The sequence below is a fragment of the Malania oleifera genome, chromosome 8 (genome assembly GCF_029873635.1).
Source record: "Malania oleifera isolate guangnan ecotype guangnan chromosome 8, ASM2987363v1, whole genome shotgun sequence".
Classification (NCBI taxonomy): Eukaryota; Viridiplantae; Streptophyta; class Magnoliopsida; order Santalales; family Ximeniaceae; genus Malania; species Malania oleifera.
Genome location: NC_080424.1, coordinates 95,494,618 through 95,566,706, shown reverse-complemented (window position 1 = coordinate 95,566,706; position 72,089 = coordinate 95,494,618). Strand labels below are relative to the sequence as shown.

General features: G+C 36.7%; 2 non-coding genes across 2 annotated transcripts; both read left to right on the top strand.

The window, feature by feature from the left end:
- The first annotated feature begins 43,254 nt into the window (after positions 1-43,254).
- Positions 43,255-43,343, top strand: LOC131163231 (small nucleolar RNA R16). Its single transcript, XR_009139007.1, has one exon. It is a non-coding gene; the product is annotated as a small nucleolar RNA R16 (small nucleolar RNA).
- Positions 43,344-43,859: 516 nt separating this feature from the next.
- LOC131163232 (small nucleolar RNA R16) lies at positions 43,860-43,941 on the top strand. The gene has a single exon (XR_009139008.1). It is a non-coding gene; the product is annotated as a small nucleolar RNA R16 (small nucleolar RNA).
- Positions 43,942-72,089: the final 28,148 nt, after the last annotated feature.

The window sequence follows — 72,089 nt, the reverse complement described above, 5'->3', positions numbered from 1 at the left end:
ATTTGCCAGCGTACGGGCTGTGCTATGTGATTGTTGGCGTACAGGCCGAGCTATGTGATTTGCCAACGTACGGGCTGTGCTATGTGATTTTTCGGTATACAGGCCGTACTATGTTAAAATGTGTAATACCATCGTACGGGCCGATGATTTTCATGATACATGTATATATATATATATATATATGCAAATGATATGATTGATGTGAAAATGAATGATATGAGATATCTTATAACGATTTTAGTATATGTATATGATATCAGAACCTGGTTGGCTTGGTTTAGGCTAGCACTTGCACGGTACCGTTGCTATGTATCCATGGTTTTCGTGATCATGATATATGTGTTAATACCGCTGTACGGAGTGGTGTGAGATTGGATGGTCAATGTGGTTATTTTCAAGAAGTGTGCTGTTATCGCCCCTGGTGTACGAACCAGGTCTGGCAGACCCATTGGACTTACAAACTAGACTATTGACTTGGCAGTGGTCGGCCAACCATTGTCAGGTCCCGCCTTCGGGTCACACAACCCAGTCATGTGGGGGTAATACATGACAACAGACAGCTAACCTACCAGGATTGTTTTATGTTATTATTATTATATGAGATTGAAATATGATTATGAAAATGAGGTATGTTTTGCCATGTTTTGATGATATATGTATGATTTCCCAGATTTGATAAACTGTATTGAATATGTTATGTATGGTATATATAGAACACAGAATACTCATGTTGCCACACACTGGTATTAGTTTATTTTCCTTACTGAGAGGTGCCTCACCCCTAAATCTTATAAATTTTTCAGGAGCCCCGGATAGGAGAGTGGGTAAGGCCCCGCAGAATTAGTGTTGTTTATCTGCCCTCTGCGAAGGGTAAGTTTTTGTAGGGACAGTTAGATTGTGTGGGAAATGTCCTTAGATTTATTTTGGGATGTATATATGGAAATACTGTGGTCTATAGTAACTCTGGTATATTGTAATATATGGTATTAAGATGTACATTATTGTATGTTTTCTGCTGCTAGGGCTTCTGCTGAATGTTCTGATGTATCCCTGGTACCCACGGGTCGAGGTGGATTGTGACCTGTTGAGCTGGAATGTGAGATGTGTGGTATTGATTTTATGAAGATATTATTTTCTAAAAAATGTGTGTGAAAATGAGCAGGTCGTGACAGCCTCTATCATTCCCTTGTTTGAATCTCATGAAATCAGTGATCCAGTTCTTCCGCAAGAGCTGTTTCGTGGAGCCATCCTCTACGTGCTGTCTTCCGGCAAAAGCTTTGATTCTCAAAATTAGAGGAGATGAAGAGTGCGGGCATCTAGGGCTTCGCGTGGAGCACTTGCAGGATCTAGGTATGGAAGGAATCGATGCCCCGGACAAAGTCACGAGTGGAACTGGAAGGAAATGAAGATTGGGAAAGAAGGGAGAGGTGTGCACGGAAACGAATTTAGATTAGGTTAAAGTATTAGTGTCGGTTTCAAAACCGTCACTAATACCCTATTATTAGTGAAGATTGTCCCAAACCGTCACTAATACCCTTAACTAATTTTTTTTTTTATATTTTTTAAATAAAAACACTAGTAGTGATGGTTTCAAAACCGTCACTAATACCCTATTATTAGTGACGGTTCTCCCAAACCGTCACTAATACCCCATTATTAGTGACAATTGTCCCAAACCGTCACTAATACCCTTAACTAATTTTTTTTTTTTTTATATTTAAAAAAAAAAAACACTAGTAGTGACGATTTCAAAATCGTCACTAATACCCTTAACTAATTTTTTTATTTATTTATTTTTAAATAAAAATTCTAGTAGTGACAGCTTCAAAACCGTCACTAATATCCTATTATTAGTGACAGTTGTTCCAAACCGTCACTAATACCCTTAACTAATTTTTTTTTATTTTTTTATAAATAAAAACACTAGTAGTGACGGTTTCAAAACCGTCACTAATACCCTTAACTAATTTTTTTATTTTTTTTTAAATAAAAAACACTAGAAGTGACGGTTTCAAAACCGTCACTAATACCCTATTATTAGTGATGGTTCTCCCAAACCGTCACTAATACTCTTAACTAATTTTTTTTATATTTTTTAAATAAAAGAATTAGTAGTGATGGTTTCAAAACCGTCACTAATGTCTTATTATTAGTGACGGTTCTCCAAAACGTCACTAATACCCTTAACTAAATTTTTATTTTATTTTTTTAAAATAAAAGCACTAGTAGTGACGGTTTCAAAACCGTCACTAATACCCTTAACTAATTTTTTTAATTTATTCATAAATATTAGAAGTGATGATTAGTTAATCGTCATTAATAAGTGACTTTTAGTGACGAATTTAATCCGTCACTAATACCCTAGAATCGTCGCTAATATTTTCCTGGAAAAATTTTTGCGCGAAAATGGTTTACTGCGCTGTTTTTAGTGACGAAAGTATTAGTGATGGTTTTAAAACCGTCACTAATAGTGTCGTATTAGTGACGGCTGCTAAAACCGTCACTAATGCTTAAACTATTAGTGACGGTTACCAACTTTAAGTGACGAAATTGAATTCGTCACTAATACTTTGGTCATTAAAAGCTAGTTTTTTTTGTAGTGATAGTAATTTAAGGTTCTATACCTATTCTCCCGATGCCAATGATCTTACCTTTGGCATTATCGCCGAAGGTGACGTATCCTCCATCTTTTTGTTTTAGAGAGGAAAACTTGGTCTTATCGCCGGTCATGTGTCTTGAACACCTGCTGTCCAAGTACCACTTGTCCGTTGATGATGCTGTCCTAAAACATACCTACAATGGAGGATTCATTGTGTTAGTCTTTGGAACCCAAATCCTTTTAACTTTTTTTGTTTTGTTTTTAGTTCCATTATTAACTTTCCATTCTCCTTGTACTTTAACATACTTCCTTTTTAGTGGGCAATTAAACATTACATGACCTTTAGTCTAGCACATATAGCAAGTAGTGTGTTCATGTTTGTTGTTTGAGGAAGTGCTAGTATAGTGCTTGGCTTCCTTGACGAAGTATCCTATGTGTAATTTCTTATTCTTTTTGTTTGTTTTACCATTGTAACCTATTCCTTCTTTATTCCCATGTAGCTGTCCAATCATTTTTTCAAAATTATCTTTACCTTTTGTAAAATTATATATAATTTTTTCTTTATCTTCTACTAATTTCTTTAGTTCATTTATTTCTAGATCCTTTCTATTCAAGTTTTCTTTATGAGTTTTTCCTAATTCTTGAGTTACTTTACTTAGTTCTCCTTTAACTTCTCAATACAAGAATCTTTTTCTTTTTCAATTGTTTTGAATGATTCAAGTTGCTTAAATGGTTCTTTATTTTGATCATTCAAGGTTATATTTCTTTTGGAAATTTTTATGAATCTTTTATGTAAGGAAAATAATTCAGCTTGTAATTCTTTGTATGAGGGCATACTATCACTTGACTCGTCACAAGATTCATTGCAAGATTCTGTTGAAGAGTAGTAGGAATTTACCTCTTCATCATTCGCCATGAAGCATAAGTTTGTCATCTCTTATCCACTTGATTCGTTTTCTGTTTCGCTAGAGCTTGAGTCATCCCAAGTAGCCTTCATAGCTTCCTTTTTTTTCTTCTTGTCTTTCTTGAGCAATGGGCAGTCTGGTTTGATATGTCCTGGTTTCTTACAATGATAGCATATAGGAGGTTCACTTTTACTTTTATTTTCTTTTCTACTTGATTCTCCTTTTTCAGTTTTCCTTTTGTTGAACTTCTTAGGAAATCTTTTATTCCTTCTATAAAACTTTCCTAGTCTCTTAGTGATGAATGCTAATTCATCTTTATCTAAGTGACTTGTTTCACTTTCTTCTTCACTTAAGCTGTGGCTTGATGCTTTTAGTGCAATAGATTTCTTATGCTTTGGTTTAGGATTTCTTTCTTTTAGAGTCATTTCATAGGTAAGGAATGAACCTATGAGTTCATCTAAGGAGGTGGTCTTAAGGTTTCTTCCTTCTGTAATTGTTGTAGCCTTAGGTTCCCATATGGAGGGAAGGCCTCTCAAAATTTTCCTAATCATTTCGTAGGTGGTATAAGTTTTTCCTAAGCCACTTAATGAATTAATTATATGGGTGAATCTTGTGTACATACTTGATATGGATTCATCTGAATTCATCTTGAATGCTTTATATTCGCTTGTTAATATGTCTATCCTATTGTCCCTAACATCAATAGTTCCTTCATATGTAACTTCTAATTTGTCCCATATTTCTTTAGCCATTTTACAAGCCATGACCCTATTAAAATCGTTAGCGTCTAAAGCACAACACAAAACATTTATAACACTTGAGTTTATTTGAAGCATTTTATAATCTGAATCGATCATATCTTTTTTCTCTTTGGGAATATGTTTTCCATCTATTATCTTGGTGGGAATAAGGTCTCCATCCATAACTACTTCCCATGCTTTCCAATCCATGTGTTGGAGGTAGATTTGCATTCTCTTTTTCCAAAAGGTGTAGTTGTGTCCACAAAAGATTGGTGGACGAGTTGAGGATTGACCCTCTCCAAAAGGAGCTACTCCTACGTTAGCCATTTAGATCTTTTTATAGCTTCTTGTTAGGAATTTGCTATAATTAGGCTCTGATACCAATTGAAATTAGGATAGATTCTCAAGAGGGGGGGTGAATTGGATTTTTAAAAATATTTTAATTTTAATATTTTGTTTTTCAACAATCACAACAAGTAGATACAAAATCAATTCAATCACAACCAATCAACAAGATAATCAAAATCTTGATCTTTGGAGCAATAGCCCTGTAATAAATTGTAAAGCACGCTGAATTTATGTAAGCCCTGTGTTTATTTCAAACTCACAATTCTTCTTAGTGTTTAGTTTTTAAACAAACTTTCAGATTTATAAGTTTAGGATGATCAACCAACGTAGTCCCTTTCAGTTTCCGCAATCAATGCTGATCAAGTCAAAACAAATTATCCTCCGGTCTATTTAACAACTATACACTCAGAATTAACAATTTAAAACATACACGCAGGTTGTAAGTATTGCTGAAAAATAAAGAGTAAGGAAGAAAAGAGAGACACAAGGTTTTATGAGATTCGGCTTATACCCAGCCTACGTCCTCACCTTTGGCAAACCACCAAAGGATTCACTAGTTCAGTTTCGTTGACGGGTGGAACAATACCGATTACAATCACTCCTTTCTTTAGGCTAGAGCTTGCCTCTCCAAATGAAATTCCCTCGTTTGGTCCAACGATTCTACAACCTTGAATCGTCTATAAACAAGAACCAAGATAGAGAATAGTTTGTGTACAAGAAAATACTCTCACAGCAGAGTAAGTTAGTACAACATTCAGCACAAGTATACTTTAAAGTAAATCAAATATAAAAGGATTGTAGCTCAATGCTGATTTTAGATCACCAAATATCTTCCAAATATTGAAAGATTCAGACTTTGAAGGCTTTACTTCGGAGTTTGAATCAACAGCAATTCAGTATTTGAAGTTGAATAAACACAAGAGAGTTCGAGAGCTTTTTAGAGAACTATGATTGCTGGAAATTTCTTGGTGTGTAAAATCTTTGAAGTTTGGGGCTATTTATAGAAGTTTAAGAGTAATTCCTTGTCCCCCAAGTTTCTTTGAAGTAATCCCCAAGTTTTTCAAAATAGTAGTGCCAAAAAAATCCATTTAAAAAATCTTCCCGTTGGAAGTTTTTAAGCCAACGTTCGAGTGACAGTCGCCTGCCACATGAAGACAGTCACCTAACCCTTCTATTTTACTAAAAAAATTTTCTTTTTAAAACCCTTCTTTTCTTTGATTTGAAAAACATACTCTAGGGTTTTTCTAAAAATATATTTCTAAGTTTCTTTTGATTTTATGAGAGCTTCAATTTAGTTTATACTTGAAATTAACTTAAAGTACTTACATACAAACATCCTTAAAACTTTATTCCTTTGATCTTCAAGTAAGTCCTTGTTCTTCCATCATCTTTGAGTTTCTGATCTTTTATTTGAGCTTTCATCAAATTATATTTAATCCTCATGCTCTTCAAGACCTTTTTGGATCCATAAACTTTATCATCCTTTTGAGCATTGTCACTACCTTTATGCTTTGCCTTTTTCCTAAAAAACTTTCACTTAAACCATATTAAATACATCATGATTTGTTATCATCAAAATAAGAATTGTAAGTCTTGTTAGGCCAACAATTATTATGTCAGATTTTACACAGGATCATGAAACAGTATATATAGTATTTATGAAATTTACTATATGATAGTAGAACTTTGATGGTTTAGTTTAGTTTCAGAATATGGTACCATAACTAGTCAGATCAAGTAGTGTTACCACACGTCTTAGATAAAGTGTGGAAGATGGGTAGTTGATTGAGTTCAGGGAAGAGTAGTGTCCCCCCTAGTAGCCGGACTAGGCTGGGCAGGCCAATTGTACTTACAGACTAATCGGTTTTGGCTTAACGTGGTAGGCCAACCATTGCTAGGTCCCGTCTACGGGCCGCACAACCCAGTCATGTGGAGGTAATACATGACGTCAGCTAGCTATCCATCCAAAGTATGATTTCAGTAATATACAGATATAATAGATGATTAATCACATGTGACGGATCCAACACGTATCTCCTCAACATGAATACGTGAAACGCATCATGGATCCTCGAGAGCGCCGGGGGTAGTGCAATCCTGTAGGCCACCAGACCCACTCGTTCTAGTACCTCGAATGGTCTGATATATCTCGGGATCAATTTACCCTTTTTCCCGAATCTCATCACCGCTTTCATCGGAGCGATTATTAGAAATATCTTACCCCTCGTCTCGAATTCCAACTCACGACGGCGAACATCCGCGTAACTCTTATGCCAACTCTGAGCTGATATAATCTTATCCCTAATCAATCTGACTTTCTCAGAAGCCTGCTGTACGAGTTCGGGACCCAATATCTGCCGTTCATCGACCTCATCCCAATACAGAGGAGACCGACACCTCCTACCATACAATGTCTCGAACAGTGTCATCCCGATACTAGCCTGGAAGTTGTTGTTATAGGCAAACTCCACTAACGATAGAAACTGAATCCAACTACCGCCGAAATCTAACATGCAAGCCCCTAACATATCCTCCAAGATCTGTATCGTCCTCTCTGACTGTCCATCAGTCTGGAGGTAGAATGTTGTACTGAAAGTAAGCTTCATCCCTAGTGCTTCCTATAAGTTCTTCCAGAATCAGGAAGTGAACATCGAGTCTCGATCTGAAACAATGGACACCGGTACCCCATTCATTGTGACTATCTCCTGCATGTACAAATCTATTAGTCTACTCAAAGAGTAGCTAACCTTCATCGGTACAAAGTGAGCAGATTTGGTCAACCTATCCACGATTACCCAGATGATATTTTGCCCGTGTAGTGCTGGTGTAATAACCCCAAAAATAGCTATACAAGATTAGTGGAGTGATTCCCAAAATAAATAAATAAATAAATAATTAATTAATTAATTAATTAATTAAATTAAAAGAAAAGAAAAGAAAAGAAAAATATTAAATATAATATAATAATTAAAATTCATTTTTATTTTATTAATAAAATATATTATTATTAATTATTATTATTATTATTATTATTATTCATCCTTCAGGAAGAATCCTAAAGGAAGGAACATAAGGAAAAAAAAAGAGACAGACCTAGAGAGGGTCTCTGCACACGAACTCTTCCCCCCCCCCCCTAGTTCTCTCTGAACTCTCTCTCTCTCTCTCTCCTCTCATTCTCTCTATCTCTCTCCTCATTTTTCCCGATGAATACTCGCCTAATCGGGAATCAGAAGATACCATCGAGCTCCATTCTCTGTCATTTCTACCGGAGCGGATCAGTGGTAGGAGCAGCGTAGACGTATCTCCTAGGGTAAGTCAAATCTCCCTTTTTACCTCATTTATTGCAAATTATAAGTTCGATTGACGAATGAATACCGCCATGAGAATCTAGGGATGATTCTCTACAAGTTTAGCGGGACGGAATTCTCGTGGGGTCGTTGTGGGCATAACCCCAAATTTGGGATAAGGGGGTTATTAAGGGGCTTATTTTTAATCAATTAGTATTAATTTAGAAATGCTAAAATATTGAGCATCTGGGGTTGAAGTAGGATTTCTGAAATTTAGGGCCCGGGTGAGTTCTGCGGGTGTAATTTCGAGACTTGTAGGCATAATTTAGGAAATTAAGTGGGGGTGTTAAATGTTAGTTTAAATGTTAATTTGGGGTATATGGAGCCTATGAAAGGTTAGATGGATATTATTTTGGGGAAATGAGTTAATTAATCTATGAAAAATGTAAATTGCAGGATTTGAATTTCGGGCGCCAAGGGCGTAGGATCTGGGTCCTAAAGAGACTCTCAGTAAGTCAGGTAAGGGGAATAAATTATAGCAGCGTTTTTAGAATTACTGTGTGAATTAATATGTGAAAATGAGCATATGGTATTTTTCCTGAAAGTTATTATGATAAATTGTGTGGCATTTGAGTAATATCAAATTATGATGTTTTTCAATGTGAAATTAATATATTATGAATATTAGATGAAAATTGTATGACATATGACATGTGTTGAAAAATGTGAAATATAACGATACGTATTTTCTGAGAAAATATTGAAATAAGAATGATTGATGTGATTAGTGGAAAATAATGAAATGTGATATTTATATGTGAGTATAAATTATTCGCATGAAAAATGAGATTGTACAAATTACTGATATGAGTATTTTGGAAAATGTGAAAATACGTGAAATATGATATTTACTATTATAAGATGATGGAAAGTGCACAAAAAATGATGAGAATATTTATATTGAACTAGATTGAGATATACTGAAATATGATTGATGAAATGCCAATGCCGCATAATGATTTCGGGTATGTGGTAGTGAACCCTGATGGATGGTTATGATATTAAGTACGGTACCGTTGCTAGTGGTGTAGTGCAATCACACGAACTCTTGAAGCGTGTGGCATGATAATCGACTGTGCCATTTTGTAGGGTTGTTGGGCCCCCTAAGTCCGGATCAGGGCTATAGGCCGGCCAGTCATACTACAGACGCGATATGATATTTTGATCTAACTAGGCCGGCAAACCGCAATTAGATCCAACCTTCGGGCCGCACAACCTTGACCATGGGGGGAAGCATGGGTTGGATAGAAAGATCCTCAAGGTGACCATGAGTTACAGACGCGATGTAGGTATTTGATACCACGGATACTCATGAGCCGGAAAGTAAAATGGAAACGGAAAGTGAAAGAATGATAAAATTGACTAAAATGAGAAATGAAAGGAAGAATGGAAATTGAGAAATAAAGAATGATAAAATTGAGAAATGGAACTGTGTGAGTTAATAATATAAATATTTGAGGTGAAGTGAAATTCTCAGCCTGAGGGCTTACTAAGTAAGGTGAGTGCCTTGATAGGTATCAAATGTTTAGGGCAGAGGGAAGCTACTTGTGTGGGCGGGTAATCTTCCCTATTCTCAAGAACTTCGTGGTAAATATGTGTTGGAAATTATTGAATTTAATAAATGGTTTTAAAGCTTATAAAAGCTTGTGATGTATATCTATATGATTATAAGAATGTGTATATCAGTGTATTTTCTCAGATGAAACGATGGTTTGAAAAGTAAAGTGTATTATAACTGAACTCATATGGCCACACACTATAAATAATTTATTCCTTCTTACTGAGATGTGTCTCACCCAAATTATCTAAATTTTTTCAGGGAGCAGGGATAGATCGGGTGATAGAGCTCCGTGATCATAGGGAGCTGGGACCCTGACACACAGGGTGAGTTTTGTGGACTAGGGGAGGTGTAATTCCCTTAGAGTTGTGTTGTTTTTGAGGTTGTGATGGTAGTGTATATATTTGTATGTATGTTGATACTTTGGGTATTGTGTTTTGGTTGTTAAGTATGTATTAACTTCTACTGTTAGGTTATATAAATAAAATAACTTTTTACCCGATACCCAATGCGAGTCGGGTCGTATGAATGATAGTAGGATTGTTTATGTGGCCGATTTATGGATGTTGTTGATGATGTGTGAATATTTATTTATTATTGATTAAAAAAATTGTATGAAAATTGGGGCGTCACAGTTGGTGGTAACCCAGTGACAAAGTCCATGGAGATGTGTTCCCATTTCCACTCTGGGATGCTTAATGGCTGCAATGGCCTTACCGGCCTCAGATGTTCAGTCTTTACCTGCTGACATGTTAGACATTGTTCTAGAAATCGAGTGATTTCTCATTTCATGCCACTCCACCAGAGATGTTAAAATCTGAAGCCAACCCTTGTTGCACTTTCTCCATGGTCTCAGCTAACTCCACATCACTAGCCTGCACGGCTTTAATCCTATCAAATAATGTCGGTTGTAGGGGTGTACAAAAATTACCGAAAAATCGAAAACCACACCGAAACCGCACCGAAACAATAAACGGTTCGGTTTTTCAGTTTTCGGTTTCGGTTGCGGTTTGCAAATATTAAAAAATTCGGTTTCAGTTTCGGTTTCAGTTTCGATTTCGGTTTTGGGTTTAAACCGAACCGAAAAAACCCAAAAATTGATTTTCATAAATATAATTATATATAGTTATATTATACAGGGACACGGGAACACACACACACACGTGCTTAGGGTTTTAATTTTTAACCATTATTTTCACTTTTCACCTTTTCATTTCACTTTTCACGGTCACCTACTCACCTTTTTCAGTTTTCAATTTCACGCCGCCGCTTCCCTCCCGCCTCCACCTCTTCGTCTTCCTCAAGCGTCAAGCCTCAGTTCTTCATCTTCAGATTCTTCACTGTGAATCTGTGAGCGCCGTGCGTGCGTAGCGACCGCCGGCCAGTGTGCCTCCCCCCTCCTCTTCCTTCCTCAGTTTTCTTCATCTCTGCTAATCTTCTCGGCTCTCGCTGTGAGCCTATGAGTCTGTGACTTTGTGAACCGGTTGTGTGCCGTCCGCCGTGCGTGCCTCCCGCCTCCGCCTCCTCCTCCTCCTCCTCCTCCTCCTCCTCCTTCCTCATTTTTCTTCTTCTCTTCTCGGCTCTCGCCTCTCGCTGTGAGTCTGTCACTCGTCTGGCCTCGTCTGAGTCGTCTCTCAGACTCACTCTCTCGAGTCTCGTCTCTATTGCATTGTGCCGCCGTGCGTCTGCCGTGCGCCTGCAGCTCTGCCTCTCTCCTAGCTCCCGTGACTTCAATCCGCACCACCTGCATCTGCTGCTGCTGTTGTAGCCTGTAACTGTAAGGCATAAGCTGTAAGTTTAGTTTTATTTATTTTCTCTGTTTTATATTTTCTGTTTTCTCTGTTTTATAGTTTAGTTTTAGTTTTATATGTTTTCTCTGTTTTATATTTTCTGTTTATATTACTAATTTATTATTTAGTTTATTTTTTCAAACAATAACTGTTTTAAAAAATATTGAAAATCGGAGTTGATGCCTAGTTTTTTGGTTTCTGAAAGTAATTTTGTGGATCAAATTATTTATTGTTATATGTAAATTAAAATCAAAATTAAAGAAAAATAGCTATGTGAATTTAAAATATAATAAACAAAAAATATTCATAAATTTTCTAAATTTTTCAAGAGAGAATAAATAATATATAGAAAATGTTTTGAATATTTTTTTGTTGTCATGTATGATAAAATTGCTCCTATTTTTAAACTATAGTAATTAAGTAAATTAATTATAATAATTTTTTATTTTTTATAATTATATTTTAAATGTTATTATTTTATTCATATGTGTTAATTGTTATTTGATTTATAGACAAAAATAAGCATATAATTAATTAATTTTTTGTTTTGTCATTTTAAACATGTCTCATCTAATAAATTTGCACTTATCTATGATTTTTATAGATGTCTAAATTTGGGGACAACGCAAGTCTTAATACAACTCCTTGTCCGAGCTCATGCTCGAGTCCAAGTCCAAGTCCAAGCATGAATACAGAATCAGGAAATAATGTTGCTGCAGGAACAGAATTGGGTGAGAAGAGGAAATTTAAATCAAGATTAGAGGTATGGGATCATTTTACTAGATTATGTGTTGATAACACTGCAGAGGTTAAAGCTCAGTGTAAATATTGTCCTAAAGTGTTTTGTGCTGATTCAAGAAGGAATGGAACACGAGCTTTGTGGAATCATTTGAATTTATGTGCTAAGTATCCCTATAAGAGACCTCATGATCGTAATCAATCCCAAATCAACTTCAAACCAGAGACAAAAATGGAAGAAAAACAGTTAACTTGTCAAAAGTATGATGCTTATATTCTTAGAAAAGCTTTAGCATATATGGTGATAGTGGATGAACTACCATTCAGATTTATGGAGGGACAAGGTTTTAAATATTTTTGTAGCCTCATGGAACCTAGATTTAAGGTTCCATCATGAGTGACAGTGGCAAGGGATTGTCTTCTTTTATATAGAGAAGAGAAGAAGAAATTGAAAAAATTTTTGAAACATAATTGTCAACGAGTTTGCCTTACAACAGACACTTGGACATCTTTACAGAATGTTAGTTACATGTGTCTAACTGTGCATTTTGTTGACATTGAATGGAGGTTACACAAAAGAATTTTAAGTTTTGGTCCAGTTCCTAGTCATCGAGGGGAAGTGTTAGGTTTTGCTATTGAGAAAGCTTTGTTGGATTGGGGAATTGATAAAGTTTTTACTATAACTGTAGATAATGCAAGTTCTAATGGTACGGCCATCAATTACTTAAAGAGGAGGGTGAACAATTGGAAGGGTAGTGTGCTCAATGGTGAGTTCATGCACATGAGGTGTGTTGCACATATCATTAATTTAATTGTGCAAGATGGATTAAAACTTGTGGGAGATTCTGTACTTCGAATTAGGCAAGCAGTAAAATATATTAGGCAATCACCTGGTAGAACTGCTAAATTCAAAGAGTGTGCAGATGAGGAAAAGGTTAATTGTAAAAAACATTTGTGTTTGGATGTGCCTACTAGATGGAATTCCACATATATGATGTTGGACACTGCTCAAAAATTTCAAAAAGTTTTTGATAGATGTGATGAAAAAAACCGAGATTTTACACTTGATCTTTCAAAAGATGGTGGAAAAGGAAAGCCAATGGAAGATGATTGGGTTAATGTGAGGAAGATGGTGCAGTTCTTAGGATGTTTCTATCACTTCACTTTGCGTGTTTCTGGTTCTAATTATGTGACTTCTAATACTTTTTTCCATGAAATTTGCATGGTTAATGCTTTTATGGAAAATTGGTGCAAAAGTGATGATTTTGAATTAAGTGAAATGGCATTCAAAATGAAACATAAATATGATGATTATTGGGGGAATCCAGAAAAATTGAATATGATGATGTTTGTTGCCACCATTCTTGATCCTCGATACAAGTTAGAGTATATGGATTGAGGCCTTTATGAACTGTTTCCTCCTTCTACATCTTCAATTTTGAGTAAAAAGGTGAAGGATGTTATTTTTTCAATGTATGATGAGTATAAAAATGGGGGTAGACAATTCCAACGTAGTGGACCTAGTGATAAAACTACTGAAGCTAGCTCTAGTTCTTCTAGTCGTATCTCTGGTATGGACTGTGTGGTGGATGATGACGAACCAACAATGAAGATGATGATGGTTATGCTAGATAAATTCAAGAGGCATAGGTCAGAAAAAGAAGGTGGGGTAGGCAAGAGTGATCTTGAGAGGTATCTTTCTGAGGCACCTGAAGAGGGTAGTCAAGAATTTGATATTTTAGGATGGTGGAAGATAAATAATCCAAGGTTTCCTATCCTTTCACAATTGGCACGTGATGTTTTGGCTATCCCCATAGCTACTGTTGCTTCTGAGTCTGCATTTAGTATGGGAGGTCGTGTTCTTGATTCTTTTAGGACATCATTGACTCCTAAGATTGTGGAGGCTCTTATATGTTCTCAAGATTGGTTGCGGAATTCACCATTACTAGTGAACTATGAAGAAAGCCTTGAAGAACTTGATAAACTTGAGAAAGGTAAAACATAATTTCTTAAGACATCTTTTTCACACTTTCTAGTTGTTTTATTTTAATTATTGTTTTGTATTTATTTTCTCTAATTCATTAACTTTTTTTTTTTCATTCATTTCAGAATTTGATCAAATTGGCATGGATGATTTATTGGTAAGATTATGTATTATGAACAATTGAACAATGATAGTCAATTTAATTTTATCTTGTCATAACTTTCATATTATTTCATTTTATTAGGAATGATGTTTACATCGAGATTGGAGAATTGAAGTAATAATTTTGAAGATGGAAGAATGTGTGATCAAAGAAGCATGGATGATTTATTGGTAAGATTATGTATTATGAACAATTGAACATTGATCGTCAATTTAATTTCATCTTGTTGTAACTTTTATATTGTTTCATTTTATTAGGAATGATGCTGACCGATATATTGGAGAATTGAAGCTATAATCTTGAAGATGGAACAATGTGGATGGAAGGATGTGGATTACTTCAATTCATTAAAATTTTGAACCATTGATGAACAATTAGAATGTCTATTTTGTATTTGTAATTTGGGATATTTATATATATATATATATATATATATATATATATATATATATATTCTTGTTTATTGTGAATGTTTGCTTGCTTCATTGCTCGTTTTGTGAAATTAGGGATAGAGAGAATTAATTATTAAAAGTGCCTAAGGATTGGGACATTGTGGAATTGATATGTAATTCTAATTTTTGAAGTGACCAACATATTTTATCCTTAAAAGTACCCAATATATTTTATTTTGTTAAAATTATGGGTCCCTATAAAAAATTAAAATGCTCAATAAATTTTCAACTACTTCATGAAAAATAAATGTTATTTTTTTTGAAAAAAAATCGGTTTAAAACCGAAAAACCACAACCGAACCGCCACATTTTCGGTTTTCAATTGAAGCATAATTTCGGTTTCAGTTTCGATTTCGGTTCGGAAATGACATAACCGAACGGTTCGGTTCGGTTCTCGGTTTTGGCCAAAATCGAACCGCACCGAACTGTGTACACCCCTAGTCGACTGGATCACCAAGCTAGCAATGAAAGCCTGATGATTACCATCCACCAACTTCACACCAAGACTTTCCAAATCCTGTCTAATATGATGCTGACCTACTACTGTAGATATTGACGCATGCTCTGACTTCCAACTCAACGCATCGGCTACCACGTTAGCTTTCCTTGGGTGATAGCTACTAGTGCAATCGTAGTCCTTGATCAGTTCAAGCCACCTTCTCTACCTCATATTCAACTCCATTTGTATAAAAAAGTATTTTAGGCTCTTGTGGTCCATGAAGATCTCACATTGTTCACCATATAAGTAGTGTCTCCAGATCTTCAACGCATATACTACTGCAGCCAACTCCAGATCATGCGTAGGATTCTTCTTGTACTCCTTAAGTTTCCGAGAAACATAAGCAATTACTTTCCCCTGTTGCATTAGCCCACATCCCAAACCCTTCAACGATGCGTCGTTGTAAATCAAAAAACCACCGTCCCCAGATGGGATGGTTAAAACCGGAGTAGTGACCAGTTAGTGTTTCAACTATTGGAAACTCTACTCGCACTAATCGGTCAAATCAAATCTCACACCCTTCCTCGTAAACCATGTCAGAGGGCCAGATAACTTAGAGAATCCCTCCACGAATTGTCGGTAATACCCAGCTAGTCCTAGGAAACTCCGAACATCCTGCACACTCTTCAATTTCACCCAGAACTCACATTTCTTCAACTTGGCATGCGTCTTCTTCTCCCACAGTACCTGAAGTACCAACCTCAGATGATTCTCAAGCTCTTACAAACTCCTAGAGTATACCAGAATGTCATTGATAAACACCACCACGAACTGATCCGGATATTCATGGAAAACCCTATTCATTAGGTCCATAAATACCACCAAGGTGTTAGTCAAACCAAAAGGCATGACCAGAAACTTGTTGTGATTGTATCTGGTTTGGAAAGTTGTCTTCACAACATCCCCAGTCCTAACTTTCATCTAATGATACCCTGACCGTAGATCGATCTTTGAAAAGACGTGTGCTCCCTGCAGCTGGTCAAATAGATAATCTTTACGAGGCAATGGGTATCGGTTCTTCACTATTACCTTGTTGATCTCGCGATAATCAATGCACATTCGCATCGACCCATCCTTCTTCCTCACGAATAATACTAGAGCTCCCCAAGGAGAAACACTAGGTCTGATAAAGCCCTTATCCAGTAGTTCCTGCAACTGCTCCTTCAACTCTCTAAGTTCAACTAGAGCCATCCGGTATAGAGCTTTAGAAATCGGCGCTTTGCCTAGCAACAATTCAATAGCAAACTCCACCTCTCGATTAGGAGGCAATCTGAGTAAGTCTTTCGAGAATACATCTGGAAATTCATTTACCACTCGGATATCTTCAAGTTTCAGATCATTCCGAGGTGGTCTTTCACACAAGTTAGGTATCCTTGACAATCGTCCAAAAGAAATCTTCTCGCCTGTATAGCTGATAGAATCTGTGGCGTCGAACGCACACACGATCCCACGAACTCATACTCCTACTCCCCAGGAGGTCTGAACACTACTACCTTCCTATGACAATCAATCACCGCATAACAAGAGAATAGCCCATCCATCCCCAGTATGACGTCAAATCCACACATGCCGTACATTACTAGGTTCCCCAATAGCAGCTTTCCCTAAATAACCACTGGGTAGTTTTACAACATCTTACTACAGATCGTTATACTCCCAGTCGGTGTAGCTACAGACAACCACTTATTCATCATTTGGCTTTCAACCCCACATAATTTCACAAAACTTGCAGATATAAAAGAGTGGGTTGCTTCCGAATCAAATAAAACAATAGTTCTATTTGAAAGCAATAACATGGTACCTATCACCACGTTCCAAGTGTGTTTCGCATCTATTGGAGTAAGAAAGTACACCCTCGCCGGAGCCGTGCTTGCCTGATAGTTCCCTCGAGGTATCTGATTACTCCTACAGTTCTGGCTCTGTGCAGGCATATCACTCCTCTATGCCTGCAGTTTCAGGACATGTGGTAACGACCCCGACTAGCCACGTGGGCCCGGAGTGCTACTTTAGTGACGTCAGTGTACCTTATATAAAACACATATACGCGGTGAAAATAAAATATAAAATTCTCCAATTACATTACCAGAGTTCTAACTATCTTTATACACAAATATATCCATTTTCACATAATTACATCTCGTAAAACTAAACAAAAATAAAATCTCTATCTACATACTACCTATATGAATTTACACCTCCAGTCCTGCTCCTCTAGCCCGCTAGACCTGATCTCTATGATTTTTTGAAAAGATAGTTTGTAAAGTAGGGGTGAGGCACAACTCAGTAAGAGAAAGGTTAAGTTAATGTCAGTGTGTAGCCAGCATGCATTTAGTGTACAAAAAAATAACCAGTTCATTAAGCAGATAAACGCATTTATGAAAACATTCTTATTTTACACTCACACACACAATTAGCCGAGGATAGGAAAGATTACCCACCCATACAAGTAGCTTCCCTCTGCTCTAGTACCATTACTGCTACTAGGGCACTCACCTTTCTCAATAAGCCCTCGAAGTTATCTTATTAATTAACCGTATTCACATAAATTAACAGATATACACATAAGACACTCCCTGTGACAAACATGCCATTTACTTCCCCATGGCACGAGTTGTGCGGCCCGAAGGCTAGACTAATGTCTTGGGGGATCCACCAAAACAGTAGTTATCTATACTCTCCGGTACCATACTTCGCAGGTACACGCAGCTCCAACTGCTAGTCCTATTGCCCTCACCCAAGGGGGTGCATTCACATCACGTAGGCAAATCGGACAAGGCCACCCTACACCTCTCAGCACAGGTGTGGGCGCACGTAGCCACATAAAAATTCTCTAGGAACGGTACTGTGCTAACAATACACTGGTCCCTAGGGTTCCTAAAACATATCATGCAATTTAGATAATAGAAAATACCATTTAAAACATCATTTTCACATATATTTCTTGTTATTTCAAAAACCCGGCCCCTAGCCAAAACTCGGCCCTCGGCCGTCAAATAATAATCCTGGCCCTTGGCCAATCAAACAATACCTGGCCACTGGCTGTTAGTTCAAACTCCTGTATTTCATAAACAATTTTAGTATTTTTCACAACAATTCCAGTATTTCTCAAACAATTCAGTATTTAAAAATACCAAATCCAGATATACAATAATCCATATAAATTAAATCATCGGCCACACAATTTTCTACATTTTAACATATCCATATAAATAAACAAACTTTCCACCATCCATTTTATTCAAAAATATCATACCATATATCCTAAGTTTGTAAAATCCATTTCAAACGGTTGGTTTTCAAAATAACCTTCAAATTCTTAAATAAATAAATTAATTAATTAATTAATTAAATCAGTTTAAATTAAATAAAATTCCTGACTTAACTTAATCTCCCTTACTTGATTCCTTAAAAAGCCCGCTAACACCTCGGCTTACGCCCTAGAAGTTCAAAAACTCCTGAACCCTGAAATTCAAATTTCACTATATTATTCGTCATAATTCCTAGAGTAACTTTTCCTAAAATTTCCCTAAGTTTTGAATACTCTAAATAGCCTAATAAAAGCTTAAATTATCAAACTTACCCTTGATTTAGGATTGGTACCCCGGAGCTCCAATTCGAAAACTCGCTCCAGCTAGATTGTAGAGAATCTCCCCACGAGTCTCCTGAAAATTTTCGTTCGTTAATGGGACTTATAGTTTAAGAGAAATTGGGATAAGTTTGAGATTTGGCTTTACCTTAGGAGATATGCCTACGCTGCTCCTACAACAAATCCGCTTTAGTAGAAATGTCGGTGGCGGCGAGTAGAGTCCAACAGTATTTTCAGATTTTTGATCAGTCGAATAACGGAGACGAGATGGAGGAGAGTGGGAGAGAGAGGACGAGGAGCTGAAGGCACAACTCCTCTGGAGCTTTCTTCTTCCTGAAGAATATGAGATCCTTCAAGATATTTTATATTTATATATATATATATATATATTTATTTATTTATATCATTATAATATTATATTATTTAATTAATAATAATTTATTTATTTATTTTTTAAAAAAAATTTAAATTTAAATTTAATTTTTTTTAATAATATATATATATATTTTTTTTAGGATTACTACCTTCTCCCCTCCTTACAAAAATTTCGTCCTCGAAATTTTCTAACTATTACCAATTATCTCCTTAATTCACGATCCCTGTCTACAGAAGAGTTAGTAGCCACCCACATAGCGGCCCTGTCCCACGTTTATGAACTACCCTCACTTATGGCGAAGGAATACCGTGATTACAATACTGTCTTTGGGAAATTACAATAACCATTACAAATTTTCCCAAAGACGATCCATAATTAAAACTATACAAAACTAACCACACAACCTACTCTAATCTCTCTACATACAACTATACCCTTACCCGTCTGGCACTAGCCCTCGCTGAACAGCTCTAGGTACTTCTGGCGTATTTCCATTTCTAACTCCCAAGAAGCGTACTCAACTGCATGATTCCGCCACAACACATTCACTAACGGTATATCCTTAGTACATAGTTCCTGTATTTTCCGATCCAAAATCTGAACTGGTACCTCCTCGTATGCCAGAGTATCCCCGATCTCCAACGTTTCATAACTGATCACATGCGAGGGGTCTGGAACATACCTCCTCAACATGGACACGTGAAACACGTCATGTATCTTGGATAGCGCTGGGGGTAGTGCTATCCTGTACGCCGCCAAACCAATCCTCTCCAGAATCTCGAACGGTCCAATGTATCTAGGGCTCAGCTTGCCCTTCTTTCCATACCTCATCACTCCTTTCATCAGAGCAATCCTCAAGAATATCATATCCCCTATTTTGAATTCTAGCTCCCGTCAGCGAGTATCCGCATAACTCTTCTGCCGACTCTGGGTTGCTTTAATCATTTCTCTAATAAGTTCAACCTTTGTAGAGGCCTGCTGAACAAGCTCTGGTCCCAAAATCTGCCGCTCGCCTACTTCATCCCAGTACAACGGAGATCTGCACCGGCGACCATACAAAGCCTCATATGGTGTCATTCCAATGCTGGCCTGGTGACTGTTATTGTATGCAAACTCAACCAACGGCAGATATCGGATCCAACTACCCTTAAAATCTAACACACATGCCCGTAGCATATCCTCGAGAATCTGAATGGTTCGTTCGGACTGTCCATTCGTCTGAGGGTGAAATGCAGTACTGAAAGTGAGTTGAGAACCCAACACTCACTGCAAACTCTTCCAGAAATGGCAAGTGAACCGCGGATCTCGATCTGAAACTATAGACACGGGCACGCCATGTATTATGACTATCTCCTGAGCATAGAGTTCTTCCAACTTATCCATGGAATAATTGGTTCTAACCGGAATGAAATGGGTAGTCTTCGTCAATCTGTCAACTACAACCTATATGGTATTCTGTCCATGCAACGCTGAAGGCAATCCCGATACAAAGCCTATCAAGATATGCTCCCACTTCCCCGTGGGGATGTCTAGTGGTTGAAGTGGTCCCACTGGCCTCTGGTGTTCTGCCTTCACTTGCTGACATGTCAAACACTGACCCACAAATTTAGCAATTTCCCTCTTCATGTTACTCCACCAAAATGTTTCATGCAAGTCTTTATACATCTTCGTGCTACCTGGGTAAACAGTATAGAGAGAACGGTGAGCTTCCCCTAGAATCGTCCTCTTTATCTTTGCATCATCTGGCACACACAATCGAGTGTGAAATCTGAGAACTCCATCCTCAGCAACATTAAAGTCTGTGTGCTGCTTATCCTATATCTTCTTTACAATCTCCATCAACGTTGCATCGTTCAACTAAGTTGTTCTGATTCTTTCCCGTAAAGTCGGTTGAACCACCAAACTAGAAATGAGCGCCTGATGATTCCCTTCTACCAATTCTACACCCAACTTCTCCAGGTCCATCACGATATGATGAGAAGCCATAATTGCTGAGGCTGACGTACCCCCAGATTTTCGGCTCAATGCAATGGCTACCACGTTTTCCTTTATTGGGTGATAGCTAATGGTGCAGTCGTAATCCTTTATCAACCCGAGCCATCTGTGCTGCCTCATATTCAACTCCTTCTGGGTGAAGAAGTACTTGAGACTTTTATGGTCAATAAAGATCTTGCACCTTACACTATAAAGGTAATGTCGCCGGATCTTCAATGCAAACACAACTGCTGCCAGCTCCAAGTTGTGCGTAGGATAGTTCTTTTCATACTCTTTCAACTGGAGATACGCATATGCAATGACTTTCCTTTACTGCATTAGAACACAATCAAGTCCCTTCTGTGACGCGTCACTGTAAATTACAAATAAACCCTCACCTGATGGAAGGGCCAACACTGGGGCAGTGACTAGACGCTGCTTCAACTCCTGGAAGCTCTGCTCACATTCGTTGGTCCAGTCAAACTTCATATTCTTCCTCGTGAGTCATGTCAAAGACCTTGATAATCTGGAGAACCTCTCGACAAATCGGCAGTAGTATCTAGCAAGACCTAGAAAACTTCTGACTTCTTGCACATTCTTCAGCCTTGCCCAATCAACTATAGCCTCTACTTTGCTCGGACCCACTGAAATCCCTTCCTTGGATACCACATGACCCAGAAATGCAACCTACTCTAACTAGAATTCACATTTCTTAAGTTTAGAAAATAACTTCTTTTCCCTGAGCACCTGAAGTATTAGTCTCAAATGAGCTTCATGCTCCTCAGGGCTTCTTGAATAGACCAAAATATCATCTATGAACACAATAACAAACTGGTCTAAGTACTCGTGGAATACCTTGTTCATCAGATCAATAAATACCACTGGAGCATTCATCAACCCGAACGGCATAACCAAGAACTCGTAACGGTTGTACCGAGTACGAAAAGCAGTCTTCGATACATCATCAGATCTAACCTTCACCTGATGATATCCAGATCATAGATCGATTCTAGAGAAAATTTGTGTACCATGAAACTGATCATAAAGGTCGTCAATTCGGGGTAATGGATACTTGTTTTTCACTGCTACTTTATTAATCTCCTAGTAGTCGATGCACATCCTCATCGACCCGTCTGTTGACCTTATAGGTCACACCCTGGTTTTGATAATGACAAATACAATTGTATTTAATAAATATTTAGTTCATGTGGTTCATATTAGCATATCTTCAGTGGCACGTGAAAAGCTTAAAGACTTGAAGACAATTTCATACTCTTAATTGTAATAGTTTTTAAATGAAATTTGTCTGTCATAGTAATTAGGGTTTTCGGTTTGTAATAAGCTCACACACATCACATGCATGATTTAATTTGTAAGCTCAAACCGAACCATAGAAAGACCTTAGGGAAGGTCGACCGACACCGGATTTTTTCGGTGACTTCAAATTGGACCCCAAGTGACCTTAGGACACTCACCTTTGCACTTGTATGTAATAGGCACTTGAATAGGGTTTATATGTTGCAAGAAGAGACTGAAATGCACACTTGATGCACTTTCGGTCGACCGGCCAAAATAGTTCATTCTTGGCCTGTTCGACCGAAACCGGTCCGGGTCAACTGTTTGACCCAGGCCCGGTCGACCGAGCCCTTATAGGTCATTTGACCTCGGTCGACCGTCGACCGAACCTCCTGGGAGTCAACTCTTTGACCTCCCGGTCGACCGACCAGATTTGTACTCCAACTACCTGGTCGACCGAGGGGTCTTGGGAGAATTCCCAACGGCCTGGTCGACCGAGCCCTGTAGTTCAAAAAGGCCCCGGTCGACCGAACCTCGGAAATTTGGCAAATCGCCCTCTCCGGTCGATCGAGCCACTCAGTTCAAAATTGCCCTGGTCGACCGAGCTACTTGAGTCCTGGTCGACCGAACCAGTTCTGGTCGACCGGACCTCTCGGGTTGGTCCTATTTTTACCGCGGTTAATAATTTTTTAAACAGGGTTAAATTGTCTTAAGTGTAATTAAACTTTTCCAATAATCCCTAATAAGTCCCCAACGGTCAAAATTTTTAGTATGTCTATATATACTCCTTCATTTGGCGGATTAAGTAGCGATTAACAAAAAGATTAAGAAATCCTCTCTCAAGCAAAAATCATTCTATCTTACTCCTCATTGCTTACATCTTTGAAAACCAACTCAAGCTTACCTTCTTCATCCATCCATATTATTTGTAAGTGTATTGAGTATTGTTATCTAGAGGTTTGCTCTCCATATTGTTGCATAATTGAATCGATCTTTTGAGAGCATAACCTAAGTTTTCTTAGGAGGCTTTGCCAATAAGCCTACCCTAAGAAAGACTTGTGGTGACATCCCAAGTATTGCATTCTCATTGCAATATCTTAGGAAGTTCGTTTTTGTTTGGGGATTGCAAAAACACTTTCAAACATATTCGAATATCTTGTGGAGTTCATGTTGATATATTTGTGAAAAGATATTCGTGTGTGTGATATATTAATCTTTGTGGTATTATTTATACAAGTATATACATCATTTGCCAAAAACAAAGATTATTTATTTTGCCATCTAAGCATATACACATTCATATGATTGACACATTCTATTGAGTGATATTATTGACGCTTGTTTAATACTCTATTTGAAGGCGTTTGATTGAACACTCTAAGATACACGGATTTTTATTGACACTCTCACGTACTCACTACATTGATAGAAAACATTTTTGAGAGTTAATCTGCTTAGACCACATTGAGCTTACATTATTAAATCATCTGTGGTGTTTGTATTTGTGTGCATTGGTGGTAAAAATCTGCTTTACTTGAAAGCACTCTTGTATTGTACCCTTGATTGTATATCTGAGAGATTCCAGGTGTGGTCTGAGGGGGCGGTAATCCAGCCCGGTAAGGATTGGTGTAAAGGTTGAGGTCAGCCCTGTGGTAATTTGACCTGGTTTGTATAGGTGCCGCTCCACCCGTTTAAGTGAGCAAGTTATTGTGATAATCCTTGTGCTGGTTAGCCAAGGCGGGGACGTAGGCAGTTGGTCGAACCTCGATAACATATCTACGTGTCATTTGCTCTTTACTGCTTTCTGGTGCTTGTATGGTTGTTTAGATTGCTTTACTAAATTCCTGGTACTTTTACATTACTTGCACTAGATTGACCCTAGGCTTGTGAACATACTGCTACTAGGAGGAATACCTAGGAGATAAAATTTAAAAATACCAATTCACCCCCCCTCTTGGGATCACGGTAAAGCTAACACCGTCCTTCTTCTTCACAAACAACACCGGTGCACCCCAGGGCGATACACTTGGTTTGATAAACCCCCTATCTATAAGCTCTTGTAGTTGCTCCTTTAACTCCTTCAATTCAGTTAGAGCCATTCTATATGGGGCTTTGGAGATTGGTGTTGTCCCCGGGATCAAATCAATTGCAAATTCCACCTCATGATCAGGAAGCAACCCCGGTAAATCCTCTGGAAAAACATCAGAGAACTCCTTTTTCACTGGGATATCTTCCAACTTGAGTTCCTCCTTCGACGCTTCCTTCACCATTGCAAGGTAATCCTGGCATCCCCTAAAAGTAACCTCTTTGCCTGAATAGCCAAAAGGATCCACGGTGCCGAACGCACACACGACCCAACAAATGCAAACTCCTGCTCCTCAGGAGGTCTGAATACCACCTCCTTTCTGCGACAATCAATGCTCGAGTAGCTGGATGCTAGCCAGTCCATGCTTAGAATAATATCAAAACCATGCATATCAAGGACTATCAAACTAGCAAGCAGCACTCTCCCCTGAATCTCTACTGGATAATCCTGATCACATTGCCATATATTAACAATGACCTTGTCGGTGTGCCCACTCCTAACTCAGTCTCCAACAATTGAGCCTCTAACCCACATAGTTTAACAAACCCCCAAGACACAAACGAGTGGGTTGCACCTGAATCAAATAATACAATGACACTATTTGACAGTATGTAAATAGGATATAACCTAACTTAGAAATTCACCTTTAACATAATTAATGTATATGCGGAATAATAGAATTAATATAATATACAAGTTCTAATTTAATAATTCATATTCCAATTCTATCTCAAAACCATTGAGGTAAAAATCTCCATCCTAACATTAACTTCACACACATACCTACTCATCATAACATTCCAACCTAATTTTCTTAAGTTCAAGTCCCTCAACCTAGAAACGAAACCATTGATGGATTTACCATGGTTTTCTGAAACTCGCGATTGATTCAGAAAATCACAGAAGTCCGTTAATAGATTTCTGCCTCCAAGCTTCTAGACCAAAACCCATCTTAACCTAGCCACTCCTATCCCTATCTTATCTCAACCTATACTCTGGTAATTATCAATCATCAAAGTTTGCAGAACCTAGCAAACCTAGGCTCTGATACCACCTATAACGACCCCGACTAGCCACGTGGGCCCGGAGTGCTACTTTAGTGACGTTAGTGTACCTGATATAAAACACATATATGCAGCGAAAATAAAATATAAAATTCTTAAATTACATTACCAGAGTTCTAACTATCTTTATACACAAATATATCCATTTTCACATAATTACATCTCGTAAAACTAAACAAAAATAAAATCTCTATCTACACACTACCTACATGAATTTACACCTCTAGCCCGGCTCCTCTAGCCCACTAGACCTGATCTCTAGGATTTCCTAAAAATATAGTTTGTAAAGTAGGGGTGAGGCACAGCTTAGTAAGGGAAAGACTAAGTTAATGTCAGTATGTGGCCAGCATGCATTTAGTGTACAAAAAAATAACCAGTTCATTAAGCAGATAAACGCATTTATGAAAATATTCTTATTTTACACTCACACACACAATTAGCGGAGGATAGAGAAGATTACCAGCCCATACAAGTAGCTTCCCTTTGCTCTAGTACCATTACTGCTACTAGGGCACTCACCTTTCTCAGTAAGCCCTCAAAGTTATCTTATTAATTAACCGTATTCACATAAATTAACAGATATGCATATAAGACACTCCCTATGACAAACATGCCATTTACTTTCCCATGGCACAGGTTGTGCGGCGGAAGGCTAGACTAATGTCCTGGGGGGTCCACCTAGACAGTAGTCATCTATACTCTCTGCTAACATACTTTGCAGGTACACCCAGCTCCAACTGCTGGTTTTATTGCCCTCACCCAAGGGGGTGCATTCACCTCACGTAGGTAAATCGAACAAGGCCATCCTACACCTCTCAGCACAGGTGTGGGCACACACGACCACATAACAAATCTCTAGCAACGGTACTATGCTCCCAATACACTGGTTCCCAGGGTTCCTAAAGCATATCATGCAATTTAGATAATAGAAAATACCATTTAAAACATCATTTCACATATATTTCTTGCTATTCCAAAAACCCAGCCTCGGGCCAAAAATACAATTCGGCATACAGCCATCAATTAAAACTCGGCCCTTGGCCATCAAATAATAATCTTGGCCCTTGGCCAATCAAACAATACCCGACCACTGGCCATTAGTTCAAACTCCTGTATTTCATAAACAATTCTAGTATTTTTCACAACAATTTCTCAAACAATTCAGTATTTCAAAATCCCAAATCCAGATATACAATAATCCATACAAATTAAATCATCTACCACACAATTTTCTACATTTTAACATATCCATATAAATAAACAAACTTTCCACCGTCCATTTTATTCAAAAATACCATACCATATATCCTAAGTTTGCAAAATCCATTTCGAACGGCTGGTTTTCAAAATAACCTTCAAATTCTTAAAATAATTAATTAATTAATTAAATCAGTTCAAATTAAATAAAATTCCTGACTTAACTTAATCTCCCTTACCTGATTCCTGAAAAAGCCCGCTAACACCTCAGCCTACGCCCCAGGCGTTCAAAAACCCCTGAACCCTGAAATTCAAATTTCACTATATTATATATTATATTATTTAATTAATAATAATAATTTATTTATTTATTTAAATTTAAATTTAAATTTTTTTAATAATATATACATTTTTAGGATTACTACATATGTGGCCCGGTTTGCCACAGTTGTAGCAATTACCCCAGAACGGCTGGCATTCACCATCGTGCCATTTACAACACTTGGTGCATGGTGCTAAAGATGGATCCCCCTGAGAACTCTGTTGTTCGGTATTCTAGCGATAACCCGAACCATAGTTCTTCTTCTTCTTCCACTGTCCCTATCGTGGACCAGTCTGAGAACTAGAAAACACTGGCCTATTCCTCTGTTCCTGTACCACCTCATCCCCTTGGAGATCAGCCTCAACTATGGTGGCTTTATCAATCTGCAACATACCTACAAGCCTATGGATGTCCTTCTTCAGACCCTTCTTGAACCTCCGAGTCTTCTCATACTCGTTCGAGATCAAGTACAGTGCGAAACGGGATAGCTCAATATATCTGACAACATATCTTTGTACTGTCAAGGTTCCCTAAGTCAGGCTCGAGAACTCATCAGCTTTCACGTCACGAGTGGAAGTCGGGAAGTATCTCTAAAAAAATACCTCCTTGAAGCGGCTCTAAGTCATACTAGATGGACCAGCTCTCTACTTCTCAAGTAGACTCACAGTCGTCCACCATCTTTCAACTTATCCTACCAGTTGAAAAGTAGAATAGAGAACCTTTTATTGTTCTGTGTAGTGCAGAACTTCTAATATCTTCTCGGTCATCCGCACCCAGTTCTCTGCCACTATCGGATCGGATCCTCTCGTAAATGTCGGAGGGTGCATGCGGGTGAACCTCTCTATGGTACAACCCATGGCAGTAGGAGAGCGCTCATGTCTCCTAACACTACACCCGATCTCCCGCATAACCTGCTTCGTCAAATCCCGAGGCACAGAAGGAGACTCATCACTCACAATCCCCTCGGAACCACTATCCAAGTTGTTATCCTTCGACTCCATTATGAAAGTAAGATAGGAATTGGTTAGAATCCTTATATCATATACAGTTAACACAATCATTGAAATCTAATCATGTTAACTACAACTCTCACGGGTCCAGGTCTGTCCTATCACACCGACACGAAATCATCAATGGTTTTGCCATGATTTTGCTAAAATTGTCATTCTAGAAAAAACACAGAACACCGCTAATGAGTCCCCGTCTAGCAACAAAACAACCCTCGACCTACTCTACCCATTTCCTACATCCTATACTCTGGTATGTACACATAACTATGCTTAACCAAGTTTACAAGACTTAATAACCTGGTTAGCTCTAATACCAAGCTGTCACGTCCTGAACCCATGGATGGGTCCCAGGTGTGATTTTAGTAACCTAACCTATTTCTGTATCATTTAAAACACACATGATACTACTCTGAATGAGGATCCGACCCTGTGGGGTACACGTAAACCCTATACACAATCACATATATATCCTTACACATCAAATACGCAACGGAAATATTCTTTCTAATACATACATCGTACCATACCAGAGTCTATACATAACTAGAGTATATGCTCCAAAATATAGTACATACCTCGGGTGTCTACAAAACCCAACAATGACAACCTGGTTACAAAAATCAGTAGCTACTCAAGCACTCTACGTAGCTAACCGATACCCACGCTCCCGAATGTTAGGATGCTAGTTTCTGCGACCCGAAGAACCTGAAAAACATTTGCATATTCAGGGTGAGACATCTCTCAGTAAGGAATACAACATGTTATATCAGTGTGTGGCATGATTATGATAGTTTCGAGCTGGACAGTGTTCTAAATATGCATATACATGATTGAAAGGCTTTACTGGGCAGAGTCACAGGTTTGAGTACTGGGCAGAGGGATCGTACAGTGTGTGGGCATGTACCCTACGCTAACCTCGGGAACTCTCACTTGTAACAATGTTGGGTTTTATATTATCAAGGAGTTATATATGAAATATATATATATATATATATATATATATATACACATTACAGTATTGAGAATGTGCAATCTATGTAACTGTTTTCAAATAAGAATATAATAGTACAGTCATGCATTGATGTAATATCTTCCTCCTTACTGAGAAGTGTCTCACCCTAATCTTACAACCTTGTTTTCAGGAGTTACAGGAAATCGGCCCTAGTCGGCTAGAGAGGCTATGGAGCGTAGGGTCTTGTTAGGTAGCGTAAGTTTCTGTATGAGTACTGGGTTATCAGCCTGGTTGGCTTTTTGGGAATGCCATATAGTTTATGTTTTATGTACGGATGAATGTATGTAAGGAATAGTTAGATACTCTAGCAGGTCTATTAGAATCCATATGAATGTTATGTTTTTCGCAATATATGAGAGTACAGATCATTATGAAGTACCTGTATGCCTCTGTTTAGGGTAGGTAGATATGTATATTATCAGGAATTGTATAGATTATGTATGTATAGTGGCACTCTGAGGCCGTATTAAGGGTCGGGTCATTACAATTTGGTATCAAAGCCCATAGCCAGCCAGAAGTGTGATGTGAATTGCATTGCCTGGTTATGGATATGCTTAGAGCTTAGGTTGCTAGGTTCTGTAGATTAGACTATACCAGAGTTTAGAATGTGAGTATAATTATCGAGTGTGGCTTAGTATACCTGGGGATAGAAATCTATTGATAGACTTCTGTGCTTTTCTGGATCATTCGAAGGGTTTATAAAATCACAGCAATCTATTGGCGATTTTGTTTCTAAGTGGAAGTGCAGAACTCGAGTTAGAATGAGAACATGAGTCATTAGAGTACGTTCGTACTAGGAATGTTATTATGGAAAGTGAGTTTATAGTATTACAGTATTAGTTGGCGAAGCTTCTAATTGATTTCCTCAAGTGTTTTTCAAGATGGAATCCAGGGATATTACTACCAACGTTGGGGGCAATAGTAGTGAGGGTGTTGGCTATGAGGTTGGCAGTGACTCTACTAGTGTGCTACGGGACTTCGCTCAGCAGCTTATGGCTGAGGTTGTCCAGACGAATAAGGGTCAGGATCGTCCCTTTACTGAGTTGGGATGCTCCATTGACCAGTTCAAACGAGTAAAACCTCCTATCTTCATGGGGAGTGCAGATCTGATTTGAGTTGAGAATTGGATCGGGGAGATTGAGAAGATTCTAGACATCCTGAACTGCACTGAGAAGCAGAAGGTAGCCTTTACAACGTTCAAGCTAAATGGGGAAGTAGAGAGGTGGCGGAATTCAGTTAATATGCTTGAAGAGCATCGACCTACTCCTATGGTTCTGACGTGGGCTTGGTTCAAAGATCTATTCTTTGAACGATATTTTCTAGCCACAGTCAGAAATGCCAAAATGAAGGAATTCATGAGCCTAGAGCAGGGGCAACTATCGGTTCCGCAGTATGCTACCAGATTTCAGGTGTTATATCGATTTACTCCATTCATGATTCCAAACGAGGTAAAGAAGGCTTGGAAAACTTAGAGGGGCCTGAAGAAGGAGATCAGGAAGCAGACTGTGATATGGCAGATGCAGGACTGTGTCACTCTAGTTGACAAAGCCACAATAGTAGAGGAGAGTTTGCAGGAGGACCTTGAGGTTCAGGTTCCAAAGAAGAGACCTGCACCTTCTAGTTCTTATGGAGGGGCAAAGCAGGGCCACTAGAAGAAGAACAGTGGTGGTGCTTCTCAGAGTACTGTAACTACTCCGGCTTGTTCCAAGTGTGAGAGACCTCACTCAGGGAAGTATTTGTTGGGTTATGGAGCTTGTTTTCATTGTGGTAGGATGAGATATTAGAAGAAAGATTGTTGCATGTCGATGAACAGCGGAGCTCCACAACAGCCGTATAAAGGAGGCTCTCAGGCACATTGGGGTGGTCAACTGGGGGTTTCAGCCTAGGCTAGGGTATACTCCCTAACTCCTAGTGATGTAGAGAATGCAGAAGATGTTGTCACAAGTACCATTTACGTGTTTTCCAATAAAGTTGTTATACTATTTGACTTGGATGCAACACATTCCTTTATCTCTCTAGGATTTGTAAAACTGTGTGGCATTGAGACTCAATAGTTAGATTATGAACTGGTAGTGGATATGCTTTCAGAGGCGGTAGTCGTATGTAGTAGGGTAATCCGTGACTTTCCAGTAGAAATTCAGGAGAGAGTACTACTAGTTAGTCTTATGGTGTTTTATATGCATGACTTCGATATTATTCTGGGTATGGACTGGTTGTCTACCAGTTATGTCAGTATCGATTGCCACAGGAGAGAAGTGGTGTTTAGACCTCCAGGGAAGTAGGAATACAGATTCTTAGGGTCGTGTGTGCACTTCGCACCACGGATCCTTGAAAAGTAAAGTGTAGTCTCAAGAGGGGGGTGAATTGGATTTTAAAACTTTCTTTTAATTTATTTTAAACAATTCTTGACTTGTTTGTTTAACTCTTTTAATCACAAAAGTACTTAGATTTTCTTGTCCAATCAACAACACTATTGCTTAGCCAAACAAATAATCAATCATTTAACCAAACCAATCAAGCACAATGTTTAAATCAAACAACCAAATGATTTGTCAAGTATAAGTTAACTACAACACTTTTTATGAAAGCTTCAGTACTCTTTGGAATATAAACACAAACCACTTAATATCATTCAATCACAATATAGCTTATATTGTCAGCCTTGGATATAAAATTGAATTAAGCCCCGTATATATGAAATGTTATTCTTGCTGATATAAAGCCCTGTATGAATGGATTTGCCTCTTTAATATGATGTGTAATATAGAATCCAACACGTTTCCCAATATTCAAAATCCAAATAAACTCTTAGTTAATTTATCTTTGGGATTTTTAACCAAGTAAGGTACTCCCGTATGGTTTCCGCAAAATATGGTTTAATCAACGTACTCCCTTTCGGTTTTCGCAATCCAAATCAAAATTAGACTTCAAGTTTACTTGATTTCCAAATATACGTAGTATATATGATTTCCAATTTAAACCAACCACGCAATTTAAATATGTATTGAAAATAAAGAGTAGGGAAAGAAAGAGTGAGATAGAGATTTTTACGAGGTTCGTCTTATACCCAACCTACGTCCTCACCTTTGGCAAACCACTAAAGGATTCACTAAACCTATTCGTTTGACGGGCGGAACAATACCTTTACAACACTCCTTGGTTAGGGCTAGATCCTCTCGTTCGGTCACTCCTTAACTAGGTTAGAGCCCGCCTCTCTAAGCAATATCCCCTTGCTTAGCCAACAATCCAAACAACCCTTGGAATCATCAATCTACAATATACAAATCAAATAGATGCGTACAAAGAACTTGCTCCTCAAAGAGCTGGTTAGTACAACAATTATAGCATAACTAATATACTTCAAAGTAAATCACAATATGGAATATAACTTGAAGCTCAATGAAGTATATCGCTAATTAATTCTTTCAATGATTGAAAGATTTAGAATTTGTAGTACAATTCCGATGGAAGAAGATAAGCTAAAACTCATTTGAATTCATGCACAATATGTGAGCTTGAGAGCAAGAGAAAGCCTTGAGAATTTGAGAGCAATTGAGAAAGCTTTTGAATTTTTGCTGACTTGAATTCTTGGTACATTGATTCAATGATCTTTGAGGCTTATTTATAGATTTTAAAAGGTATGTAACTTGATCCCCAAGTGTCTTGGAGTATTCCCCAAGTTTTCACAAAGTTTGAGCCCCAAACAACCCCATTTAAAAAATTTGACCGTTATGAAAAATTCAAAATAGCCGCGTGACAGATGACTGTCCATTTTTGGTAGTCATTTGTCCAGTTAAATTAAAGGGGCAGTAGGGTGTGATTCTTCTATCCAAACATGCACAGACATCTCATTTTACACGGATAGTCGTTTGTCAAGTTCTTGACAGTCGTCTGTCATGCTGTCAACTTCGAGCACCCTTCAGTATTTTGGTCATATTTTTATAACTCAAAATTTTATGATCTTGGTGTCAAATGAAATCTAATGGAAAATCCTAAAACTTACATGTTTAACACATTTTAAAATAAAGATCAGTTGACGGAGAAAAATGTACATCAATGCAGATGTAGAAAAAATGACAGCATTTAAGAAATCCTCTTTTTGGTACTTTTCATTCCAAAAATGATTCTAACCTTTTTGAAACTATTTTTTACCTTATAGAAATATTTTCCAAGTATGTTCAAAGGTATCTAGGTCCAATAAATTTACCTAAGAGCTTCATGCATCCATATTGAAATTTTTTGAAGTACTTACATGAAATTTCCTAGACTCTTTCAAATTTTCAATTCTTGAATCCCTTGAGGTCTTTATGCTTGCTTCATCTTTATTTGAACTTTCCATGTTGATCACTTGAGCTTTCATTCTTGAAACTTTTTCTTTAATATCAATGCTCTCATGATCTTCAAGTTTTAATCCATGCCTCAAGTTTTGATATAATTATTCTTCTTTGAAGTACAAGCTTTCATGAATTCTTTAACGCATTCATCATTGAGTCCTGAAAATACATCACTTAAACAAAGCATGTCAAGTTCTACTTGTTTATTAGCATCAAAACAAGATGTTAAGCCTTGTAAGGCCAACAATCCTTTTAGCTTTACAGGTTAGGAGATTACTTTTGAAGGGATGCCAAGGGTATCTGGCATTTGTGAAAGAAACGCCAGTAGGGGAATGTGAACTTGAGGAGATTCCCATTGTGTGTGAGTTTCCAGATGTGTTCCTAGAGGGTTTGTCGGGATTACCTCCAAATCGTGAGGTGGAGTTGGTATAAAATTAGCTCTAGGTACGACACCGATATCAAAAGATCTGTATCATATGGCTCCAACTGAACTGAGAGAGTTGAAAGAATAACTTCAGGAGCTGCTAGATAAAGGGTACATTCGACCGAGTGTTTCTCCTTATGGAGCACCAGTGCTATTTGTGAAAAAGAAGGATGGGTTAATGAGGATGTGCATCGATTACAGAGAACTTAACAAGGTAACGATAAAGAGCAAATACTTGTTACCTAGGATCGATGATCTATTTGACCAGCTTCAAAGCACGTAGATCTTCTTTAAGATCGATTTAGAGTCTGGGTATCACCAAGTGAAGGTGAAAACGGAGGATGTTTTGAAAATATCTTTTCGAACTCGATACGGCCACTATGAATTTATGATTATGACATTCGGCTTAACTAATGCACCTGCAACATTTATGGATCTAATGAACAGGGTCTTTCACGAATACTTAGACCAGTTCATCGTGATATTTATTGATGACATCCTAGTGTATTCTAGGAGTGTTGCAGAGCATGAAGTTCATCTGAGACTGGTATTACAAGTGCTCAGGGATAAGAGCTTATACGCTAAACTGAAGAAGTGCGAGTTCTGGCTGGAACGGATTGCATTTCTAGAGCACGTAGTATCCAAAGAAGGAGTATCAATGGATCCAAATAAGATAGAGGTAGTAGTGGACTGGGCGAGACCGAAGAATGTTCAGGAGGTCAAAAGTTTTCTTGGTCTTGCAAGTTACTACCATCATTTTGAAAAAGGGTTCTCCAGTTTAGCAGATCCATTGACACAACTCATGAGGAAGAACATGAGGTATGATTGGAATGATGAGTGCGAGCTGAGTTTCCAAGAGCTGAAATAGTGACTAGTTACTGCTCCAGTTCTGACCATTCTATCAGGGGATGGTGGATTTGTTATCTACAGTGATGCCTCTAAGAAGGGTCTCGGCTGTGTTCTAATGCAGCAAGGCAGAGTGGTTACTTATGCTTCTCGTCAACTTGAAGAGTACAAGAAGAACTACCTGACACATGATATGGAATTGGCAACTGTAGTATATGCATTAAAAATCTGGAGACACTATCTGTGTGGTGAAAGGTGCGAGATTTTTACTGATCACAAAATTTTTAAGTACATTTTCACTCATAAAGAGCTGAACATGGGGCAGCATAGGTGACTTGAGCTGATAAAGGACTACGACTGTACTACTAGCTATCACCCAGGAAAAACAAACGTGGTAGCTGATGCTCTGAGTCGGAAGTCTGTGGATGCATCAGTCTCTGCAGTAGGAGTTCAGCATCAAATTTGTATAGACCTGGAAAGGTTGGGCTTGGAGGTAGTGGATGGAAAACATCAGGTTGTTCTTGCGAGCGTAGTGGTATAACAGACCTTACAGGAGAAGATCTAAACAGCTCAGAAGGAAGATCCAGAGCTAGTTGAGGTTATGGAAGGAGTTTATAGTGGGTTAAAGTCGGATTTCAGTATTTTTGGTGATGGGATTTTGAGATTCCATAATAGGGTATGTATACTAGATGACGTCGGGATTAAATGGGCCATTCTAGAGGAGGCACACCGTTCGCTCTGCACTATACATCCTAGCAGTACGAAGATGTACCAAAATCTAAGGGAATCTTTCTGGTGGTCGAACATGAAAAGAGAGATCGCCTGATTCGTAGAGCAGTGCCTGACATGTCAGCAGGTCAAGGTAGAGCATTAGAGGCTAGCAGGACCACTTCAACCACTTGACATCCCCAAGTGAAAGTGGGAGCACATCTCAATGGATTTTTTGACGGGGTTACCTGCGGCGGTGCATGGACAGAATGATATATGGGTTGCAGTTGATCGACTGACAAAGACTGCACATTTCATTCCAATTAGAGTAAGCTATTCTCTAAATCGGCTGATTGAGTTATATGTGCAGGAGATTGTACGACTCCATGGTGTCCCTATTTCTATTGTTTCATATCGAGATCCACATTTTGTGTCTCGTTTTTGGAAAAGTCTACAGGATGCCTTAGGATAGTAGCTCACATTTGGTATGTATTTCCACCCGCAGACGGATGGGTAGTCTGAGAGGACCATATAGACACTAGAGGATATGTTGCGAGATTGTGTACTGGATTTCGGGGATAGTTGGATACAGTATCTACCGCTGGTTGAGTTCACGTATAACAACAGTTACGAGGCCAACATAGAGATGGCACCTTACGAGGCATTGTATGGTCGTCGGTGTCGATCTCCGTTGTACTGGGATCAGGTAGGTGAGTAGTAGATACTGGGTCCAGAACTGATTCAGCAGGCCTTTGCAAAGGTCGAGTTGATTAGGGAGAGAATTAAGGCAACTCAGAGTCAGCAGAAGAGTTATGCAGATACTCGCCGACGAGAGCTAGAGTTAGAGGTAGGAAATATGGTATTCCTGAAGATCGCTCCGATGAAAGGGGTGATGAGATTCGGGAAAAAGAGGAAGTTAAGTCCTTGGTATATCAGGCCTTTTGAGATCCTGTAAAGGATAGGTTCGGTTGCTTATCGAGTGGCATTACCCCCAACACTATCCAAAGTCCATGACATGTTCCACGTGTTAGTGTTGAGGAAGTACGTGTCAGATCCATCACACGTGCTGAGTTATGAACCTTTAGAGATCAGTAATGTTTTATCATACGAGGAGGTACCAGTACAGATATTAGATCGAAAAGTTCAGCAGTTGCAGACTAAAGAAAAGCGCTAGTGAAGGTATTATAGCGTAACCATGCAGTGGAGGAAGCTTCATGGGAGTTAAAGTCCGAGATATGCTAGAAGTACCCTCACTTATTCAGAGATAATTAGAGATATATAGGTAAGCAGAAGGATATGTAAGTAAATGTATGTGTGTTTAGTAAAGTATGTACGACTTTGGGGGAGTTTGTATGTATATTGTAATTTTCCGAAGTATTATGTTGTAATCACGGTATTCCTCCGCCATATGTGAGGGCATGTAATAAACTTGGGTTGCAGCCACTATGTGGGTGGCTGACAACTCTTTAATAGGACTAAGTCGTAAGTATAGAATATGAGTAGTATCTATTAGCAAATTTCAAGGTCGAAACTTTTATAAGGAGGGGAGATTGTAGAGACCTAAACCCGTAAAATAAATAAAAAGGGGTAAAAAGGGAATTACAGCAGGGTTCATCGATGAAGGCAGTATGTTCGTCGATGAAGTCCTTTCAGTTCTTCGTCGCCGAAATTCAAAGCATCGTCGATGAAGAAATGCCAAGCGAACCAAAAAAAATATCCGGATGGGGTTTGTTGACGAAGGTATAGCTTCGTCCACGAACTAAGTGGCTAGCTCGTCAATGAAGGCGTCGTCTCGTTGACGAATTTGACTCGGTTAAAGGCCCTATAAATATCATTTTTCACTACTTAAGGGTGAAGAAAACCTAAAAGCTCTCTCTCTCTCTCTCTCTCTCTCTTTAGAACCAGTGAGTTCTCTCTCTCTCTACGATTTTTCACCGTTCGTCATCTGTTTCAACGATCAGAGGTTCCTGCATGGATTAGAAGGAAAAACTCTACAGTTATATTAGATCAAATCATCGTTTTGAGGATTTTCGGGATAAAGGTAAGGGGATTTGTTTACATCAGTTATTTTTAGAAAAAGAAACCACAGGATATGTAGCTTATATTCATATGTACTTATTAACTACTTATTTGCAAAGTTTTACCAGGTATAAATGTCGATTCTTATGATTTTTCATGATTTTACGGTTTTGGCAAAAATGAGATTTTTGGTGTATGATCTCCAGATTTCTTAAACTATGTTATTTGCGCTAAAACTAAAGTAGGAGGTGCTTGAAACTCTTAATAGCAACAGAAATGATATTTTACGAACCAATTTATATGAAATGTATATATATGATCAAATAAGTGTGACGTATGATATGAATTGAATCTATATTGATTTGAGATGTATGTATATGAACTATAGTGACTAAGGTTCCAAGTGATTATCAAAAAATGTAGAAAACAGGTGCCGGTTAGATACCGTGCCAAGTATGAGAAAAGGGTAAAACCGAGAGGTTATGAGCCAATTTTTACCACAGTATGAATGAAAGTATGCATGAATGAGATTGTGAAAATACTGGAATTGCACAGGTTATTATGTTTTAAATGTAAATTGTATATATGATATTGGGACCGTAACTTGTCTCAATAGTATATGAAGCCTTAAAAAGTTTATATTATGTAGGCTCGGTACCGTTGCCAAAACAAAGGTACAGTGCAACCACACGTAGTTTTTGTTCAATGTGGGTACCTAGTAGTAGGCTTGGTAAGAAGGGCCACTAGTCAAAAGGGATCGGGGTGGTGATGGCCAAGTTGGACTGCAGTATGTTATGATGCCTGTTGATGCCTATACGTACAAGGCTCGATCAGTGTTTTCTTATTGCATAACCCTTACCACGGGGAGTTACTGGCATAATTATGACAGTTTCGAGCTGGATGGTGTTCTAAATATGCATATACATGATTTAAAGGCTTTATTGGGCAGAGTCACAGGTCTGAGTACCGGGCAAAGGGATTGTACAGTGTATGGGCCTGTACCCTACCCTAACCTCGGGAACTCTCACTTGTAACAATGCTGGGTTTTATATTATCAGGGAGTTATATATGTAATATATATATACATTACAGTATTGAGAATGTGCAATCTATGTAACCATTTTCAAATAAGAATATAACTGTACAGTCACGCACTGATGTAATACTTTCCTCCTTACTGAGAAGTGTCTCACCCTAATCTTACAACCTTGTTTTCAAGAGTTACAGGAAATCGGCCCTAGTCGGCTAGAGAGGCTGTGGAGCGTAGGGTCTTGTTAGTTAGCGTAAGTTTTTGTATGAGTACTGGGTTGTCAGCCTAGTTGGCTTTTTGGGAATGTGATACAGTTTATGTTTTATGTACAAATGAATGTATGTAAGGAATAGTTAGTTACTCTGGCATGTCTATTAGAATCCATATGAATATTTATGTTTTCCGCAATATATGAGAGTACAGATCATTATGAAATACCCGTATGTCCCTGTTTAGGGCAGGTAGATATGTATGTTATCAGGATTTGTATAGATTATGTATGTATAGTAGCACTCTAAGGCCGTATTAAGGGTCGGGGCATTACAAGAAAATATAATTTTCCTATATAGTAGTAAAATACAGTTTTCCCATACAGAATATAGTATTATAAGCATTACTCAAATTTTGTGGCATGAGAAATACTAGTTTTAGTACAGAAATTTGATACAGACTTTTGTATAGCTTTTACAGAACCATGATATTAAAGCTTTTACAGAACGCTGATATTAAAGCTTTTACAAAACCATGATATTTTTGTTATTACAGAATCATGGTAAAACAGTAATATATAGAAATAGTATTATACAGTATCAAAACCTTGATGGACCAAAACAGAACACAGAGCACGGTACCATAGATAATACAATATAAATAGTGCAACCAGACATCTCAGATAGAGTGTGGTAATGGCAGTCAATTGTGCCTCAGTGAAGAATAAAGGAGCTCTCTGGCAGTCTAGACCAGGTTGAGTAGGTCAATCGTACTACAGACGAGTTATAGTTTGACTTAACATGGTAGGTCAATCATAGTTAAGTCCAGCCCACGGGCCGCACAACCCGATCATACTGGGTTAATTCATGATTACAATTATCCATCCGAGAAAATTTTCACAATTATATACATATATGTAGATTTACAAGAACAGAAACTATGAATTACATTTAAAAGTACGTTCTAATAGAAAAGATGTATTCTAAATGGTATAAGTGTGAGTTATGATACGTATTTACATTTAACTGCTATCTTAGTTACAGTTTAAATTAACAGTTATGTTATTTGTGTAAAACTCATATGCCACACACTGGCGTTAACTTATTATGTCTTATTGAGAGGTGTCTCACCCCAAGAATCTTAAACATTTCAGGTAATCCAGGTAGCCAAGCGGAGCGAGCTTCGAGATAGTAGAGTTGTAGCTTCAGGATTACAGGGTATGTCTTTTGTTGGGGGGACTGGGGTTATGTTTGTTTAATGCTGGGGATTTCTGATGAATTTTTGGGAAGTATGTATATATATTTTTGAGACTCTAGCACTCTGGTATTGTATATAAAGTTTAGGTGTGTTATATTTTCCGCTTCATAGATAAAATGTGAATATGAACAAGGGTATCCTCGGTACTCCACCTTGGGTCCGAGTTGACTTTATTTTTATTATATCATGGTATCAGAGATATAAAAAAAAATGGTAGAAATCTCGGGTTGTTACAAGGTCTCCTTCGATTTTTTTTTTAATTTGATCTCTATTTGATTCTCTCTTCGCAGATCTCCTTCAATCTTTCTAATTTGATCTCTCTTTGATTTTCCCTTTGCAAGTCTTAAGTCAAAAAGCAAAAACGAAGGATTTTGAAACCTAACTTATAGAGATAAATAATTTTCTTATTGATCTTTCATTTTTTTTGGGATTTTTTTTCTTGATTTGTTTTCTTAGATTTTCATAGGATCCAGACAATGTTTAAGGGTTAATTAACCTTGGTTCTAACTCATGTTAAGGGTTAGGATTTGATTTGGGCTTGAACCAGGTGGTTTAGTTTAAGCCGAACCGATTTGGTCTTCGGGTTAATTAAATTTTGGATTGGGTTTAAATTTTGGATTGAGTTTTGGTTTTAACTAAATGCTGGATTAGGATTTGGTTTTAACTAAACACAAGATTGGGCTTTGGTTTTAACTAAACATTGGATTAGGCTTGGGCTAGTTGAAATTCTCAATTGGGCTTAAACTGTTCCAGACCCAATTGGATTTTGAAATTAAACAAATAGGCTATGCGTTAGGGTCAAAGGTCAATGGACCTAAATCAATGGGTTGGATTCGGATCAATGATTGAATTCAAGTTAACAGGTTGAATTCCGGTCGATGGGTTAGGTATTCAAAATTTAGTCTAAATTTTAAGAAAATTATTTGAGTTTAAACATCAACTACAAAAATTTCAAATTCAAGAAGGATTTGCAAAATCAAACCATACTTAACCTCAGTTTTCAAAATTCTCCACTCTGAATCTCTTGAATTTCTTTCTATTGTACTTGCCTTCCAGGTCCACATCTTTGTCCTTTTTTATTTGAACTTCTCTTTTCCAAGCCATTGTTGCAATTTGAACCCTTCAATCTTCAATCTGCAATCTTCCTTCATTTCTTTGATCTCAGGCAACTCAATCTTTTAGCAATCCAAACTCTCTCAAACTCTCAGTTTCCCATCTCCCACTCTTAATTGTCTGTATGACTGTCTGTGTGTCCTTTTCACCCTTAGAAGGCCCCTATTTATAGGTCTAAAAGAAGCAATTTGGACTAAATTTGATTGATCAATCAATTTTAAATTAATCAATCAAATTTAAAACAAATTTGTTAATCAAATTGATTATCCAATTTAAGGTGATCAATCATATCAATTAGTTTTTATTTTTTATTTCCTAATTGTTATTCTTTTGTGTGTGTGCAAGTGCTGGCATGGAATTGGAGAATTTGACCTTCTTTCTTATTTTATTTCATTATTTTTTCCCTTTTCTATTTTTTTTTATTTTCAATGCAAAAAAAAAAAAAAAAAACTCAATTTCTTGCATTTTTTATTTTTCTTGTATTTTCTCATTTTATGAAATAAAAAAGAAAATTTGTCTAATTTTTATTATATAAGTCCTAGACAAAGTGGGGTGTCTAAAAAATAAATCATTAGTACCGTACGACCTTGCCCGCACCGACCAAATTGCTTTGCTGAAGAATGGAGTTAGGATTTATTTTGTTTTGCCACTGTGAGCCACAATAGGAGAAGAGAAAAAGCACCAACTCTTCATTCGGCGCTGAAGGATTCCCTTCTCGGGGCTAGGTTTGAAATGTGGCTAAAATATTACCTTCATTCGTTGCTAAGCCAAGGTCCCAAGTCTCTGAGTCAGCTCGCGCTTTTTCAAAGGATCCTACACCCATAGGCATATAGCCTAGCAAGCATTCCCTTATTGCTAGAGCTTCATGGGCGTTGCCCCGTCCCCTAATCAGATGTTTGGATGTGAGCTATACTCCGCGAGGAGCTAAATGGGCGTACATATTATAATTAATAATGCAATTAAATTTTAACAATGCATTTTCTTGATTTTATACTCATCTAGCCTTTTTTTGCATTAAAATATTTAATTGTTCGAAACAAACAATAAAACATTATTTAATTCCAAAATAAACAAGGATCAAATATAGGAATGCTAAAATTTTTTATGCTACAAAACTATTGATTATAACATGTATTGTGTTCAATTCCTCATGAAGGTCAATATTTGATTTATCCCCGGGGGGATCTATGGGGCCAGCCACATCCTCTCCTGATTTGGTGTTGTTTGAAGAATTAAAATGACTCATCTACATTAGAAATTTGAGTTATAAAAAAAAAAAAAAAAAATTCTAAGCATGTATTAAAATAAAATATAACCAATTGCTTGTATTAAAAATGAGCAACAATCATCCAAAAATAGCGTTCTCGCCACTAACACACATACACACATATTAAGCCATTTATCATTCTGAACAAAGAATATCCAAAATTCATATCTTAAAAATAATTTATTTTTGATAAATATTGTCATATTAAACATATGTTGAGAATACTTTGTTTAACATAATTTAGCTAAGCCATGAAAATAAAGGCCTCTCTACATAATTTTGAATAGGAATTAAAAATATAGTTATCTTATGTTTGAGAGTATGAAATTAATACCTTATATTTAAATATAGATTTATATAAATTTATATATAGTATAATATAAAATTATGTTTAATTTCTTATAAATCCAACAAATTCAAATTCATATTGCAAACATGGCCTAACATTTTATTTGACGGGGTTGGATGTTGGGCTTGTTAACTTGAGGCCCAAATGGCCATAACGCAAGCTGTCGGCAACCACTACGGCCCATGGCCCCTGTATTCTCCGCCGCTGGCAAGAGCGATGATGCAAAGCGTATGGCAGAAACCCTAATCGCGTAAACCCTATTTAAGCGCTCGATCCTTTGCACTAGCCGCTGAGCTTCCCTCCCCTTCCCTCTCCGTCTTTTAATAGTTTCTTTGTGTTTACGTAAATTCTTCTGCCGATTTTCTGATCTATCATCGCGTGAGTGTGTTTTGCATATGGAGATAGCTCAGGGTTGCATCTATTTACCTTCTCATTGTCTTTCAAGATTAGGGGCTTTGGAGATACAACGGATGCAGAGAGCGAAAGGTTGGCTTACCAGCCCATTGCCGAGCTTTTATATGGCCTTGGTGTCAAATGGTCCTTCCGAAACTCTTCCTCTCTCGATGTGATTTCCCTCTGCCCTTTTCCTTTCCTTTTCTTTTTCGTTTTTTTTTTTTGAAAAAAAGTCCTTGAATTTTTTTCTCTCCATGGTATGGCACATGATGAAGATAAATCTTATCCTACACACTGAAAAAATGAAATTTGTTGACTACAAACTCCGCTTATTATCTGATGCCAACCAATGTTTTGTTACGTCTCTCCTATTTGTCGATAATGGTCTTTTCTATCTTTCCATATTTTTTTCCCATGGTGTTTTTCTTGTTACTTTTAACTGCTCTTCGTCGCTGTTGTTTCATCTAGTAGCAACTATTTTTCAAAAAATTGTTGGATTTTATATAATTATTATAGTTTTCCAAAACCCATATTTTGCTTTGATTAGATATCCACTTTTGGCCATGATTTGTAGATTAGTGTATAAAACTCATTTCGACATGGGATTAGTTCAACTTTCATTAAGTTTCTGTAATTGGTTATGCTGGAGAAGGCTGCAATGGTTCCAATTTTTTTTGTTTGTTGCAGATCGTAAATGTCTTCTCATGCTAGTAAATCTATTATTATTTCACTTTGAGAGTTGAAGCAGAACTTCCAGAGCTTGCTGCTAATTTCAGCTTGTTTCTATTGCCTAGCTTGCTGTTTTTAGATTTCTCACTATGTGATTTTGAATTCATTATCATCTTTATTTTCCCCTCGCACAATTTGGCAAGTGATGAAGACGATCTTATCCTACACTCTGATAATTTTTGTTGACAACAACTCCGCTTATTATCTGATGCCATTGAGTGTCAACATCCATCGCACTGATAATTTGTGTTGACTACAACCCTTCTTATTTTCTGGTTCCACTGATTGTTAACATGATTCTGTTTTTTGACAGCGTGTTTTTGCTGATTTAGAAAACTATTCGTCAAAGCAGGACATAGAAAAATTTGTTTGATATTTGTCTCGAGCATACAGTGAATTGGATAAGATACTAGAGACTGAAACTGTAGGAGAAAATAAAGAAAATAAGACTTACTTTTTGGTAGATTTTATCATTTGTTCTTTTTGCTTTTGACAAGTTTTGTTCATCGAGTTTATTCAGCTCTCTGTTCAAAGGTTTTTATGCCTTGATTTGAAAATGCTGTTCCTAAATTTTACTGTGGGAATGTCTATTTATATTCTATTTCATGTTGAGTGGAATGACTTTTGCATGAGTTATTCTTTTGTCAAGTATTAAATCCCTATAAAATTTATTTTGTATTTAATGTGATTGCATTTTATTCATAAGAAATGACAGTTGGTGAACTAAATGTTACTTGGTGTCTGAGCATGAATGGATTTGGAATTTGGTAGAATTTAAATAAGTTTCAGTATAATTTTATATTATATCTTATTCAAATGCAAATTCAAATTTAAGGACTCTTTCAACTTGGGGGTAGTGTTTGATATTAATTTGTTATTTGTTATTTGAATTTGTTCTACCCTTGATAAGTCACTGTAGTCTTTCTTTCATCTTGGTTTACCCAAACTCTTTTTATAGCGTTCTCCAAAGTTTGTGGACATCTAACATAATTTCAATGATGAGAAAAAGCAGACGGGCGGTCAGAACCTGATGCCGTGTTGATTGTCTGCAAATATCCACTTGTGGATTATCTCTGAGATGCTCTGCAAAAATATAACTGTTATAAGTTTGATAGGTTAGTTTCTTTAGACCATTCCTGTCATGTCCTTTTCATTTTTTTTGAGAATCTAATTTGTAACATCAACATATGTAGAGTCTGGGACATTGTTAGAAACTTTTAGTAAGGTTGTTTGTTATAGCCGTTTAACTTTCTCCTGCTGTGATGAAGTTGCTAAATTATGTCTGGACTTATGATAATTGTCTATGATTTTTTATGCTTCTTCTGAGCAGAATTAAACATGTAAAATGGAAGTCTCTTGCATTTTGTTTTGTCTTTTTGCTCAAACTAAATTTGGTACCCTAAAAGTGTTTTGGCTCCAAAATTTTTCTTCTGCCCTGCTCATGGTATCTTGTGGAGTTCTTGGAGTTTTCTTTTGTAAGCTGCTGAGTTAACTTTAAGATGCTAGGGAATGTATCTAGGATGTTCCATTGATTTTTGGTTCCTATTTAGTAAATTAGTGGAATCTTCAGTTAATGACAATATGACATTGAGGTTAAACTAGAAGAAATATGATATTTCCTAACCCAGTATTTGGATTATATTCTGCTTTATTGTTATGATTTCATTTTCAAGCAATATAGCATACCCTAACTTGTTACACTATGCTCATTCTTTTCCTTGGTCAATTGGAAATTTAGAATAGACTGACCCTACATATTCAGAATTTGGATTTGCATGGACTTGGATAAAATGTGATATAAAATTGTATTGAAATTTGTTTAAATTCATCCAAACTTAAATTCAAGTTTTGAAGTTTATTTTTCTATTTGGGTCAAGCTCTCCTGCAGTGATGAATTTGCTAAATTATGTCTGGACATATGAAAATTGTCTATGATTTGTTGTGCTTCTTCTGAGCAGAATTAAAGTTGCATATTGAAAAAACATTATTTTGTTTTACTTGTTTGTTTATGTAGGTTGGACAATGATGAACTCTGGTTTATGTTGCAATTTGAAATGTAAACAATTTTACAATTCTACTTTATTTCACTTTATGCCATTGTATTTATCCCTGCACATTTCTTCAGATGTTAGATTGTCTCTTCGGAATTTTTGGTTTTTTCAGTGGCAATTTATTATCATATGGAATTGTGTTATTTCAAATTTGATCAGGTTTTTTTTATCGAAATGTTTAATCTGTGTATTGCTCTCTTAAAAGTGTGCCAAAGCCAGTTTACCATTTTATTGACCGCTACAGTGGGAAAGATTTTTCTGTGTTCGTAGCTATGCATCCGATGGGAATTAGTAATTGAAATTCTTCTGTGATGACATAGTAATTTCCTGTTCCAGGCCTCTTCATCAATCTGTTTAACTTGTAAATATTCCTGTGCAATACTCATTTGTAAATGTTCCTGTGCAAAACTCTCTGTATTGAACGCCATTGTGCAGTCATGAACTGATACAACTATTCTCAATGCATGATATATCTAAAATATTCAGGCAAACCCTTTTAAAAGATGATTTTTTTTCAATAAATGAGAAAGAATTATTGAATTATTTTTCCACCAGAATTTTTATTTCAAAACTTATTATAGAAGAGCTAAAAAGTTTTCAAATTTTGCGCCTTGAAAAATGTTAGTGTTTGATTATATAGTGTGTAAAATAATTCTGTCACATATCTTGGATAAATTTTCTCTGTTTTTGAGATCTATTATTATTATTATTATTTTTTAACTTTACAACTTGATCATATCCTCCTTGGTGGGGGATCAGTCTCATCCCTTGTGTTCTACATGCATCTAGGTCTTGCATATGCAAGCACCCATTAAAGTTGTATGAACACTGGGTTTCTTTATTTTCCTATCTATTCAAACTTTAATCATATTGAATTATGTCTCAATCTTGCTGCTTAGTGTACTATCATATTGTTTTACATATACAGAGTTTTAGTCTCACTAGGTGACGTGGGTTATATAATTTTTTTTTTTATTAATTTATGTTATGGATCATTTTTTTGATAGATTCAGGGCTATTAAGTCATTATTTCCTTTCAAGTTATTCTAATTTTATCCCTAGCTTTTCTTGTCTCTTGTAACTAACCCTCTTTTCCCATCTTCCACACACTATCCAAGACGTGTGTTACGGTATCGTACTCTAAAATTAAATTAAGCCATCAGGGTTCTATATCATATAGTAAATTTCATAAATACTATATATACTGTTTCATGATCCTGTGTGAAATTTGACATAATAATATTTTTGTTTAAATTGTTATATACATATAAATCTATTCACAACATTTGTACCAATTGAAATATTACGGCATCTGGGCCAACTGAATAATCATGGTATTTGCAATAATTGAATAATTATGGCGTCTGTGCTAGTTGAATAATTGAAGCATTTAGGTTGGGTAGAATAGTCATGGCATCTATGTTGGCTAAATAATCACGGCATTTGCTTTGATTGAATATTATAATATACTGAAAATGTAATTTTTGTACTATTTATAGTTTTTTAAAAAAATAAACTATCATCAAATTATGCTTGTTTTGAGGAATCATAAAATATTTTGATAATAATCATAAAATATTTTGATAAATTATTAATGCTGTAAAATATATATTATGCTGTGTTTGGAAAAAACATATTTTGTTGAAAAATATTATTTGATCTGTTTCTAAGGTTTTCTCATTCGACATTAGTATTACCAAAAGCTATATTAATCTCATATATAAATTTTTGAATTAAATACTATATATTCAATAATAAATTTTTTGAAAATATTTGACTTAGTTTGTCTTCTTACTTGTTTCCTGGTAAGTCTGTTGAAAAACCCTTAGTTTATCTTCTTACCTGTTTCCTAATAAGTCTTTTGAAAAACCCTAAATTGCGCTTGCAACACTCAAAACTTCAAATCTTGAAATTGTATTTATTTCTAATTCAATTAACTCAATTTTAGAATATTTCTCATTTAACATTATTTAGGCCTTATATACTCCAAATAAGATACTAGTTGATACTAGTTCACATAAGAAGTTATGAAAAACTGGAGAATGTCCTTCTAGGTCTCGTTGACGGAGTACATGTGTCTTGTGGACGAAAAGATGTCAAAAGGAAAATTTCAGACCCTAAAATGTTGTTGATGAACTCATTGATTTCGTCGACGAACTTCCTTGTTTGATTCATTGACGAGTCCGCATGTCTCATCGACAAAGTGGACAGTTGTCTATATATGGTCGAGAATTAGATTTATGGCGAGAAATTCATTTCTTCTCTCATTTTCTCTCTCTACTCTCAACTCACCCTCTTCTCTTTTGATTCGGCTTTGTTTTACCTTGTTTCTATGATCAGAGGTCACCACGGGGTTTGTGGGGAGATTCTATACAACTTAATCGGAGTGGATTGTTGATTTAGAGTCCTTGGGTATCACTTCAAAATCAGGGTAAGTAAGGTATTTTATGGTTTAAGTGTTTATTTGGAGTATATAAGGCTTAAGAAATGTTAAATGAGAAATATTTTGGAATTGAATTGATTAAATTGGGAGTAAATGCAATTTCAGGATTTAGATTATAAATTAAATTTTCTTTTCCTTCTTTTCTTTTTCTTTCTTTCTTTTCTTTTATTACTTTTATAAATTAATTTTTTTCGGATCTCTACATTCTTTCCTCCTTATAAAAATTTTGTCTTCGAAATTTGTTATTTATCTCAAATATTAATTTTTGAGAAAAATTTGTTATAATTTTATTAATTACCTTCACTTATAGCAAAAGAATACCGTGATTACATTTACGGTTCTGGAAGATTACAATAATGAAACAAAACTCTCTCAAAATCATGAAAACTAAAAATTATAACATACAACAGATTAAGCTATACAAAAAAAATCTACTTACATGATTTCTTACTTGAACATTTCCTTCCTTCGATTGTTGATGAATCCTAGTAAAATAGATGTGGGTACTTCTAACGCATTTTCTCCTCTAACTCTTAGAAAGTTTTTTCAACTACGTGTTTTCTCTAGAGCACTTTCACTAGTGGGATATTTTTGGTGTGCAATTCTTGCTATTTATAATCTAAGACTGGAACTAGTATCTCTTTTCATAAGATAAGGTCTCGCCAATCTCTAGTGTTTCATAACTTATTATGTGAGATGGATCTGAGATGTATTTGTAATGACTTGATTTTACATGCTATTTTCTTTTTTATAGTAAATTTCACCCCTTTGATACCCTAACTATATAATCGAACCATCATCACGGTCCACGTAGGATCCGTGGGCACTGAGACACATTAAACTATCTAAATAGCGGGAAGTAAAATACATACGACCATAATAATATATATAATATCAGAGGGTCAGAATATTTTCCAAAATATGCATGCACAACCATTCCCAAAATACCCTCATCTGGACCTAGGGATTATTCAAAAATGACTTCTCAAAATACTCACCCTATAGACAAGGCAGTATTGTAGCCCTCTTTATCTGCGAGTCTGATTTGCTTGTCTAGTTGGAACACCTGAAAAATGTTAAATCACTGGAATGAGATAATACTCAGTTTGACGAAATATACTATTACCAATGTGTGGCAGGTGAGTTTACATATTTATAAAAGCTGATTTAGAAATACCATAAATCTGAGTCTTAGAAAACACGTATAAATATTATAATATAGGTCATACTTAAGTTGTTTAACATAAATTGATTTTTTGAATATTCTATTCATAATACTTCTAGTATTTATGAGTAAATCTATAGTTTGTGTAAATCCGAGTATATAAATAATAATTGAAAAAATTTCTTTAGATGGAAAATTGAAAGTCATGATTTAATTCCTCATGATAGGGTTGTGTAGCTTGAAGGCAGGACTTATCTTGGCTGGCAGATTAGGATAAGTCAATTAAATTTCGAAAGTCAAATTGACCTCTTCAATCCTAATTGACAGGGAGCCTGTCCACAACATAGGCACGCTCAATTGCTAAAAATTCACATGTTATCTGAGTTATGTTGTTGAATTTTGAACTAAAAATAGCTACGGTACAGTGCTTTGCTGACTGAATCTGATCCATTAGGGTCTGATACTATATATATAACTGTTGTTTCTATATTGGTGTTTTTATCATGATTTTGAAATAACCATGATCCTGTAAAACTGATCTGAAAATCTAAATAATTGACTGAATAATTAATATATGTATAATTGAATATTTGTTTGAATATCTAAGTATTTGAGTGTTATGGTTATGAAATCATGGTGTTCTAAAATTGTTGAAAATATATGTTTTTGTACATATATTGTAAATCATGTTTCTAAATATACTGTAAAACATGGTATTTGTAGTTGCATAAATACTATTCTAATTTGCTATAAGCTCATGCCACACGGTTTAAATAAATAAATTTACATGCTCTAAAATCTGTATTTTCTGTTATACAAATATTTATAATCTGAATAATAATAATAATAATAATCTGGTAAAACATGTAATTTCTGTTGATAATCATAATAAAATTCCTAACATAGCATATTTTCCTTACCTAACTATCTGAACACTAGTTGCTATTTACAGTCTCACACATGCGGCATTTATAATTTCAATATCCTGAGATATACACATAATTCCCCAATCAAACAACTAAATTCACTTAAAAATTATTGTATACATACTTTCCCAAATCCACATATGCATAATTTCTAAATTATAATTCATATATCATTTTACCTGGGTTCCTAAAGTACCATCTACTGAAGTTCTCACCCTTGCCTATAGAGTCCTAAAACACCATATTCCCGAAAATATAATATCCAAATTTTACTTCACAAAACTCTATTTAATTTGCCTATAATACAGAATCTGACCTCAAATGAACTTGGTAATACTAGAAATACTTAAATAATCCACTTACCCTAGTTTTGGGATGGTTCCCAAACTTCTCAAATCAACATTTCGCTCCGATTGTGTTATAGAGAATCTCCTTACAATCCCAATAAGCCTGTTGTCGATGAACGCTTCGCGTTCGTCGACGAGACCCTGCTGAACATCTTAAAAATTTTCTTTTCTTCCTCCTTTCTTTTATTATTTAATTACCATAATTCTGCGGGTCTCTACATTCTCTCCTCTTTATAAAAATTTTGTCCTCGAAATTTACTATTTGTATTGACACCATCCTTTAAAGAAAATGGGCTACTTATTTTATTACTAACCCTCACTTATGGCGGAGGAATACCATGGTTACATAAGCAATTTTGGGAGATTACAAATATATTCATAAAGAAAATTTTCTCAAAACTAAAAACATTACCTATTCTATATTCTAAATTACAATTATACATTCGTCATTCTATACTAAACAAAATAAAACTGTCATTACTTGAGATCGCATTTTGTCTCATACTTGGCACGGTATCTAACCGGCACCTGTTTTCTACATTTTCTGATAATCACTTGAAACCTTAGTCCCCATAGTTCATGATAATCACTTGAAACCTTAGTCCCCATAGTTTATATACATACATTTCAAATTAGTATAGATTCAATTCATATCATACGTTACACTTATTTGATCATATATATACATTTCATATAAACTGGTTCGTAAAATATCATTTCTGCTGCTATTAAGAGTTTCAACCATCTCTTACTTTAATTTTAGCGCAAATAACGTAGTTTAAGAAATCTGAAGATCATATGCCAAAACCCCATTTTTTCTAAAATTGTAAAATCATGAAAAATCGTAAGAATCGGCATTTATAACTGGTAAAACTTTGCAAATAAGCAATCAATAAGTACACATAAATATAAACTACATATCTTGTGGTTTCTTTTTCTAAAAATAACTGATGTAAACAAATTCCCTTACCTTTATCCCGAAAACTGAAACACGAGCTTATTGATCCAAAACTATGACACGGAATCCTCAAAACTTAAAAACCGAAGAACAATACTTTGATATAATCCTATTTATTACAGATCTACCGAATTGAAAATGAATTCAGATCCTTACATCAATTTTAGGGAAAATCCTGAAAATCCTCAAAATGATGATTTGATCCGCTATAACTGTAGAGTTTCGCCTTTTGATCCACGCAGGAACCTCTGATTGTTGAAACGGATGACGAACGACGAAGAATCGTAGAGAGAGAGAGAGAGAGAGAGAGAGAGAGAACTCGCTGGTTCTAGAGAGAGAGAGAGAGCTTTTGGGTTTTCTTCACCCTTAAGTAATGAAAGCTATACCTTCGTCGACAAACCCCATCCGAATATTTTATTTGGTTCGATCGGTATTTCTTCATCGACGACGCTCTAAATTTCGGCGACGAAGAACTGAAAGGACTTCGTCGACGAACATACTGCCTTTGTCGACGAGCCTTGCTGTAATTCCCTTTTTACCCCTTTTTATTTATTTTACGGGTTCGAGTCTCTACATTTCCATTGTATGAAAATAATATATTATCTATAGGGTTTTTCATGCAACCCAAATTTCTGAATTTTCTCGAATATGCATATCATCTGAAAAAAAATCATAAATTTCCATGCCCATAATTTCATATCCTGTAATATCCAAAAAATCATATACTGATATTTCATACTCTTATACTATACTTTAACTGGAAAATTTTTTAAAACTAACTGGAATAACTTATTCTCCTTACACGTTTACTGAGAGCGTGCCTACAAGTATCCTAGATCGACGTCCGTGGCATTCGCACAACCCCTGTATTCATAAACCTTGCCTTAATCAGTTCAATGCCAGAATAATAATCATATTCACATTTTTTAGGCCAACACATTCCAAAACTAGTTAAACTGTAAAACAACTAATAATTTATCTCCCTTGTCTCAGCCCTGGAGTGATGCCTAGAATGCCTAATTCGAAAATCTGCTTCGATTAACTAGCTAAGGATCACTTTTAGGACCCCGTAATGGTGTCTGATCGTCAATTTGGGCTGAAATCGGAGAGAAATCAAGGAGAAAAGGGAGAGAAAGTCGTAGCCTAGGAGAGAGGAGAGAGAGAGATTTTATTTTCTTAAAAAAAATGAGCTGCAAGATGCTTATGTAAAGGCTACTGTCAGACAAAACCGTTGACGATTTTCCTAAAATAGTAGACGGTTTGGCTTTTTAACCAAACCCTTTCACCGTTTTACCCTTAACCGAGCCGCAGTAATTACAAAACCATCGATGATTTTCTATGCCCCCTCCAAATCGTCGATGGTTTGGTCTACACCAAATTCCTTCTTTTCTCTATTTTTATTATTATTTTTATTTTTCCGGGTCTCTACATTGTCTCCTCCTTATAAAAATTTCGTTCTCGAAATTTGCTCTCTATCTTATGTATCAATTTCTGAGGAAAGAAAAAAAAAAAAAACTTACTATAATTTTGTTAATTACCCTCATTTATGGCAGAGGAATACCGTGATTACAATAGGATCCTGGAAGATTACAATCAATTATAAAAAGAAAACTCTCTTGAAACCATTTACAACTTAAAATAAAAAATACTAACTACCCTACATTGTACAAGTCAATAAATATACATTATCATTTATTTTTACTTTTACTAGCTCAGCTCTGGGCTCCACTAAATAGGTATGGATATTTTTGATGCATCTTATCCAAATAAAAAATACTAACTACCCTACACTGTACAAGTCAATAAATATACATTATCATTTATTTTTACTTTTACTAGCTCAGCTCTGGGCTCCACTAAATAGGTATGGATATTTCTGATGCATCTTATCCTCCAACTCCCATAAAGCCTCTTCTACTGCATGGTTGCTTAAGAGCACTTTCACTGGTGGGATCCTTTTAGTGCGTAGCTCCTGTTCCTTTTAATCCAGAATCTGTACTGGCACTTCCTCATATGACAGAGTATCTCTAAGTTCAAGTTTCATAACTGATCACATGTAAGGGATCTAGGACATACTTCCTCAACATAGATACATAGAATACGTTGTGGATCTTAGACAGCACCGGCGGTAATGCTAACCTATAGGCAATTGGACTCACTCTCTCCAATATCTCAAATGGTCCAATAAACTTAGGGTTTAACTTATCCTTTTTCCCAAACCTCATTACTCCTTTCATCGGTGCAACTTTCAAGAACACATGGTCTCCCACACCAAACTCCAGCTCTCGTCGGCAGGTGTCGACATAACTTTTCTGTCAACTCTGAGTTGTTCTGATTCTGTCTCCGATGAGCTTGATCTTTTCTGATGTCTGCTGAACAATCTCTAGCCCCAACATTTGCCTTTCACCAATTTCATCCCAATATAGTGGAGACCGGCACCTCCAACCATACAATGTCTTATATGGAGTCATCTCATTACTAGCCTGATAACCGCTGTTATAAGCAAATTCAATCAGTGGTAAATACTGGATCCAACTACCCCTAAAGTCCAGTACGCAGGCCTGCAACATATCTTCTAGTATTCGTATGGTCCTCTCTATTTGTCCATTGGTCTGAGGATGAAATGTTGTGCCGAACGTCAGTTGAGAACCCATGGCCCTTTGCAAACTCTTCCAAAACTAAGATGTGAACTGTGGGTCTTGGTCCGATACAATGAACACTGGTACACCATGAAGTCTAATTATCTCCTATATGTACAACTTTGCCAATCTACTCATGGAGTAGTTAACTTTGATGGGAAGAAAGTGGGCAATCTTCGTCAATCAGTCAACGACTACCCAGATGGCGTCCTATGCATGCAATGCCGGCAGTAATCCTATGACAAAATCCATCAAAATGTGTTCTTACTTCCACTCGGGGACGTGAAGTGGCTGCAACGTTCCCACCGGTCTCTAATGCTTAGCTTTCACCTGCTGACATGTCAAACACTGCTTCACATATTTAGAGATTTCTTTCTTCATATTACTTCGCCAAAAAGACTCCTATAAATCCCTGTACATTTTAGTGCTTCTTGGGTGCACTGTATAAAGGGATCGATATGCTTCCTTGAGGATAATTCTTTTAATCTCAGCATCAACAGGCACACAAAGTCTAGTATGGAACCTCAAAACTCCATCATCTGAGATATTAAACTCTGCTTCCTGACCATTCTTCACTTTATCCATAATCTTTACTAATTCTGTATCTTTCATCTGAACAACTTCAATTCTTTCCTGTAATGTGGGCTATACAACCAGATTAGCGATGAATTCTTGATGATTACCTTTTATAAGCTCCACCTCAAGTTTTTCCAAATCCATTATGATTTGATGCTGCACCACTACTACTGGTACTGAGGCACTCCCTGATTTCCGACTCAAGGCATTAGCTACTACATTTGCTTTTCTTGGGTGATAACTAATGGTGTAGTCATAATCTTTAATCAGCTCTAGCCACCTCCTCTACCTCATATTTAAATTTTTTTGTGTGAAAAAGTACTTAGGTTCTTATGATTTGTGAAGATCTCACACCTACCACCATACAAATAATGCCTCCATATTTTCAATGTATAAACCACCGCTGCTAACTCTAGATCATGGGTAGGATAATTCTTTTCATATTCTTTGAGTTGGCGTGAAACATAAACTATAACTGTAGTGACCCGAAGAATAATAACATTTTAATAATAAGAGGGAGAGAAAATAGATACAGAAACAGAAGGAGGTCGTAGACTTCGTCGACGACATTGCATTTTGGAGATCATATTAAATAATCATAATTTCAGAAAATTGCCAAGCTTCGTCGACGAACACAGGGTCTCGTCGACGAAGGTCTTCAGAATTTCGTCGAAAAACACAATACTTCGTCAACGAGAAAATACCGAGAGACAGTTCGAGCTGCTCTGAATTTCGTCGACGAACACAGGGTCTCGTCGACGAATTTTGTGAAGGGCTCGTCGACGAGGTGACGTGTCTCGTCGACGAACCTGACCCTATAAATAGTAGAAATCCAGGATTTTTATCATTTTTCACTGAACTCTCTCTCTCCTCTCTCTCTCTCTCTCTACATCTCCCTCTCCCTTCTCTCTTCATTTTCGGCCCCACCAGTCACCGGATCGACCATTCGAAGCTACCACGACGCTCCTGGTGGAATTCTTTACAAGTTTTTCAGAGCGGATCGTCGAGCAAACGAAGTTGGATTTCATCCCAAATTCAGGGTAAGGTCTTTTATTGAGTTTTTGACTTTCTGACAGTTATAGGAAATGATATAGACTAAGAAATACTGATGTTTTGTTTTAGAACATTGTGTTTTCAGGATATTGAGTTAGGAATCCTGCGGGTATAGAGCCATATTTTTATAGGGGCTTTTCAAAGTTGAGGTAAGAGAAATATGCTATGTTAAGAATTTTTGTAATGATATTAGAGATTTTATAGATGCATAACTACACCATTTTACTATACAGAAATTTCAAAATATGAGTTTGAAACAGTATTTGTTTTAGAATATGAGTTTAAATGCTTGTGTGGCCTGAGTAGATTTTTATGAGATGAAGAAATTTATACAGTTATTAAAATATATCATACTATACTGAATTGAGGGACGGCGATACGTAACGCCTCAATCTCAATGAGAGATTATACAGATTATACAGATAAGGATATACATATACAGAAAAATTTACATGCATATACAATTTTTATACGAGTTGTTTCATGAACAGATATTTATATATATATACATATACATGTATGCATATTTATTCAGATCAGTATGTGTATCACCGTTTTATACAGAATGTTATATGTACAGAGATTACAGCATTTACAGTACAGAAAGAAGGAGTTACGGTAATTTTGGAAACATGTTGAAAACAGTAAAAGAGTATATATGTATATATGTATCTAGTATCAGATCCTTAAAGAAAGATACACAGACAGATACAGATTACAGAGCATGATACTGTTGTTAGATATAGATAGAGTGCAACCACATATCTCAGATAGTATGTGGGTACCGTCAGCCGTGCTCGGAGAGTATGCAGCTCCCCAGTACACTGGGTTGAGGGGGCCGGTTTGACGAGGTAGTAGCCAGTCCCGAGCTTAGGAGAGGATGCAGTTTGGCCGGGCTGAGGTAGTGTAGAGTATGATAACTTATCTGGAGGGCCGACCAGATAGAGTCTCGCCTACGGGCCGCACAACCCTGTCATGAGGAGTCAAATCATGACGTACAAAGTCCTAGGGATAAAAGTACAGTTATATATATATATGTTTACAGTTTTACAGTATATGATGAGTATAGTATGATATTACCAGTATGAAAAGTAGAAAAATAGACGATACAATATGTTTTAAATTGTGAAAGAAAGATATGTTTTACAGATGATTTATTACATTGCAGTTCAGTTATTATTTTTAAAAGTATCCTTAACTTAGTTCCCACACACTAGTGATAGCATATTTCCACTTACTGAGCGTCAACTCACCCCATTACTCTAACATTTTTCAGGTAAGTCAGTAAGGTGAGCAGATCAGGCTCGTGAATAGAGTGTAGCTCAAATCACCCTGGTTATAGGGTGAGTTTTTGTCAGATTGGTGTATGTTTTTGGATAGATGACACTGGAGGGACATTTTTGTATGATCTGTAAATTCTGGATTCTGGTATTATACAGTCTATGTATAAATGGTTTCATGATTTGTGTTTCCGCTGCGTAAGAATGTTTATTGTATATGTTAAAAAAAATGATAAGAATTTTGAGGTCGTTACAATAACTCTCTCCCGCTGCATTAGGATACACCTGAGCCCTTTGTGTGACGCATCATTGTAAATTACAGAACACTCTTCTCTCGAAGGAATCGTCAAAATCGGTGCAGTGATGAGTCGCTGCTTTAATTCTTGAAAACTCTGTTCGTACTCATCCGTCCATTCAAACCTTACCTTCTTCTTGGTCAATCTGGTCAAAGGGCTTGACAATTTAATGAATCCCTCCACAAACCAGTAATAGTATCCTACTAATCCCAAGAAACTCCTGATCTCCTACACATTTTTTGGTCGTGCTCAGTCCACTACCCCCTCAATCTTACTCAGATCCATAGAGATTCCACCCCTAGATACCACATGTCCAAGGAAAGTGACTCGTCTTGAATTTTGCATACAACTTTCTTTCTCTTAGTATCTGTAGAATTGTCCTCAGATGATCCTTGTGCTCCTCGGAGCTCCTTGAATATACCAAAATGTCATTAATAAAGACTACAATAAACTGATCTAGGTATTGATAGAACACCCTATTCATCATATCCATAAGTACGGCAGGAGCATTCGTCAGTCCGAACGGCATAACCAATAACTCATAATGGTCATACTGAGTCCGGAACACTGTCTTTGGAATATCCTCCGCCCCGACCTTTACTTGATGGTACCTAGATCGTATATCAATCTTTGAGAATGTCTGTGTTCTCTGTAGCTGGTCAAATAAATCATCAATGCAGGGAAGCGGGTATTTATTCTTGATGGTCACTTTATTGATTTCTCTGTAGTCGATGTACATTCTCATCGACCCATCCTTGCTTTTCACAAACAATACTGACTCTCCCTAGGGTGACACGTTGGGCCTGATGAACCCCTTGTCCAGCAGTTTCTGTATCTGTTCTTTCAACTCTTTTAATTCCGCTAAAGCCATTATGTACGACGCTTTAAAAATCAGTGTTGTTCCCAGAGATAGGTCGATAGTAAACTCGACCTCACGATCAGGAGGCAGTCCCGGAAGATTCTCCGGAAACATGTCAGGAAAATCTTTCACTATCGGAATATCTTCTAACTTGAATTCCCCTTCCGGCGCTTCTTTTACATAGGCCAGGTATCCTTGGCATCCCTTCAAAAGCAATTTCCTCACCTGAACAGCTGATAAAATCTGTGGTGGGGAACGCACACATGTCCCCATAAATCGGTACTCCTACTCTCCTGGAGTTTTGAATACCACTTCTCTCTAATGGCAATCAATACTGGCATAGTTGGCAGTTAGTTAGTCCATTCCCAGAATTACCTCGAAACTATGCATATCAAGAACTTCCAAGTTAGCTAGCAAAGACCTCCCCTGATTACTGAGGGGACACTCTTTGAGTACCTTTCTACGCAACACTATAAACATGTTGGTGTAGTCATTGGTAAACTAACATCTAATGATTTAGTTTTCTATACCACATAACTTGATAAACTCTCGGGCTATGAAAGAGTGAGTCACCCCTGAATCAAATAAAGCAATAGCTTTATATAAAAAAATAGGGATAATACCTTACACGACATCACCTGCCACCTCAGTGTCTCCCGGTGTCAGAGCATAGACCCGTGTCGAGGCGGTGTTCCTCTTCTGATTTCCTCAGGGTGCTTGATTGTTTCCTTAGAATTGTCTAGGAGCGGGTGGATTAACTGGTTGCGCTCGATAGTCTCTCGCAGTATGTCCAGGTCTCCCACAACGATAGCAAACATTCTCTCCCACACGTCATTCCCCCCCGTGCCTCCTATTACATCTAGGACAAATCGGGTAGGTCTGAGTCCCTCGATACACCCGCCTTCCTATCTCCTGTCTTTGTCCCCCACTGTTCCTCCTCCTCGAGCCCTGGCTAGATCCCGCCTGAAACCCAATAGGCTTAGGCTTCTTCCTCTGACTTTGCCCCTCTATGCCTTTCTATTGACTGGTCTCAGCTACTGTGACTTTATCCACCAACTTAGAAAAATGTCGTATCTGCAGAACTACCACTTGCTCATACACCTCTTGCCTCAGTCCCCTCTTAAATCTTTGTGCCTTCCTGAACTCATCTAGGATCATGAAGGGAGCAAAACGAGACAACTTCACAAATTTTGCAACGTACTGTGGCACTGTCAATTGACCTTGAGTCATATTCAATAATTCCCCCATCTCGACATCTCTAACGGAGGCGGGAAAGTAGTGGTCGTAAAAGATCTCCTTAAATCTCCCCTAAGACAGTGCTACTGGTGCTGACCATTGCTCCTCTAGGAGCTTCACCACCAACCACCACTATTTTGCCTCCCCTGTCAACTTGAAAGTGGCATACAACACTCTCTATTCATCGGTGCAATGCAGTGTTGTCAATATTTTCTCAATCTCCTGTAGCTAGTTTTCTGCCTTAATCAGATATGCACTTCTTGAAAAGGTTGGAGGATTCATCCAGATAAACTGTCTGATCAAACAACCTTGATCAGCTAGCTGGCAGTCCTGTTCTTTAGAATTTAGAGCTATTTCTGCCATCACCCGCTGAGCAACACTATGTAAGACTGTATCAGAATCTCTACCGCCTATACTAGAAGGCCCCGCATCATCACCACCTCCAGCATGAGTGTTGCTATTTTCAGGATCCATCCTGAAAATAGAACAAAACAATTCTTAGAATTTCAATACCTTAATATGACGGTACTACTATCTAACTAAGAACCTTAAAATATCCTTCTACACCCAAATAACCTAACATCCCTATTCCCAATTTAAGTTTCCATCTTATTACTAAGAAACAAGAATCGACGATAGTTTACCATGGCTTTCTTGAAATCATCATCCTAGGAAAAGCACAGAAACCACTACGAAATTTCCTGTCTCCAAGCTGCGAGACAGAACCCTAAATTCCACTTTAACCTCCATAACAATATCTTACTGTACACCTGATCTATCCTTTTCCTATCCTCCATCAAGATCCATTCTTATACTCTGGTATTGTATTTCATTGGAGTATACAGAACCTATCAACCTAGGCTCTGATACCAAACTTGTAACAACCCGAAATTTCTACTATTTTTTTTTATATCTCTCATACCATGATAATAATAAAAATAAAGTCAACTCAGACCCAAGGTGGAGTATCGGGGATACTCCTGTTCATATTCACATTCAATCTATGCAGCTGAAAACATAACACACCTAAACTTTATATACAATACCAGAGTGCTAGAATCTCCAAAATATATATACATACTTCCCAAAATCCATCAAAAATCCGCAACATTAAACAAACATAACCCTAGTCCTCCAACAAAACACATACCCTATAATTTTGAAGCTACAACTCTACTATCTCGGAGCTCGCTCAGCTTGGCTACTTGGATTACCTGAAATGTTTAAGATTCTTGGAGTAAGACACCTCTCAGTAAGATGAAATAAGTTAACATCAGTGTGTGGCAGATGAGTTTTATATAAATAACATAACTGTTAATTTAAACTGTAACTAAAATGGCAGGTAAATGTAAACACGTATCATAACTCACACTTATGTATATAATTGTGAAAATTTCCCTGGATGGATAATTGTAATCATCAATTAACCCCGCATGATCGGGTTATGCGGCCCGTGGGCTGGACTTAGCCATGGCTGACCTACTAGGTTAAGTCAAACCATAACTCGTATGTAGTATGATTGGCTTGCTCAACCTGGTTCGGACTGCCAGGGAGCTCCTCTATACTTCACTAAGGCACAATCGACTGCCATTACCACACTTTATTTGAGATGCGTGGTTGCACTATCTATGTTGTATTAGCTACGATACCATGCTCTGTGTTCTGTTCTGGTCCATCAGACCAAGGTTCTGATATTGTATAATACTATTTCTATATATTACTGTTTTACCATGATTTTGTAATAACTGTAATACCATGATTCTATAATAACTGAAATATCATGGTTATGTAATATCTGTAATATCATGGTTTTATAAAAGCTTTAATATCAGGGTTCTGTAAAAGCTTTAATATCATGATTCTGTAAAAGCTTTAATATCATGGTTCTATAAAAGCTATATAAAATTTTGTATCAAATTTTTGTACTAAAACTAGTATTTCTCAAGCCACACAATTTGAGTAATGCTCATAATACTATATTCTGTATGGGAAAACTGTATTTTACTACTGTATGGAAAAATTATATTTTCTACTGTATGAAAATAATATATTATCTATAGGGTTTTTTATGCAACCCAAATTTCTGAATTTTCCCGAATATGCATATCATTTGAAAAAAAAATCATAAATTTCCATGCCCATAATTTCATATCCTATAATATGCAAAAAATCATATACTGATATTTCATAATCTTATATACTTTAACCAGAAAAATTTCTAAAACTAACTAGCATATCTTATTCTCCTTACACGTTTACTAAGAGCGTGCCTGCAAGTATCCTAGACTGATGCTCGCGGCGTTCGCACAACCCCTATATTCACAAACCCTGTCTTAATTAGTTCAACCCCAAAATAATAATCATATTCACATTTCCTAGGCCCACACATTCCAAAACTAGTTAAACTGTAAAACAACTAATAATTCATCTCCCTTACCTCAGCCTTGGAGTGGTGCCTAAAATGCCTAATTTGAAAATCTACTCCGATTAACTAGCTAAGGGTTGCTCCTAGGACTTCGTAGTGGTGTATGATCGTCAATTTGGGCTAAAATCAGAGAGAAATCGAAAAGAGAAGGGAGAGAAAGCCGCAGCCTATGAGAGAGGAGAGAGAGAGAGAGATTTTATTTTCTAAAAAAAAATGAGTTGCAGGATGCTTATGTAGAGGCTATTGCCAGACAAAACCGTCAACAGTTTGACTTTTTAACTAAACTTTTTTATCGTTTTACCCTTAACCCAACTGTAGTAATTACAAAACCGTCGACGATTTTTTGTGCCCCTACCAAACCGTCGACGGTTTGGTCTACACCAAATTCCTTCTTTTCTCTATTTTTCTTATTATTTATATTTTTTCGGGTCTCTACAGATCTGTTAAGAAAAAAATTAGAAAGATCAAGGAAGAGGAAAAAAAGAGTGATATGAGAGAAGAAATAGAGAGACTAAGAGAAATTCGAGGAGATATTTACAATGAAAGAAGAAGAAAGGGAGAAAGAGTAAGGAGTGAGAAAGAGAGAAACAAAGAAAAGAGGAGAAAGAAAGAGTAAAGGACTTTTATATACATGTTTGTGGGACACATGTCACCATCTGTACGATGACATGTGTCACAACTAGGGTCGTGTCTTCAGAGGGTAACGTGGCACAATCCTGACTGTCCAAAATGAGTTTTCTTTGGACGATTGGATTGCTGCCACGTTAGCAATTTGTGTCAAATCTCAATAACTAACCAGATGATGTCATGCGGCAGATGATGTCATGCTGACGTCACCATGTTATAGTAATTTTTTAAAAAAAAAATAAAAATAATGTAGAGCCACTTATCTCTGCTATTGGCCGACATGTGGCCCACTAATCCCAACTGAGTTAAACCTAGTTCAACCAATCTGACTTTTAAACAAGCATTTTATAAATTAAAAATCAAGAAAAAATCAGGAAAATCAGAAAAAATATTTTTAAAAAATAAATAAATAATATTTGAGTTATTTTGACTCAAATAAAAAATAAAAAAATAAAAAAGCCAAAAAAAATGAGGAAAAGTTTTTAAGAATCTCATAAAATTATGGAAAGGTTGGTAAATTTTAAGAAAATTTCTATAAAATTTTGAAAAAATATGGGAATATTTTAAATACTATTTTTGCTAAAATTTGATGATTTTACTTGATTGTTATTTTTATATATTCTATTTTTTTTTTTTTTTGTGACCCAATGATTAAATAAAGGGTAAAGAGGTATTTGAGGTCTCACCTATATCAGTTCTGAGGGGGGTTTATCTAACAATATCTCCTCATTTGGAGGTCTTATTAGATATTCTTAAAACATACTTTATTTTTCATTTTTCCTTTAGATATTTATTTTTTATTTATTTATTTTATTATTTATTTTAAAAGAGTTAATTAAAGACCATTAGATTCAATTTAGGGATAATTCATAATTATTTAGATACCGTTTGTAGAACGGGTGTGTAGAGGGTCTTAGTACCTTCCCCTCACATAACTGAACTCCCGATTTCAAGTCTAGTAAATACAGATCGAGACTATTGGTTCCTTAGCCTAGGGATTAGTCTAGAGACCAATCAATTAGTGGTAATTATGTGAATTAACCACACCTAGGTAAATAACAGGTTAGTGGCGACTCCATCCAATTTATAATAATTTTATTCTTCATCATTCTGGACCCTTCTCCAGGATGTTGCGACAATATGTTCATATATTTATTTACTTGCTTTGCAGTTTCGAATGACAAATTGTATATAACCTCAAATTTATTAGAAAATTATTAAGATATGAAAAGAATTCAAATTAGATAAGAAAGGTTGCCCCATGCAAAGTATTAAATGCTAGTTCGACTATTCTTAGCAAAAAGGTTGAACAATCGACTTATCTAGCTGATAAGATCGATTTGTTGAGGATCTTAACTATGAGTTTGTTTTACATTGAAAAAATAAAGTGAAAAATGGTTGCTTATATTCATGGTTGAGCATAAAATCCAATAAGGTTAAACTTTTAGGTAAGTTGGTGTTTATCCATGTATATCAAGCCCGCCTATGGATTCCCAAACACTAACAAGTGGTAGTAGATCGATTGTCCATAACTCTAAGCAAGCAACATCTTAAAAAGTCAATGTGTGAAGTTAATTCTCTTAATGTGCTAACTCTTGGAAAACCAAGCATATAACTAAAGCCAGTAAAGGATCATCTAGCAATGATTGGAGAATTAAGTTTATTCCCACAAGAGAGGCTGATTCTACTTAAAGGAGAGATGTAGGCATATATAATGATCAAGAATTTTTCCTTGTGAGACACTCACACAATGAAAAAATATAGTGAAAATGAGTGTTTATATATATGGTTGGAACCAAAATCATATAAGCTTAATCTTTTGGGTCAAGTTAATGCTCATCCATGTATATAATCAAGTCCACCCATGGCTTATCCCCAATGCTAACACATATGATATGACTAGTAATAGGTTGATCAATCAAAGGATATGTCGATCAAGTGGAGCACATGACACATTATAATCCGGAAAAAAAATTGATGCTAACATCTAAATATATATGCTTAAGCATAAAGAAACATATTACTTTGCTTAATGTTTTTTACTTTTGATCACTTATTTATCTATTGATTTACTTATTTTCATTCAAAGAGAGAAAATTTCAAAAGTTCTTGTGTCACATCTTGATAACGTATGCGACACTGTGTTTGGAAACATGAATTTCGAATCTTTAATTTGGATTTGGGTGAGTTTGGACAAACTTAAATATAATTTTATATAACATCTTGTTCAAATTCAATAAATTTCAAATCTAAAATCTCTCCAGACATGGGATGGGAGTATTTCTTTCACACTTAAATTTCGAATTGTATATCTATCATTAGGAAAATATATCTTCTTTTAATGTTTTTTAAGTTACTTGATGTCCTTACCTCTTAAAAGCAATTGATGTATTGGGTATCATTACATTTGTAAAAAGCAAGGAGTTGTTATTACGGGCGATGATGAGAATTCAAGGTGATTAAGGAAATAGGAAAGTAGACGTACAATTTGTAAATTTGTATAAGTGAATCACTATAACTCTTTTACATATTTCTTCCTTTTGTTCTTTATTTGCTTTCATATTGTGTTAATTTGGTTTGTTTTGGCTCCTAATCAAGCATTTATTTTTTTAACTAAGTCTATTCATTTTCCTCATGTCGCCCTTGGAATAGCATGTTACTCGTGTGTAGCAATAGTATCCACCTGGCATAACCAAGAAAACCAAGCTTTCTTATATTAGCAAATATTCATATAGGAGACAAATTGTATTGAATTTATTTCAAATTCGCACAAATCCAAATCCAAACTCTAAAATTTATATTCTCAAACATTACCAAATGGAAGACTGAGATTGTTGGATTTAAGAACGTGCTTAGTAAAAATTATTTTTGATGCCACTTACATTTGCCCCCCTTAGGTTGGTAATTGTATGACAATAGATTTTAAATGAAAAAGTATCAATATTCTTATAATAAGTAGAATCTTCTGTTGTATGCTACACATAAAAAAAAAAATTATTGACTAAAAAAATTCCTTATATACACATATAAGGATCACACTTGCTGATGAACCTTTTCTTTCTCTTTTATTTTTGTGTATCAATCTCATAAATAAAACAAGTATAAAAATGAATAAATAAAATTTTGCTTATTTTACTCCAGAAACAATCTGTTTTGAGTACATAATTATTTTATATATATATATAAATTAATATCCAAGCATCTTATGGGGGCTTCCAACAAGTATAATTATATAATGAAAAGTTAACATACACTATAAGGTGTTTTTTTTTAATGATTATTGACAAATTAATTTTAAAATAATAACTAGTCATCGTTATTGTTGCCCGCCTCACCACCATTATTATTATTATTATTATTATGAAAAGGTAAATTCATTGATAGGGAAGAGCCAAACAAGTAGCATGAAACTTCCAAAGAGGGATACAGAAAAGGGTGAAGAGATCGCCCTCCCAGCTTGGGGAAAATACAAGAGAACTTCCCCCAATCTATGTTAGACAAAAGGGAATTAGACCTGGACCAATGAAACATATTAGATAAACAATATCTTTCGTACACAACTTGGGCCGCGGTGTATTTTGTAAAAAATCTATCTTTTGTATTCTGCTCTCTTTTTTTTCCCAGCAGTATGTTCTCTTTCATATACAAAAAAACTTACCTTTACTATACAGTTTTTTCATCTCCTAGACTCAAGCTAACCTCCCTTATTTATAGGATGTTACAAATTTCAAATGCCTCAAATCTCTCTTGATTGTTTACAATGACAGCTCATGCCAACACTCCCCCTCAAGTTGATGCATAGAGGTCTCACATGCCGAACTTGTCAAGTGAGTTGTAGAATTCCTTGTTAGATACAACTTTTGTAAGGATGTCTACCAATTGATCTTCGGATTTCACAAACGGAAACCTAATTGTTTTTGCTTCAAGATTCTCTTTGATGAAGTGTCGATCTACCTCCACATGTTTAGTGCGATCATGTTGAATAGGATTGTGAGAAATGGCAATTGCAGCTTTATTGTCACACAAGAGATCCATCTCGGAAGTGGGGGCAAACCTGATTTCAGTGAGTAGCTTTCTTAGCCAAAGGAGTTCACAAAGACCCTTAGCCATTCCTCTAAACTCAGCTTCAACACTTGACAATGCTACCACTTTTTGTTTCTTGCTTCTCCAGGTTACAAGATTTCCTCCAACAAATGTAAAATATCCCGAGGTGGACTTTCTGTCAGTGACATTACCTGCCCAATCCACATCCGTATACCCATAAACCATCGGTTGACTGTTATGTTTTGAGAACATAAGGCCCTTGCCTAGGGATGACTTCAAGTATCGAAGTATTCGAATCACTGCTTCCATATGACTCTTACTTGGATTATGCATAAATTAACTTACGACGCTTATAGCATAGGCAATATCTGGGCGAGTATGGGAGAGATAAATGAGTTTACCAACTAACCTTTAGTATCTTCCCTTATCTGTTGGTACTTGGTTTGGGTATTCTCCAAGCTTGTGATTCTGAACCATAGGGGTGTCTGTAGGCCTACACTCCAACATCCGTACTTCAATTAGCAAATCTAATATGTATTTCCACTAGGTGAGAAATATGCCTTGCTTAGACTTGGCAACTTCAATTCCTAAGAAATACTTGAGTCCTCCCAGATTTTTCATCTCAAATTCAGTTGCTAATTGCTTTTGAAGTAGAGAGATTTCATCTTCATCATCTCCTGTAATAATAATGTCATCTACAAAGACTATCAAAGCAATCACCTTGCCCAACTGATGATTTAAGAACAAAGTATGGTCAGAGTTACTTTGTTGGAAGCCATATTTCTTCATTGCCAAGCTAAACCTTCCAAATCATGCTCGCAGTGATTGCTTCAGTCCGTACAACACTCGCTGCAATTTGCACACCACTCCATTCTTTGAAGATGCTGTATAACCAGGAGGAACATCCATATAAACCTCTTCTTGGAGATCACCGTTGAGAAAAGCATTCTTTACATCAAATTGATGCAAAGGCCAATCAAGATTTGCAACAAGAGACAATAATACCCTAACTGTATTTAGCTTGGCTACAGGTGAGAAAGTCTCCTAATAATCGACACCATATGTCTGTGTATATCCCTTTGTTACCAATCGTGCTTTGTACCGTTCAATAGATCCATCTACTTTGTGTTTAATGGAGAACACCCATTTGCACCCCACCATTCGTTTTCCTTTAGGTAATGGAACAAGAGTCCATGTATCATTTTTTAGTAGGGCCTCCATTTCTTCCTCAATAGCTCGGGTCCATCTTGGATTTCCCAATGCCTCATGAACACTGGTAGGAATTTGACATATGAAGAGTTCTTGTGCAAATTTCTTAAGAGGTTCAGAGAGTTCCTTGGTGGATACATAGTTAGCAATTGGATACCTCGACCTTCGTTTTCCAATATCTGGAGAGTATCTATTAAGTGGCTTGCCATGATTGTACCTGTGAGGTAAGACATAACCCATAGAAGCATCTATATCATCGGTATGTAATGGTGTAATAACATTACATACCTCAGTAGTATTCTCAGGAGATGATTCGATTGGCACTTCAGAGGGAGGGGATATAGGTTCGGTCTCAGATGTTGCATGCTCTGTAGTAGGATATATCTCAGCTTCACAGTTCACAATGCCTAAGTTATCATTCGGCCCATCTTGCCCCTTATGTTCACGTGGCCCCTCATTTCGAAGCCAACCAATCAAACTCATTTGGCGTGTCATGTTGGAACCAATTCAACTCTTCATTATGTATCTCCCACTGTAGAGGAGAAGTAGGTGTCGAAGAGGAAAAAACATATCAGTCTCCAAGAATTGGACATCCATAGTCACATAGAGTCTACGGGTGGTAGGATGATAGCACCAGTACCCTTTTTGATGGATGCCATAGCCTAGAAACAAACATCAACATGCACACGGATCAAGTTTAGTGCACTGGTTCTTGTGGAGATACACATAGACAACACACCCAAAAACGCGAGGAGGAAGCATCGGTGCGGTAGGTAGTGACACATAAGTAGAAAGACATTGGAGTGGTGTCTTAAAGGATAAAACCTTGGAAGGCATTCGGTTGAGAAGATGGACAGCAGTTGAGAAGGCATCGGTCCAAAAACGTTTGGGTATATGAGCACCGAGAAGCAAAGCACGAGCAGTCTCAAGAACATGTCTATTCTTCCTCTTGGCAACACTGTTCTGTTGAGGTGTTTGTGAGCATGAAGTTTCATGAATTAAACCATGTTGAGTAAAGTACGCTTTAAGGTGCTTATTGACATATTCACCACCATTATCAGAGCGGAGAACCTTCATGGTGGCACCGTACTGAGTACCAACCATAGCATGGAATGTTTCAAACACATTGAGAACCTCATCTTTGTGTTTCATCAGGTAAAGTCATATCATACTAGTACAATCATTCACAGAAATCAAAAACCAACGAAATCCAGACATATTAGTAATAGGTGAGGGCCCCCATACATCAGAGTGAATTAAAGTAAATGGAGTATCACTTTTATTCATGCTTAAAGGATAAGTAGCCCGATGGCTCTTAGCCAAAATACAAGTGTCACATTTCAAATCAGGAGTCTGTAAATGCTTAAACAAATCAGGAAAAACATGCTTCAAATAAGGAAAAGATGGGTGTCCCAAGCGTCGATGCCACAACCAAAGTAGTGTCTCTTTATCGGCATGCAGATGGTTCATGTGATTGGCCTGGCCGATACTGATATCTTCCACATAATATAATCCCCCCCTCTTAGTACCACATCCAATTATCTCCTTGGTGAGAATATCCTAAATAAGACAGAAATTGAAATAAATAAGCACAACACACCCAAGGTCTGCCATAAGCCGACTTACAGACAACAATTTATGGGATAAAGACGAAACAAGTAAAGTATTAGATAAATGCAGGGATGGAGATAAAGTCACAGAACCAGCGCCAGTGACTGGTGAGATAACAACATTTGCATTGGCTATGCTGGTGCGTCGCAAAAGAGAGGTACGAGAGAAGTCTGAGGCAGCAAAAGTCATATGGCCAGTGGCCCCCGAGTCAAGAAGCCATGCATTACAGTTTGCATTTCGGTGGGAGGTAAGAAGAGCAAGACCAGGGATACCTGAGTTCAAATTAGGAGGAGCATCCGTGGACGTTGCAGCTGGTCGTATAAGGGAGAGATGAGGCTCTACAGCAGCAACATCAGCTGTGCCTAAATTTCCATTTGTTCCGGTTCCAGCAGAATGAGGCTCTGCAGCAGCAATAGCTAGCAGTTGTGCCTGAATTTCCATTGGTTCCAGTTCCAGCAGGATGTTTACGAGCTTGAAGGTCATGCCACCAATCAGGGTACCCATGCAATTTAAAACAGGTTTCACGTGTGTGCTTCTGGTTTCCACAATGAGAACATTTTTCCGTATCAGTGGAATTTCGGGGCTTGGAAGATTTACCAAGGGCAGAGGTGCTTAATGTAAGTGCTTTTGAGGCCAAGATAGCCCCCTGGAGCCCATCGGGGTCATGGGTAGTCATAACCTGCTATCGAATAGCCTCCCGTCTAACATGCGTATACGCTTGTTCGACAGTAGGAAATGGTTTCATCTGCAAAACATCAGCCCGTAGTTTGTCTAGTCGATTGTCAAGACCATCCAGAAACACATAAACACGGTCTTCCTGGATGATCCGATTATAGTGTTGAATATCAACAAAGCATTCCATAGGATTTGGCCAGTGGAAATCAATTTCGCACCATAAACCCTGCAACTCAATATAATATTTTTCCAGCGAGCTAGCAACTTACTTCAGTCGTGTCACACGGCATCGAAGATCATACACTTGTGATGTATCACTACCATCAAAGAAGGTAGTGGCAATGGAATCCCAAACTGCTTTTGCCGTAGGAAACCTAATAAAATTTCCAATCAAGGAAGAATTTATGGAAGAAATTAACCAACCTTTAACAATGGTGTTATCGATGCGCCGCTTACGAAAGGAGGGATCAGTAGATAGCAGCTGGGGAAAGTCGCCATTAATGTACCCCAGTTTATCCTTTCCAGAGATATACATCTTGACAACCTAGGACCACAGTGCATAGTTAGAACCATCCAACTTAATGTCGATCGGAGCAATGGATGTTTCAGTGGTGATGGTCGGGGTCTGAGTGCTGTTCAAAATCTCGGTCATCCTTGTAGTCAATTCAAGGATAGAATCAGAGAGATTGGACGTGTCGCCAGAAGATTTCGGATCATCAGAGTCCGCCATGAACAGAGGTATGGTTAGGATGCAAAATAGGAAGCCAAAACTCGTTTGGCTCTGATACCATGTATCTGTCTTTTGTATTCTGCTCTCTTCTTTTTTTTTTCCCAGTAGTCTGTTCTCTTTCATATACAAAAAAAACTTAACTTTGCTATACAGTTTTTTCATCTCCTAGACTCAAGCTAATTAACCTCTCTTATTTACGGGATGTTACAAATTTCAAATGTCTCAAATCTCTCTTAGTTGTTTACAATGACAACTCACGCCAACATATTTTTCCATGAAAATTCTGTCATTCCTTTCCTTCCATATTGCCCAATAGATAGAGGCCAGAGTAATTGCTTTTAATCTTCTAAGAAAATTCTTCAGATTTGTGAAACTCATAAAGAAAACATTAAGAGCAAATTTTTTGGTGCGACCACATAATTAAGCAGGTTTTTACAGGCCAAGTTCCAAATCTTCCTACTGTAATGACAACGTAGGAAAACATGATCTACCCCTTCGCTCTCCTCCTTGCAAATTAAGAATATACATTAGCCTCCATTCTCTTTTTGGTAGATTGTGAGCTATCAAAATTATTGTTGCAACTTTCGTTATCACTTTTAGTATCATCACTTTCGTTGTAAATACCATCACTATTTTTGAGGATCTATAATATTTTATTTTTCAAAAAGCACCCAAATAAAAATGGTAATTTGTTGAAAATAACTTAAATTTAGTGTCTTTTTCTCCTTGAGTTTACTTTAATTACCATCACCTAATTCTTAAAATTTCATTTCGAGGGCATAGTTATTATTATTATTATGGCCTACTTAGCTACTTTGACCATTGTAGATTGAGATATTTCATTCAAGTTTCAATTTGAGACTCTAATGTACCCAAAAAATATATATTTCTTAAACGGTGTCAACTAAATTCTTGATGCAAGGTTGCTTATGATAGACTTATTCTATCTTCTTCTTTTTTTTTTTTTAAATCAATTAGAAGTCATATTAGACCGATGCTACACAATGGGAGATAGTCTATTGTCCACCTCATATCCTTTTCTATTCCTTGTTAAGATTTAAATTCAATATATCTAACATATAAGTATTTCAAGTCAAAACAATTTTTATTGACAATATATAGTACAAAAAAGTCTCAAAATTTTTTTGAAGGAGCTTATTATCTAACATGCCTTTATCCACTACATTAAATAACTAAATACAAAAGACGTTGTT